The sequence below is a fragment of the Anabas testudineus genome, chromosome 8 (genome assembly GCF_900324465.2).
Source record: "Anabas testudineus chromosome 8, fAnaTes1.2, whole genome shotgun sequence".
In the NCBI taxonomy this organism is placed as follows: Eukaryota; Metazoa; Chordata; class Actinopteri; order Anabantiformes; family Anabantidae; genus Anabas; species Anabas testudineus.
In genome coordinates this window covers 2807270-2879358 of record NC_046617.1, presented here as the reverse complement: position 1 = coordinate 2879358, position 72089 = coordinate 2807270, and the positions used below count along the sequence as shown (strand labels likewise).

Here is a 72089-nt window from a genome sequence, read left to right as displayed (position 1 = left end):
ATTCATCATTGGACATGATTAGACTGAAAATATTTAAAGAGTCAAACGAGTCAGTCCAAGACTTTTTATTCTCACCACTAGAGCTCAGAGAGAAGCTCCTCTGGAAATCTGGTGATGAAGATGAAGGAGAACAGTTAATCTCAGACTTAGTCTAACTTAAGTTCCTGCTCTCATTAGACACATGTTTACTGAGTGAAACAGTGAAAATCCAGTTGAAACCATAGATCAGCAACCCCAGAGTCACATGTGATGTTTTGATAGAAAAGATAAATGAGGCTGCTAGTCTTGAATCGGAACAACAAAATAAACTGAGGACAAACATTACAGCCAAGTCACCTAGAGTAAATGAGATACACACAGAGCAGCAAGCCAATAATAGTCAGGTGCCACTGGGCAAACAAACAAATGATGTAACACAAAGTAAACAGGGTGCGATAGTTGCTGGTAAGAAGAAACAGAAACAGAGTAAAGTCCGTGACCCAGAGACTAATTGAGGGCCTCAGGGCTGATGTTGTCGAAGTAAAAAAATAATGTTTGGCCCAACTACAGCAAACTCAGTGGTGACACACCTACCTGTTGTGTGCCCTCACAACGCCAAACTGAGCTCACCAGTCCCCTTGTGAAGAGATACATGGTCATGTGCCACCTTGACAACGTACCAACTGAAGCTTTACACAGTGGCTCAAGCAAGCCTCATCAACAATGTGTAAGCAACACCTTCCACACAGCATTGTCACTAACTGAACTAAAGAGAATATACCTGGCTGCTGAACAAATAAACACTACATATATCCGAGCACAGGTTGGAGTTTGTTTCTGATGAACCATCACAGCTTCCTGATGGTCTGGTCATCCAAGAAGTCTGGTCTAGTCACTTTTGGGGCAGGTAGGTCAGCGTACACGTGGAAGAAATAAAGCAGTATATCTGATTACAGTGGAGTCCCCAGGCAAAACATTGGACTTAAAATGCACATCAAACTGTTTGACAACAAACCTGTTCTAAAGACTTACATATCAGTGCCACGACTATCTGCAAGACCTACTGGTTGGATTTCAGAGTCAAGCTCATCCTACATCTCCCCTATTATCTGGGTCGGAAAAAAGACTAGTGAATTAAGGCTTTGCTGTGACCATGGGGATATCAATAGGAAATCTGTACCAGGCAGGCACCCAATTTGCAGAATCTAACAAATGCTTGACTCTCTATGGCAGCTCACACACCACACCACAATGAACATAACAACACTGTGTTCAGAAAACTGCACAAAGAGATTGGAGATTTGGAGGCCGAAAGAATTCAGGGGCTAATAAGAGTTCTAGAAAGAGTATATCACATGAGAGTGATGTGGAGCATTTTGGGATGCATGCCTATGAGTGTCTGAAGAGGAAGCGGCCATGCAAGACCACTACTACTACCTACCTATTGGAACTTGTCTCCATAGACATTTTACATCTAGAGACCTGCAACACATGTATGAATACATTCTAGTGGTAATGGATAACTTTAGTGTGGCTCGAATCCATCATGACACAAGTGAAGAATTTGAGAACCAGATGTTTTCTCAGATGAAGAAAATTGGTGGTATACATGGCTCTAATACAACTCCATACCATCCTTAAGGTAATGGACAAGTCGAGCCTTTCAACAGGACTCTCTGTCCACGTTGAGACAGTGACACAGACACAGAAGAGGCAGGGCCTGGAAAACTCTGCGCCCACTGGGAGGAGGCAGTATATGTGGTGCTGAGTCAAAAGAGCCTTGATATGCCTATAGAGATCAGACCAGAGAGGGGAGGCAGCGTTACATCACTGTGACAGCTTACCTGTGGAAAACCCAGTTAGAATAGAGCAGGACAAAAACCACAGGGACCAAGATAGAACAGAGGGCAAACCAAGCAGCAGACATTGCAAGAGGACATGGATGAGGAAAGTGAGGAGGAGGGTGAACTTGTGTGGAGGTTTTCACAGCAACACCCCCAGACATGGACTGTGGATCCTCCAACTCTTGAGAGTGAGGTCTATGAGCAGCAGGAAGGACAACTTAAATCGAGAGACAGTGAACCAGCTCTTTAAGATGTGATGGAAGAAGAGGAAGATGAGCCATAGACAACACAGAATTATCATTATCTATAAGAGCATCGCCCAGAGCAATTGACTGATGAAGAGGAGCAGCATCAACACAGAGACAGAGACTCTGACTCTGAACCTAATGCATCACCCCAGACACTGAACGTTTACCCTCAGAGAGAGCGAGAGGATGCTGACATATGATGCACTGGGGCACTCTATCGTCAGAGATATTGGTATGGACCGTATTGAGGTGGGCACACCAGAGAGGTGTTTACAGAAACTGTGGAGACTGTGGGTGCCCATTGGCACACAGACATTGTGCTAGAGACTAGAATAATAACTGATAACAATTAACCTGGATACTCCAGGAGAAAGATAGCATTGAGAAAGTGATGAACAAAGAGACAAAGTACAGAGAGTATCTGAAATGGACAAAATACAATGTTTGAGTTTAGACACAACATATCACCATTAGAAACCAAGAAGGTAATGAGCAGATGTGGTGGTTCACAGAGTTTGGTAACAGACAAGAATGACAGGTCAACTGATTTTTGAGTGTTGTTATAGTAGAGAATCCAACTTAATGAGTTGAAACTGTTTGGATGAACTGTTGGATTTTAAATGGGAACTAATGGTTGTAGTCCACATTGAGATTGTGTTTCATTGGAGCAGCAGTAATTTGGTTCACTGTGTTTCCTGCAAGATTGTGACAATGCTACTGTTAGACAATGTCCAACGTGTCTGTGTGTGTGTGTGTGTGTGTGTGTGTGTGTGTGTGTGTGTGTGTGTGTGTGTGTGTGTTTAACTAGTGTAATCAAGAGTAAACACACAAATTTTGGTAATATCTGTTTATGAAGGTTAAGAAAGTTCTTAACCCTTAGGGGAGGGTGTGGTACCCGGGACATTTATGATGGTGTATTATGTTCATCATTATTTATAATTTGTATTTGGTGAGTCTCCTGCAAAACAAAGGGACACTGACCAGCTTTTAGTGAGGCTTGTTGTGATAGCAGCTTGCAACTCATTTTGGACTGTTCTGTGTTATATTTTGCTGCTCCAGTGCCCATTAAATCCAGCTGACACCTGAACACTAATCTTGTCATTCAGTGTGTGCAACATAATCAGACTAGCTCAGCCTACACTTTGTTCTGGAAGAGTTGGAACTTACTACCACAATACTTGGGGAACAGTTTGTGATCATAGCTGGGACTTTTATTGTAAATGATACCACAGAACTGGGACATAACATGGCACTGTGCTGCCCTCGTTCAGCTCATTTTGGTCGAGGAATTAGAAAAGAGATCTTGATGACTGTTCAGGAAGGTCTCAGAGTGCCAATGCAGAGGATTTGGAAACCACAGCTGCAGACATAAGTAGGATGCCGGTGTCATCTGTTCAGGTAACAAATAGTTTTGATCATTGTTGTCTGACATGTAAAACATGGGCAAGTATATATACAGGGTTGTTTTCACTACCTAAAATATTCACTAACAAGGTATTCAGTATCTACACATAAGCTGTTGTAAAGAAACTCCTAGCCTTTTTTGAAAGGTTTTCTGGGCCCACCTTGAGCTAATTCTAAAGGTACTGAAAGACAGACACCTCAAGTCAGCATTCTTCAGTTTTTGTTTTTGTTTTTTATTTTGCAATGAACCAGCAACACAGCAACAACACTAAAAGTATGACTTCAAAGAAATAACATGGGATTTCTTTGAGGCTAACCATGAGAAAGGGACACGAAATGGGGTGAGAGGGACTCTCAAGAGGTCAGTAGATTGTATTGTGGCCCATAAAGGAGACATTCCTGATTCCCAGAGCTTATATGACAAATAGAAAATTCTTGTTATGCTGTTCTTCATCCCAGAGAGTCTAGTCAGTTAAAGCTACAATATGCAAGGTGAGGCAGGGGGCAGGGGGAATAATCTGAAAGCAACGGCCAATCAGATTGTGTAAAATGTGTTTGTTTTTCATGTGCTTTTGTAGAAAGTAAAGTGTAATTATTTAGTTTTATCTTGATATAGGTACCTGCCATGGCTACCAGTAAAGGCACTATGAGAATTCATAAAACCACCAGTTTTTACACGTGGCCAGATAAAGTACAGAGACATTTCATGTGTATGTCACAGGGAAGAAGGTGTTTTGGACTGTTCCTGCTTTAAGCTTCAGAAAGTCACACAAGCTTTCTTTTTCATCTGACCAGTCCACAGCAGGAGAGACATCATTGGGGGTGGCTGTGGACAAATAGGTAGACCAGTTGTCTGCCAATCATAGGATCGGTGGTTAAATTCCTGGCTGCCATGTCACATGCCAAAGTGTCCTTGTGCAACATGCTGAACCCCAAGTTGCCCCCGGTGAGTCAGATCAGCTCTGCTATTGGTGTGTGTGAATGGGTGAATGATACACAGTGTAAAATGCTTTCAGTACCAGTTAGGTATAAAACCGCTATATAAGTGCAGATCATTTACCATTAACATCAGATAACCTGAAATAATTGAGTTAAAGCATATTGGAGAGTGATGAGGCATTTATTCCAACAATGAAGGCTACCCAGGTGGCATCATGGGTGTGGAAGGGCAAAGTTTGAAAGCTGAATGTATGCACTGCAATGGCATTAACATTGTCACCATGAGGACATCAGCTGGTATCATGATGGGCAGATACTTTGCCTAATGCCAAAACCACAAGTTCTGAACAGGCGCTGTCTACAGATGAAGCCATCTATTTGGACGTATGTGGAAGAGCAACTAGAGTAATGAAATTAAAAACCAACCAAACCTCAGGTTGTTAAAATAGTCAGTGTTTTCTCACTGGTCCATTGTCAACGATTATTTTACTACTAATCCCATGATGGATTTTTTTTTGGCATGTTTTGTGTGTTCTGAGGATGTTGTTTTTGTAGCAATGCAAAATTATAATCTTAATCTGTTAATGAGTTAACTAATAGTGTGTTTAATGTTTAATGAAATAATTCTTTAGAATACCCAATGAATTCCTGTTCCTTAATAAATGATGTGACCCTGTCAACTTCAACTTTTCTGAAAATAAACAAATTATTTTCACAAGTTGGAAAAATCTTTTGTGTGATTTCTTTAAAGATAAATTAGTACCAAGTAGTATTGATTGGAAGTTTGACCAGATATAAGTGTTTAGAAAAGCAACTATAACAAATTTAAGAGAAAAAAAAACATTCTGCATTTATTTTATGATGGTGTGTTTACGGTTTAATTTTTAAATCGCTCAAATTCTAATGAAACACGGTCATCTTGTGAGTTTGCTGCATGTAAGACGATCATTCAATAGAATACATTTGTGATTGCCTGAAAACAACTGAATCAGGTAGTCAGCGTTGGTTAGGGCAAGGATAGTTAGAAAGTTATAGTTTGAGTGAATAAAGCCTTTACTGTTCAGGTTGACACTCACATTTACATGTTTTGTCCCAATCAAATGCATTGATTGAAAAGATGAGTTCATTCAATGATCGTCAACACTGAGTATGACATTCATAAAGGCAATAAAACATCATGGTTTCTCCATTTGGCAAAAGTCTGTCCCCTCAATTTAGAAACATCAATAAACCATGTTTATCAGTTTCATTATTTTAAACCATCTTCTTATTCTTTCTTTACTGGGAGCCAGTGAAGTGGTTTCAGATAATAAAGGTGTATTATATGTTTGTGTAGTCAGCATATTATTTCAGGATGGTAGCAAACAGGAGAATAAAGCAATGAATGAATGACTCATATGAAACCTCTGAGAAATTGTTATTTAAACATACCTCCAAACAAATAAAAATAGACATAAGTAAAACACAAATGATGAAAACTGAGTGAATATTGTTAAAACCTGTAGATGGACTAACCATTTCTGAAAATGTGGATGTGTATGACGACTGCCATTCTCATCACCTGCTTCAGGCGGCCCTCAAACCACACTCCATTCCACTGTAAATTCCCCCTTAAGAAGTCAACAAAGCAGACAGTGTCGTGCTATCAACACTAGATGGTGCTGGTAATACTAGGTATTTGTCTCATGAACATCCAACAGACCATGACATCCTCACACCATCACACAGACCATCACACCAGTGTTTCATGATGTTAAAAAAGAAGGGAGAATGCAGCCAGAGAGAATAAAGTCACTGCAGGTTGATGCTTTGTTTCTATTTTCCATTTGTTTGTTTGCATAAATTGACAGAAATCTGAAATTGAAATATTCTCAACTCAGAGACCCCACCAGCAACTACAAGAAGAAGGTAATAGACTGCCTGAAACACCTGGAACTGGAAAATGCCATTGATAGAGCAACTTATTACAGGTTGTATCCTGGGGAAGCCACTTCTTGCCTCTATGGCCTTCCCAAGATACACAAGGAAGGAAGGAGCCCCTCTCAGACCCAAAGTCAGCAGTATTAACTCGGTCACATACAACATTGCCAAATTCCTGGCCACAGTATTAGCTCCACTAGTTAGATACACGGACCTCCACATCTATTACTCATGGGATTTTATAGCAAAGGTCAGGGACCTGAAATTGGATACTGATGAAACCATGGTATGCTTTGATGTCATGTCTCTCTTCACCAGCATCCCCACTATAGATGCATTAACATCGGTGAAGAGAAGACGGGAAGAAGACAGCTCCCTCCGCACCAGAACCAATCTCAGCCCCGACCTGATCTGTTTGCTCCTCAACACCACATACTTCACGTACAGAGGTGTCATGATTCCAGCTCCTCCTGCCTGTCTGTCCCTGATTTTCTTGTTTTCTCCCTCCTGTCAGGTGACCTGCTGACTGCCTATTGTCTGCACCTGTGTCTCCCCTGTCCATTTATTAGCAGGTCTGTCAGTATCCTCTTTGCCAGATAGTCTCACGTCAACCTGAGAACCAAACTATCCAGCATTATCTTCGAACTGCTTAACGGATACGAACCATGCCTGACCTTAGACCTGTCTCTGCCTGACTTCCATCAAACCGGACCTGTTTTCTGCCTGACCTGTTCCTGCTCCCCTCTGCTTCCATCCCTGTTCTGTCCCTGATTTGCATTCCCTTGTGTATGACCTGGACTGTCCCCTGACATTGTTTTCAGTCTTGTGGATCTCTGCTCCCACTATTAACTCTCAGTATTGACGTGTATTGTTGCTTGGACCTCGGATCTCGCCTTATGGACATTAGTGCTTGGACGGCTTTTTGTGAATGACCCTGGATTTGTAATACCTGTCAACTGTTTTTTGTGTTCACTAGCCCGTTCTGCTTTTGCCGCTTAGCCTGTTTTGCAGACCATATCATTCCTTCTCTACTCCCATTTACACATGCTTCATTCTACTGTCGGCCATTTTGGAATCTCCCCCATATTCTGCAATCTACAACTCCTCTCAGTCTTCTCTCTGGTTCACTCCTCCCTGCTTCTCGGCCACAACTCATCAGGACTTCAACCACCATACTCACCTGACGACAGCTCTGTTCGGCCGCAGGTTTCTGACTTTCATCCACTGCATTATTATTGTCAATAAAACCTTCCTTATCTCATTTCTCTTTCTCGTGGTTTCAGGCAATGGAGATCCTAGGTGTGTGACAAGAGGTGACTTCTACAGACACGGCTGCGCCATGGTTTCACCAGTGTCACCAATTGTAGCTAACCTATGCATGGAAGAGGTAGAGAAGAAAGCTCTTAACTCCTTCCCAGTGATGACACCGACCCATCCATATCACGGAGGTACAGTCTTTCACAGACCACATGAACTCAGTGGACACCAAAATCAGTTTCACTATAAAGGACACCAAAGATAACCGTTTGGCCTTCCTGGACTGTGCGTTCATCGTTGGGAGAGGCGGGAGACTAGAAATAGAAGTTTACAGGAAACCCACCCACACTGACCAGTACCTGTTGTCGACTCACATTACCCATTACAACACAAAATAGGAGTCATCAGGACCCTGAACCACAGAGCACAAAACATCCCCACCTCCGTAGAAGCCCAAAAGAAGGAAGACAGGCATCTGAAGACAGCGCTCAGGACCTGTGGATACCTCACATGGGCCTTCAACAAGGCAGCAACCTGTTCCAGAAAAAGAAGAGGGGAACAGTGGAAGTCCCAGGTCCTACGCAAAAACCTGGTTATACCTTACATGGCTGGGGTTTCAGAGAAGCTAAAAAGGATTTTCAGAAAACACCACATACCTGTCTACTTCTAATCCACCAACACACTTAGAAACTCGTCCATCCCAAAGACCGGACTCAACACAAGATGAGCAATATAGTGTATGTGGTCCAGTGCAGTGAAGAACGCTCTGAAATGTACATTGGAGAAACCAAACACATGCAACACAGGAGAAGTAACACCTCAGGACCTGAATCAGCTGTGTACCTTCATCTTAAGGACAAAGGACACTCGTTTAAGGACTGTGATGTTCAAGTATTGGACAAAGAGGACAAGTGGTTTGAGAGAGGGGTGCGGGAAGCCTCGCATGTGCAAATCAACACCCCCTCTCTCAACAGAGGTGGAAGACTTAGACCCAACCTGTCTCCAGTTCATCATGCTGCCCTTTCATCTATCCTCAAAAAGGCCAGAACCAGTTCATCCCTGCACCAGGTTGGACACACTCAACGACCCATTTAGGTGTTAAGAGGGGTGGGCAGAGGTGTGACTATTACCTCCTTCACATCCTCTCCATCCTATGTTTCACCTAACAAGCCTATTCAGGCCAAGGGGTGGAGTGAAACCAGTCGTGGAGCATAAATTTATGATGTCTGACCAACTATCTTCAGACTGAAGAAGCCTCTTGGATGAGTAGTGAAACGTTTCAACTAACTAAAGGAAGTCAAGTCCAGTAGTTGTCATAGTTGCCTAGTAATACTAATCTAATTATTTTGGCTGAATCCTCCTAGCCTGTATTTAACTACATACATAGCTGATAATGTATAGACATCACATTTATTTGTGTGGGTACGAGTCCAGGAGCAGAAAACTCCCTATAGTCCTGCTTAGTTTAGTCAAACATCTCACTACAGAGTTACTATCTAACTTATTACAGTTAGTTCTTGGACCTGATTTATACCACTTCATGTACTGACAGCTACTTCATCCAACATTACATCAACCTTTTTTAGTTGAACCTCTAATGAACACAATTAGGTTTTTAAACTTCACTGAGTCTTTGCCATAATTCTATATGTGTTTAAAGTCGTCTGTATTTTTGTACATACACACACATTGGTGCCATAGGCTAGATTAGTGGTCATGGCTCTTACTGATAAAAATCTCCTTCTAAGACATAACATGAATATGTTACCACTAACCACTAAAACTTCCTTCCTTACTCGCTCTCAGTGGCAAAGCTGCAGCTGATTCTCAAACACCTGTCTCTCTCTGTGTCCTACAGCTGCAGCTAATGAACAAGCACAAACCAGCAGTCACTTCTTCTTTGACTAGCAAGGAAGTGCCCTTTCTATGCAGTGTTTTGTGTTTCTTTTTGTGTGGTCTAGTCAAAAAAATGTTTCCCCACATTACATGCAGCAGAAATATAGCCATTATATCATCTATATCATAACTACAACATGACACTCCATGGTGTGCTGTGGTATCTAGTGGAGTCTGTGCCTTGATGAGTCGGGGCTGTTTTGGCAGCAAAAGGAATTCAAACACAATATTATGCAGGTGGTTGTGGTGTTTTTGCTGTTTGTTGTTGTTGTTTTTTGTTGCCTGCTGTTCTTTTCTCTCTTTTCTTTCCACTCACACCACCGAAGAAAATGGCCGCCCACCCTGAATTCTGCTGGAAGTTTTTTTTTTCTTCTCATTTTAGAGTTTTTTGTTTTTTTTTTTGTCATAATGTTTAATACAGCTCAGTATAAAACTACATCCTGCAACATAACCATAAAGTTGAGTTAATAACTTTAACAGAATTCCTCTGAGCTGACTCTCAGTCCATCCAGTTCAAAGACATTTTTGAAGTTCTTCAAAGATATTTTCAGTTCTTTAGTAGCTGAGCTTGAGTGGATGTATCAGCTTCATTAACACAGACTCTGCTAGGTCCTGGTCTTCCAGGATGTTGGTTTCCTCTATCACAAGTTTGCACTGGCCAGAACAGACTTCACAAGTGTCTTTGACTTTGGAACAAGTGTGTTTTTGGCTTTAGTAGTAAAGTGGTGATAAATGAGAAAATAGTCTGTGAAGAGCTAACATTCAGATGTGTGAAGTTGTTTCTGTGTATAGTGTGCAGAACAGACAGTGCCATTGCAAGCACAGGCACGAATCATCATATAGATTATTATGTGGTTGCAGATAATCAGCAGCTACTGAGGGTTACCACATTCTATTTTTACTTGATAGCCAAGACACATTTCTTAAAATGACACCTCATTTCACAAAAGTCTAAACACAAATGCACAACTGCTCAGACCTATGTGTCAAAACCAAACTCTTATCTCTTATCTCAAAAACATGTTATCTTACATCTAAACCAACCCTGCAAAAGCCGTTAACTGCGATGTGTAATGTTGCATCTGATTTTCCTCTACAATCATTTTACATGTTGAAGACTTTTGTGTATATTTTCTACAGTTTAGTCAAAATAAGTTTCAAGTGTTTCAAGTTTACTGTACAGAAGAATAAAAAGAACATCAAGAACACATATACATATATACTGTATATGTGTATATATATATATATATATATATATTTATTTTCTTCTTCTGTGTTTCAGAAACTTATATTTTCTTAGTTTTTTTCTTTTTTTTAATTTTCTTATTATGTGGAAACCAGTCCTTGAATGCTCTATTTTGAGTTTCTCTCAAAAGCTTTTAAATGTGCTTCAACAAGGTCTGTTGATACTGCAGCATCATCATAATTTTTAACTGTGTTAAAGTACTGATTGTTACACTGACACCCACGCACAAGTTCTGTGGACCAAGTGTGCATGACAAATTATTATATATTATTATTATTATAATTATTATTATATACATTGTATATAGGCTATGTAAGGTTTGCAGATGACTTGTTCAATTCAAATGTGCAACACTCAGCTCCAGTAGATACTTTATGTGATGTTCAAAGACATAAAGATGACGTCTCCATCCCCTGTCAGTGAGTTGTGATCTTAAATAAAGCCACAGAATTATAATTTAATGTGATAAAATAAAACTAAAGAAAAACTTGTTCTTCATTTTCACATCTGTTTTCATCGTCTTCACCTGCTGTTAGCCTGTATTTAGTTAGAAGTCACTCTTCTGCCAGCACTTGCAATCTACTTTTTGGTTTATTACAAATTATTTTTGCCAGTTACCTGTGAGGGCCCTGAAGTGGACAGAGAAATACTAAAAAAACCTGCTCAGGTGTGAACTCATTGGGTAAATATGTCTGATGTTGGTGAAGCTATTTCATATGATATATCAATGATTTTGCAAAGCAGTTACATATGAGACATTTTTGTTCCAAAGTGCACAGAACAACAAGTGTGAATAGATTGAAAGCAGCAAGTCAGGGAGAGTGAAGGTGGGAGAGATTGTTACAGAGAGGTCATTACAGAGTGATGTCACCATGATTTGAAATGTGCTGTCTGACTAAAGTCTGACTGAAAATGAAACAACACACAAGTGCGTCATTAAAATCTAAATTTTCAAAACAAAAAATTAAACAAAATAAACTGTACGCATACACTTCATTCCCCGACAACTCGAGAAAGCTGCTTTCTCTGAGTGACCTGGTTATTTATGTATCAGTCAAAGTCAGTAACTCACTGGAGCAGAAGGACGGAAAATATATTTTAGTTTTCACTAATGAATTCTGCTGCTGATCAAAACTTTTTATTCTATAAGATGTAACTATGGAAAATAAAAGTAATAAATGCATCTGCCCCTGGGAGCAGTGTGTGTGTGTGTGTGTGTGTGTGTGTGTGTGTGTGTGTGTGTGTGTGTGTGTGTGTTAGAGAAAAAAAGATGCAGAAAAAGAAAGAGGAAGTGTTTCACGAAGCCCACTGAGTATGAAGTGTGTCTGTAGACAACAGTTAATACATTTTTGCTGTTATTTTTACTTCTGTTTAGTCAGAAATAGATGAAACTGAGGAACTTCTGTCTGAATCATGATGAGAAGACAACAGAGTAACCTTTACTTTTTCACCATGGGTAAGACAAATTTTCCAATTTAATTCTTAATTCTTTTTCACTTGCGACACACGTTATACATAAAAGGAGTTCTGTAGTCGTGTGAATTTCCAGTAAAATGAATCAAGCAACTGAAAACCAGAGGAACTCTTTTAGCATATTTTAAATTAGAAAAACTAATGAACTATTTATTCTCTTATAGTATCATTTCTCTTGATGCCATCTTCTCCTGCTGCAGGTCAGTTTATTCTAGTGTGTCAAACATTAGATTTCTTCAATTAAGTAAAGCTTAATATTAAACTATTACTTGTTATATTTTGTGCCTTGCAGGTGTTCAGATAAGATTATCTGGATCTGGATCTACTCAGTGCTCTGGAAGAGTTGAAATCTATCACAACAACATCTGGGGAACAGTTTGTGATGACTACTGGGACTTAAATGATGCCATGGTGGTTTGTAGAGAGTTGAACTGTGGTGCAGAACTGAATGCTCCTCAGTGGGCCAAGTTTGGTGAAGGAACTGGACAAATCTGGCTTGATGATGTGGACTGTTCAGGAAATGAAAGATCTCTAACTGAGTGTCAGCACAGAGGATTTGGGAACTACAACTGTGGACACAGTGAGGATGCAGGTGTGATCTGTTCAGGTGAGAAAATCTTTGTATTATTACGACTCGACAGTTTGTTAATTTTACTCACAAATGCAACTAAAAGTCCAAACGGGCAAATGTGAAAAATAATTTGGTTGAACTGGTGCAAGTGACTCAACCTATTGGCACTTGAAGAGAGGAGGGAGTGAGATTAGTGGAGCTGTAATATAGTGCAGGACGATCAATGAGTGCTAGTGACTGATTTCACTATTGTTCATTCTTTCAAATCTTCAGGCAGTGATTACTACCAGCACTGTTTTTGTTGAATATTTTATATTGAATTTAAGGAAGATATTGAGTCTGTGTTGTAGACTGTTGTAGAACAGTGTAATCCTAAACCCAGTCTAATCTCACAGTCCTACAATAAGTCCTCCTCCATTAAGGTGATAATGTTGTTTGATCAGTGTGAAAGATGCTGCTGTCTGACTGTAATATGTTATACAGAGAGGTGTTTCTATGTCCTAGCTTCATTGATAGAAATGTGGTCAAATGACTCCTGTCAGTATAAAGCAGCACATTCTAACTATATGAAAGACTGAAGCTCTACAATGAACACACAGTTTAATCATCATATATGAAACAGTTTCCACAAAACGTGAATATGTAACCTTCATGAAGAGAACATTTGTTAGACTGGATTTGAGTTAGATATGTGTATCTCATAAACTGCTAAATGAGTGCATTTAATTATTTGAAAATACTGTAAGAGTTCAGACCACTACCAGACACAAGAGGATAAAACAGGTTATGACTTTATTTTAAGAGGCGATGAAGAGAATGAGGAAGATCTGGAGCTGAAGGGATGTAACAGACTGGAAACAGGTAAACACAGCATTGTCAATAGTGGAGTCAAAACCCAGTAGATGGTAAAGGGCGTAATGAAGAGAGGTGAGGACTGCAGGGGAAAGGAACCCTGAGAGAAGAGGGCGACTGAGTTTGCCAGGTTGGTTAGAGAGGTGAGCAGCAGCTGAGGCAGATTCTGTGAGAAAGAAATAAAGAGCGAGGGAGGAAAACACAGGATCCAGAGAGGAAGTCAAAGAGAGAAAAAAACAAAGCTCCACAATCCAAAAGAGTAATTCACAGAGACAGAAAACAAATCACAGAATTGAATGAAATCCTCTGACCACTGATTCTCAGATAAGATTAAACTGAACTGACCTGATCTGAGAATTAATGACAATAAATTCAATTTAATTCAGTTTTATTTGTATTGTGCCAAATCACAACAGAAGTCGTCTCAAGGCAGTTTACAGTGTTTAAGGTTTAAAACCTTACAAAGTAATGTGAACCCAATCCGACTTGAGCAGCACTAGGCAATAGTGGAAAGGAAAAGCTCCCTTTAGAGCAGGGGTGTCCAATCTTGGTCCTCGAGGGCCACTATCCTGCTGGTTTTCCAACTATCTCTGCCTTACCCACTGCTGATTACCTGGATCAGGTGTGTTCAGGCAATCAGAAGCTTTAAGTGCAAAGCTGGTTGCAAAACAAGCTGGACAGTGGCCCTTGAGGACCAGGATTGGACACCCCTGCTTTAGAGGAAGAAACCTCCAGCAGAACCAGGCTCAGGTTGGGTGGCCATCTGCCTCAACCGGTTGGAGTGAGTGAAAGGGGAGAGAAATGAACAGCAGGTAACAAAAAACAACAACAACAAGCAGCAAATCGGTCCAAAAGGATCAGTCCAGGTCGGTAACAGGTTGACAGAAGAAACCACAATACAAACACTGGAAGGTCACTTCAGGTATGAATGCAGACGATCTGGTGGAAAACAAAGGGGCTGTAGACCTGATTATATGTGCGAGGGAGAGAACAGGTGAAACTGATCAGGTAATCAGAGACAGAGGCAGAGAGGACAACTAGTCAATATATGATCAAAACAGGAAGTGAAGGCTGAAGACTGTGGCACATACAGTAAAGTAATTTTATCAAATATTGTTGTTGGTGTTCTAGAAATATTTTATTGTATTTTAAATATAAGTGAAATTTAATTTAGTTCAGATTTAATTCTGTTTAAAAAAATAATATTAAGATTTAGATTTAAGGTTTTAGGAAATAGCTGTTTTAACCATTTATAATTCAGTTTACTGTTTTATTTAATTTTATATACAATCATAGGATTTTATGTGTTTTATGTGTTGATAAACATGTTTTTCCCTTTTTTTAAATATAGGTAAATATATTAATATATTTCTTGCTGTCATGATCTTTTAACAAACAAAAAACAATTTTTCATTTCCATCATCTGTTCTGTTCCTAGGTGTCAGATTATCTGGATCTGGATCTACTCAGTGCTCTGGAAGAGTTGAAATCTATCACAACAACATCTGGGGAACAGTCTGTGATGACAGCTGGGACTTAAATGATGCCATGGTGGTTTGCAGAGAGTTGAACTGTGGTGCAGCACTGGATGCTCCTCAGTGGGCCCAGTTTGGTGAAGGAACTGGACAAATCTGGCTTAATGATGTGGCCTGTTCAGGAAATGAAAGATCTCTAACTGAGTGTCAGCACAGTGGATTTGGGAACAACAACAACTGTGGACACAGTGAGGATGCAGGTGTGATCTGCTCAGGTGAGAAATTCTTTGAACTGGTGCAAGTGACTCAACCTATTGGCACTTGAAGAGAGGAGGGAGTGAGATTAGTGGAGCTGTAATATAGTGCAGGACGATCAATGAGTGCTAGTGACTGATTTCACTATTGTTCATTCTTTCAAATCTTCAGGCAGTGATTACTACCAGCACTGTTTTTGGTGAATAGTTTATATTGAATTTAAGGAAGATATTGAGTCTGTGTCAGGATTATAGCCTCATCCCCCTCCAGTTAGGGGTTTTGTCTCCACCTGGTGTTTCCCTCGTCTCCCTTCTTTCAGTCTCCACTCACCGTCCTAATGACTGATTTATTTCACCTGTGTGTCCCTTTCATTTATAAGCTCCCCTCAGCCTTTGTTCAGTGCTGGTTTGTTGTATTGTGATGTGTTGTGTCCTTCACATTGCCATGTTTCCCTTCCATGACTTTGTTTTGTCTGTCCGTTCGTGTGTTGGACTCCCTGTTACTCCTATTTTTGTTGGTCTGTTCCCCCACGTGTGAGTTTGTGTTTTGCCTGCGACTGCATTGGTTTTGCATTGTTATTTTGTATTTCTTATTCTGTTGGGTTGTAGTTTGTGGTGTTTAGTCCTTTTGTTAAGTTAGTTCGTTTTTTGTGTGTTTAGTTTGTTAATTCATATTTTGCCTGCATTACTGCAGTGTTTATGTTGGTACTTATTCCACCGTGTTTTTGGGTCTCCTTACGTTGTCTTTGTCAGCTCCCGTGTCCCTGCCCTTTTGTTAATAAATATATCCTTTCCAACCCACCTGTTTGGTCCCCATCAGTCCCATTCCTCACAGTCTGTATTGTAGACTGTTGTAGAACAGTGTGATCCTAAACCCAGTCTAATCTAACAGTCCTACAATAAGTCCTCCTCCATTAAGGTGATAATGTTGTTTGATCAATGTGAAAGATGCTGCTGTCTGACTGTAATATGTTATACAGAGAGTTGTTTCTATGTCCTAGCTTCATTGATAGAAATGTGATCAAATGACTCCTGTCAGTATAAAGCAGCACATTCTAACTATATGAAAGACTGAAGCTCTACAATGAACACACAGTTTAATCATCATATATGAAACAGTTTCCACAAAACGGGAATGTGTAACCTTCATGAAGAGAACATTTGTTAGACTGGATTTGAGTTAGATATGTGTATCTCATAAACTGCTAAATGAGTGCATTTAATTATTTGAAAATACTGTAAGAGTTCAGACCACTACCAGACACAAGAGGACAAAACAGGCTATGACTTTATTTTAAGAGGTGCCTAAGAGAATGAGGAAGAGCTGAAGGGAACTGGAAACAGGTGATCACAGAATTCTGAATAGTGGAGCAAAAACCCAATAGAAAACAAAGAGAGTAATGAAAAAGGGTTGACGATTGCAGGGGAATGAAATCCTTAGAGAAGAGGGCGCCTGGGGTGACCAGGTTGGCTAGAGAGGTGAGCAGCAGCTGAGGCAGGTTCTGTGAAAAGCAAATACTGAGGGAGGGAGGAAACCAGAGGCAGACAGAGAGTGAGGTCCAGAAATCCAAAAACAACTTGAGCGACAGAAAACACAGGATTCAGAGAGGAAGTCAAAGAGAGAAAAACAAATTTTAAAATCCACAATCCAAAAGATTAATTCACAGAGACAGAAAACAGGTCAAATCACAGAATTGAATTAAAACCTTTGACCACTGATTATCAGATAAGATTAAACTGAACTGACCGGATCTGAGAATCAGTGGTCAAAGGTTTTAATTCCATTTGTTTTGTGCCACATCACAACAAAAGTCATCTCAAGGCACTTTACAGTGTTTAAGGTTTAAGATCTTCCACAATAATGTGAATCCAATCCCACTTGAGCTGCACTAGGCAACAGTGGAGAGGAAAAACTCCCTTTAGAGGATACATATATGTTTGTATATATATATGTGTGTGTGTGTGTATGTATATATATATATATATATATATATATATATATATATATATATATATATATATATATATATATATATATATATATATATATATATATATATATATATATATATCCTCTAAAGGGAGTTTTTCCTCTCCACTGTTGCCTGTGTGTGTATGTATAGTTGGAATCTAATCTAGTTCAGATTTGATTGTTTTTAAAACAATAATACCCAATATTTAATTTCTATCATCTGTTCTATTCCTAGGTGTCAGATTATCTGGATCTGGATCTACTCAGTGTTCTGGAAGAGTTGAAATCTATCACAACAACATCTGGGGAACAGTCTGTGATGACAGCTGGGACTTAAATGATGCCATGGTGGTTTGCAGAGAGTTGAACTGTGGTGCAGCACTGGATGCTCCTCAGTCGGCTCAGTTTGGTGAAGGAACTGGACAAATCTGGCTTGATGATGTGGCCTGTTCAGGAAATGAAAGATCTCTAACTGAGTGTCAGCACAGAGGATTTGGGAACACACGACTGTGGACACTATAAGGATGCAGGTGTGATCTGCTCAGGTGAAAAAAATTTTGTATTATTACGACTCGACAGTTTGTTAATTTCACTCACAAATGCAACTAAAAGTCCAAATGTGAAAAATGATTTGGTTTAACTGGCGCAAGTGACTCAACCTATTGGCACTTGAAGAGAGGAGGGAGTGAGATTAGTGGAGCTGTAATATAGTGCAGGACGATCAATGAGTGCTAGTGACTGATTTCACTATTGTTCATTCTTTCAAATCTTCAGGCAGTGATTACTACCAGAACTGTTTTTGTTGAATATTTTATATTGAATTTAAGGAAGATATTGAGTCTGTGTTGTAGACTGTTGTAGAACAGCGTGATCCTAAACCCAGTCTAATCTAACAGTCCTACAATAAGTCCTCCTCCATTAAGGTGATAATGTTGTTTGATCAATGTGAAAGATGCTGCTGTCTGACTGTAATATGTTATACAGAGAGGTGTTTCTATGTCCTAGCTTCATTGATAGAAATGTGATCAAATGACTCCTGTCAGTATAAAGCAGCACATTCTAACTATATGAAAGACTGAAGCTCTACAATGAACACACAGTTTAATCATCATATATGAAACAGTTTCCACAAAACGTGAATATGTAACCTTCATGAAGAGAACATTTGTTAGACTGGATTTGAGTTAGCTATGTGTATCTCATAAACTGCTAAATGAGTGCATTTAATACTTTGAAAATACTGTAAGGGTTCAGACCACTACCAGAAACAAGAGGACAAAACAGGCTATGACTTGATTTTAAGAGGCGATGAAGAGAATGAGGAAGATCTGGAGCTGAAGGGATGTAATAGACTGGAAACAGGTGAACACAGCATTGTGAATAGTGGAGCCAAAACCTGGTAGATGGCAAAGAGGGTAATGGTAATGGAGAGAGATGAGGATTGCCGAGTGAATGAAATCCTGAGAGAAGAGGGCGACTGGGTTTGCCAAGTTGGCTTGAGAGGTGAGCAGCAGCTGAGGCAGGTTCTGTGAGAAGCAAATACCGAGTGAGGAAACCAGAGGCAGACAGAGAGTGAAGTCCAGAAATCCAAAAACAACTTGATCAACAAAAAAACACAGGATCCAGAGAGGAAGTCAAAGACAGAAAAAAACAAAACTAAAAATCCACAATCCAAAAGAGTAATTCACAGAGACAGAAAACAGGTCAAATCATAGAATAGAATAAAATTCTTTGATCACTGATTCTCAGATAAGATCGAACTGAACGGACCTCATCTGAGAATCAGTGGTCAGAGGTTTTAATTCCATTCAATATTATTTGTACTGTGCCACATCACAACAGTAGTCATCTGAAGGCAGTTTACAGTGTTTAAGGTTTAAGATCTTACACAATAATGTGAATCCAATCCCACTTGAGCAGCACTAGACAACAGTGGAGAGGAAAAACTCCCTTTAGAGGAAGAAACCTCCAGCAGAACCTGGCTCAGGTTGAGCGGCCATCTGCCTCAGCTGGTAGGGTGAGTGAAAGGGGAGAGAGAAAAGAACAGCAGTCAACAAAAAACAACAACAAGCAGCAAATCGGTCCAAAAGGATCAGTCCAGGTTGGTAACAGGTTGACAGAAGAAACCAACATACAAACACTGGAAGGTCACTTCAGGAATGAATGCAGACGATCTGGTGGAGAACAAAGGGGCTGCAGACCTGATTATATGTGAGAGGGAGAGAACAGGTGAAACTGATCAGGTAATCAGAGACAGAGACAGAGAGGACAACTAGTCAATATATGATCAAAACAGGAAGTGAAGGCTGAAGACTGTGACACATACAGTAAAGTAATTATCAAATATTGTTGATGATACTCTGGAAATATTTTATTGTATTTTAAATATAAGTGAAATTTAATTAAGTTTAGATTTGATTATTTCTTAAACAATATTAAAAACTGTATTGATTTTATGAAATGGCTGTTTTAACTATTTAAAATTCAGTTTACTGTTTATTTTAATAATTTATATACGATAATAGGATTTTATGTGTCTAATTTGTTAACATACATGTTTGTCCCTTTTTTTAAATATAGATAAACATATTCCAAATTTCTTGCTGTCATGATTTTTTGACAAACAAAAAAGAAAATTTCATTTCTATCATCTGTTCTGTTCCTAGTTGTCAGATTATCTGGATCTGGATCTACTCAGTGCTCTGGAAGAGTTGAAATCTATCACAACAACATCTGGGGAACAGTCTGTGATGACAGCTGGGACTTAAATGATGCCATGGTGGTTTGCAGAGAGTTGAACTGTGGTGCAGCACTGGATGCTCCTCAGTCGGCCCAGTTTGGTCCAGGATCTGGACAAATCTGGCTTGATGATGTGGACTGTTCACGAAATGAAAGATCTCTAACTGAGTGTCAGCACAATGGATTTGGGAACCACAACTGTAGACACAGTGAGGATGCAGGTGTGATCTGCTCAGGTGAGAAAATCTTTGTGTTATCAGGACTCGACAGTTTGTTAATTTCACTCACAAATGCAACTAAAAGTCCAAACGTGCAAATGTGAAAAATGATGTGGTTGAACTGGGGCAAGTGACTCAACCTATTGGCACTTGAAGAGAGGAGGGAGTGAGATTAGTGGAGCTGTAATATAGTGCAGGACGATCAATGAGTGCTAGTGACTGATTTCACTATTGTTCATTCTTTCAAATCTTCAGGCAGTGATTACTACCAGCACTGTTTTTGGTGAATATTTTATATTGAATTTAAGGAAGATATTGAGTCTGTGTTGTAGACTGTTGTAGAACAGTGTGATCCTAAACCCAGTCTAATCTCACAGTCCTACAATAAGTCCTCTTCCATTAAGGTGATAATGTTGTTTGATGAAACCAGAGGCAGACAGGGAGTGACGTTCAGAAATCCAAAACAACTTCAGCAACAGAAAACACAGGATCCAGAGAGGAAGTCAAAGAAAGAAAAAACAAAGCTAAAAATCCACAATCCAAAAGAGGAATTCACAGATACATTAAACTGATTAAAAAATCCTGTGACAATTAATTCTCAGATCAGGTCAAACTTAACTGACCTGGTGTGAGAATCAGTGGTCAGAGGATTAAATTAAATTCAATTTTATTTCATTTGTATTGTGTCAAATCACAACAGACGTCATCTCAAGGCACATTAGTGTTTAAGGTTTAAGACCTTACAACGTAATATGACCTCAATCTCACTTGAGCAGCACTAGGCAACAGTGAAGAGGAAAAACTCCCTTTAGAGAAAGAAACCTCCAGCAGAACCAGGCTCAGGGTGGGTGGCCATCTGCCTCGACCGGTTGAGGTGAGTGAAAGGGGAGAGAGAAAGGAACAGCAGGCAATTAGAAAAACATCAAGCAGTAAATCAGTCCAAAAGGATAAGTCCAGGTTGGTCACAGGTTGAAGGAAGAAACCACAATACAAACACTGGAAGGTCACTTCAGGAATGAAAGCAGACGATCTGGTGGAAAACAAAGGGGCTGTAGACCTGATTATATGTGAGAGGGAGAGAACAGGTGAAACTGATCAGGTAATCAGAGACAGAGGCAGAGACAGAGAGGACAACTAGTCAATATATGATCAAAACAGGAAGTGAAAACTGAAGACTGTGACACATACAGTAAAGTAATTTCATCAAATATTTTTATTGGTGCTCTCGAAGAATTTTGTTGTATTTTAAATTTAAGTGAAATTTAATCTAGTTCAGATTTAATTCTGTTTAAAACAATAATATAAAAAAATTTAATAATTTTATGAAATAGCTGTTTTAACCATTTAATATTCAGTTTACTGTTTAGTTATTTTAATAGTTTATCCATAATAATAAGATTTTATGTGTCTTATGTGTTAATGAACATGTTTGCACCTTTTTTTAATTATAGGTAAACATATTCAAAAATTCTTGCTGTCATTATCTTTTAACAAACAAAAAACAATATTTAATTTCCATCATCTGTTCTGTTCTATTCTTAGGTGTCAGATTATCTGGATCTGGATCCACTCAGTGCTCTGGAAGAGTTGAAATCTATCACAACAGCACCTGGGGAACAGTCTGTTATGACTACTGGGACGTTAATGATGCCATGGTGGTTTGCAGAGAGTTGAACTGTGGTGCAGCACTGATTGTTACTCAGTCGGCCAACTTTGGTGGAGGAACTGGACAAATCTGGCCTGTTGATGTGAACTGTTCAGGAAATGAAAGTTCTCTAACTGAGTGTCAGCACAGAGGATTTGGGAACCACACCTGTAGACACGGTGCGGATGTAGGTGTGATCTGTTCAGGTGAGAAAATTTTTGTATTATCAGGACTCGACAGTTTGGTAATTTCACTCAAATGCAACTAAAAGTCTAAATGTGAAAATGTAAAGAAAGCTTTTTCACATGAATCGTTGTGGGTGTGTGCTCAGGTGGCGGCATTAAGGCTGGTGAGACTAACAGACTGACCAAATTTATGAAGCTGTATTTGAACTGGATGAAATTGCTCTTGTTTATTTTTTTATTTTCAAGACAGAGCCCAAAAAAAGTGCATCAGTCAGGCAGCATGCACAATTCATTTGCAGTCTGAATGCAAGTTGAATGCTGAGTGGTGTAGTTCAGCTCTCTGCTCTGACTGCAACTGGGACTGCTGCATGAGGCTACAGTGAGACTGACCGCTTTAGTGCTTTTGGATGGGGAAACGGGGTCTTAGCAGCACCTGCTGCTCATTGAGGACAGTAAATGCAGAGCAATATTGCTTTCACGTCAGGATGTACAACACACCATTTGTCACTAGTCGCTTTTATAAAAAAGTCAACAGCTGAGCTGCACTCGTTTTATAATAGTGTCAGAAAAACATGCACCAGAGAGTCATATGTGTTCAATAATGACCAAAAAGTGGAGTTTGCTAAATATCTTTCTTCTTTAATATTCCTATTTATCTTTGTTAATGTGTTATACACATAGTACCTATTCTATTTTGTTGTGCCTTTTAGTTTCTTCTGTTCTTCTCCTTGTGTTGCTGTAGCAAGTGAAGTTTCCTCTACGGCATCATTAAAGTCATCATATTAAACAGTTCAGCCCTCTATTCTCAAAGCTCTCTCAGAATTGCCTTTGGGTGCAGCAGAGAGCTGTTTCAAATGAAAAAGCTCTCAATTCTCATGTAACACAGTTACAAGTCAGTTAGTGTTGATTAGTCAACTGAAATTGATAGTTGCTTGATGGTTGATCAAGTTGCCAATGTTGTTTCAGCTGTCAATGAGTTGACATAAGACCTTTTTTGTTTCTGTCCTCAGTTTGAAACACAGAAAAATGTTGGGTGGATAGGTTTTTCTATTCTCTAGAGTAAGGTTAGAAATCAAACTACAGCACTGGCACAACATAAAAATATCACAATGACACTGAAGAGTGGCTTCAATGATGAAATCTGGCAAAAATAATAAAGCTGCAGGGAGAGGAAGAGACAGAGAGCAACAGTTTACTCATATGTGGTCACAGAAGTCAGACTGAAGACCATGATATTTGTTCCATTGTCCTGTTCTGTAGTCAGTCAGCAAACTCTCTGTTCTTCCCTTATAACAGCTGAGATAGATAAAAAAAAAGAAGCTGAACAGAAGGACAGTTTTAATAGAAAGACTGATCTTGAAAGCAAACTGATGTAAATTAAGTACAGGTTATTCTGAAACAGGAAGTGGAAGACTTTGTTTTCATTTGATCATGCTGCATCAGAGATAGTGACTATTAGCTGAGAAATGTGTGTGAATGTGAAATATGTGTTTTTTTTTGTGGTGTGAGCTTGTGATGTATTAATATAGTATCAAGTAATAAAAAGTACCTCTTCCTCTACTATAGAAGTGACAACTGCTCACTCTAGAGTAGCAGTACACAACATCTGCTAACAGTCAGATATACAGTACCTTGAAGGATTCACTGTACAACTCTTTTTCATTCTAGTGCCTTGGGTATCAAGTCTAGGCTCAGCAGTTGCTAACATCCTGCTGCTGCTACCAGCTTTGTTGGTCCTGTGTCTGATCTGCAGGAAGAGAAGGAGACGACAAACCACGCAGCCTGAAACCCTCAACTTAAGTCAATGTTCGTGCTCACAAGGACACAGTGTTTTTCTATTTTCATCAAAGTCTTGTTTGTATTCATATTTTGTTGTGATGCTTGTGTTTCAGTAAATGTTGGAGATGATGAAGATGATCAATAATGTGAATGTTAATAAAGTGGAAACCAAAAAGAAACAGAGGAACCAAGCAGAGTGAAAGAAGAGGAAGATGATCATTGATCCAGCTGAAAATGAATCACCCATGAGATCTCCAGGAGGATTTTATAGAGAATGTGAAGACCCCATTGTGGATCAGAAAGATACATTCTACGAGCGAGATGTGTCCACAGGCAGCCACATGTGGATCACTGGTGTACAGTATTCATTACATGATATTCATTTTTATATTCAAAGGCAAACAACTTCTAGCTTTTCTGAAGTAGTTTAGTTTTGTCCTGTTACTGTTGCAGACGAGTGTAGTAATAATAATAAATATTTTCTTCTTTTCCTGGAGTGCCTAGACTAAAAGGAACCAGTGAACGACTGGAATCAGTTCTGTCTCAGTTTGTCTTCACTTTTGTTTAGGACTTAGCTTCATGTGTTGTATTAATAATATTATGTTGAATCAAAATATCAAAAGCAAAGTTTTTATTTCTTAAATGTTTTTGTTTACTTAGGTAAATTGCAATTTATTTTACAAGTTAGTTGTGGTTTCTTTTTTCATGTACAACAGATCTGTAACTTTCTCAGTAGGATTCAATATTATAAGAACCTTTCTCTCCCGTCTAGTGTTACTTCCATTTCCATCTTTTAGGTGAAGTCTATAATGACAAAGACATTCACACACACTCTGTACAGTGTTATTTATAGTTACAGAAATGAAGGCAACCTGGGAAAAGATAAACAATGCCTCTTGTAACCCAATCACTGCCATATTCATTTAAATTAACTTGACAGGAGCAAATTAATTAACCTCAAACTGCTTCTTGTGGTCAAATGTAATGATCCTCTTTATCTAATTTACCTTCTATTACCCTACCTTTAATTTGATTAATCTGTTTTTATTTTAATTTGTTTTTGTCATTACCTGATCATCTGTTTATTATATTTTACATTGCAAACACAAATAAAATGTTGTTCAAAATATCATTCAGTTCTGACTGTAGTGGTTGGTGTGAATGAACAATGTTTCAGACATAAGAAAATATCATCCACCCTCTTCTATCAAACTGAACTCATCATTGGACATGATTAGACTGAAAATATTTCAAGACTTTTTATTCAGGCCACTAGAGCTCAGAGAGAAGCTCCTCTGGAAGTCTGGTGATGAACGTAAGTTCCTGCTCTCATTAGAGACAGGTTTACTGAGTGAAACAGTGAAATTTCAACAACAAAAGGGCTGTGATAGTTGCTAAAGGCTCTGACCCAGAGACTATCAAGCTAATTGAGGGCCTCAGGGCTGATGTTCTCGAAGTAAAAAAAAAAAAAAGTTTGGCCTAACTACAGCAAACTCAGTGGTGACACACCTACCTGTTGTGTGCCCTCACGACGCCAACCTGAGCTCACTTAGCTGCCAATGAGACCACCCATCACTTACCATGTGATGGGTAGATAGAAATAGAGTTTTATTTGAACTACGACATATGCTCTGAAAAGATACTGCTTGTCCCCATGTTAGTGGCAAGTGACTCCAGTGTAGCTAAACAACCTATTTTGGATTCAGTGTGATTGAGGAGGTGATGGGCAGGTCGAGAAAGTGGAGCAGAATATTCTCAGTTCTAGCAAAGACAGCCAAAAATCAATGTTAAATTTATTACAGACACTAGATCCAAGTCACAGTTTTGGGACAGTACAGACAGGAAAGAGAGTAATACACCTGGCTGCTGAACAAATAAACACTACATATGTCCGAGCACAGATTGTAGTTTGTTTCTGATGAACCATCACAGCTTCCTGAGGGTCTGGTCATCCAAGAAGTCTAGTCTAGACACTGTCAGGACAGGTAGGTCAGTATACATGCCAGTCTTGAATTAAGGTTTTGCTGTGACTAGAGGAAACAGATGGAGCCGTCTGCACTGTCAACTATTGTTTTCTACTAATAATCCTATGATGCATTTATTGGCATGTTTTGTATGTTGTGAAGATGCTGTTTTTATTGCAATGCACAATTATAATCTTATTTTTTTCTTTTAATGAGTTAACTAATAGTATGTTTAATGAAATAATTCTTTAGAATACCCAATGGTTTCCTGTTCCTTAAGTTAGAAAAACCTTGTGTGTGATTTCTTCATAGATAAATTAGGACCAAATAGTATCAACTGGAAGTTTGACCAGATGTATGTGTTGTTAGATTTTATTTAGAAAAGGAACTGTAACAAATTTAAGAGCAAAACAAACATTTTGCATTTATTTTATGATGGTGTGTTTATGGTTTAATTTTTAAATGGCTCAAATAATTGTCATAAAATGGATTCAAAGGATAATGACAGTCATCATGTGAGTTTGTTGATTAAACTATAAATGTAAGACAATCATTCAATAGAAATACATTTAATTATTGATCTGTCAGATATTTAGATTGTCAGGGCTGAAACATCTGTAGAGATATTATTTTAGTCATATGAATGAAAAATGTCACTTAATTGTCTGGTTTGAGACTAAAATCAGTTTCTCTGATAAGTAATATTTATTCTGGAAAATAATTAATCTTCATAGTGAAAACCTCAAACTAAATCAAAGAGGAAACATTTCCATAAAACGTCCAGGGCAGTGGCTCACAAGGACCGGAAGAGAATCACATAGGGACACAATGAGTGAATAAAGCCTTTACTGTTCAGATTGACACTCAGATTTACATTGTTTTGTCCCAATCAGATCCATTCATTGAAAAGATGAGTTTATTCAATGATCGTCAACACTGAGTATGACATTCATAAAGGCAATAAAACATCAGTTTAGAAATATCAATAAACCCTGTTTATCAGGTTTTATTCTTTTAAACCATCTTCTTATTCTTTCTTTACTGGGAGCCAGTGAAGTGGTTTCAGATAATAAAGGTGTATTATATGTTTGTGTAGTCAGCATATTATTTCAGGATGGTAGCAAACAGGAGAATAAAGCAATGAATGAATGACTCATATGAAACCTCTGAGAAATTGTTATTTAAACATACCTCCAAACAAATAAAAATAGACATAAGTAAAACACAAATGATGAAACCAGAGTGAATATTGTTAAAACCTGTAGATGGACTAACCATCTGTGCTTTCTGAAAATGTGGATGTGTATGACGACTGTTATGCTCATCACCTGCTTCAGGCGGCCCTCAAACCACATTTCATTCCACTGTAAATTCACCCTTAAGAAGTTAACAAAGCTACACAGTGTGGTGCTATCAACACTAGATGGTGCTGGTAATACTAGGTATTTGTCTCATGAACATCCAACAGACCATGACATCATCACACCATCACACAGACCATCACACCAGTGTTACATGATGTTAAAAAAGAAGGGAGAATGCAGCCAGAGAGAACAAAGTCACTGCAGGTTGATGCTTAGTTTCATTTCAGTTTCTAAGCATAAATTGACAGAAATTGAAATATTCTCAAACTAAACAAATCATTTTGGAGTTCTCATATGTTGTTTTCCAGTTTCACATACAACTCTGCCACAGGCTGTGTTTTCATCCAGTGTTTTTTTCTGGCCTGTATGGGAGAGGAGAGATCATTACACAGTGTGATGCTGCCTCGTTTCTTACCACCATGAATCAAACTAAAACTAAAAAACCACCAAACAAAGTTCACAGTAGATATGTAAATTCACTACATGGTTAGTAATAGTGCTCCGTATCTCATCAGAGATCACAGCTCTTGGTGTTCCTCTCCTTCCTCTTCTTACAACTCTCCCTCACTTCTCTCTCTGCACTAACCGGTTCGTTTTTATCCATATTGCAAAAGAAAAAAATAAACATTTTCTCTCTAATGAGTCAAACACAGGTCACCTGGGTAGGTAGCTGTGTTTCCAGTGTGCAGTTACTGGCCCAACCAACCTGCTCAGTGCTTTTGCTATTTGTAGTTAGCGTTGTCCTTTTGTTGCCTGCTGTTCTTTCCTCTCTCCTCTTTTCACTCACCCCAATCAAGGTAGATGTCCACTTACCTTGATCCTGTTTTTGTTGGCTGTTTCTTCTATTAAAGACTTTGTGATTCCTTTCCAATGTCTCCATTAGTGCTTTCTCAAGTGGGATTGTTGGATTTTCTACATTATTTTATATACCATTATATTCTGTAGGGTATTACTTTACACTGTAAAGTGCCTTGAGATGATTTTGTTGTGATTTGGTGTCATACAAATAAACTGATTTGAACTGAATCCTGTTTTCATTGTATTTTTAAATCTTTTAAACAAAGTTTGTTAGCATTTGAAAAATGTGCTGTCAAAGTACAGTGTGGTCACTGAATGCATTTTGTGTGAAAAGTATTTTTTTCTCCACTCACACTTATTATGTGAAGAGATTTGACAATGTACCTTCAGTTTTAACTAGTGCTTGTCAGCAATAGAAGAAAACTGGCTGCATCCATCTTGATTGCACCTGTTGTCAATCACCCAGTTTTTCTAGATCAAAGACAAAACAGCCACAAATAAAACACAGAATTTTCAAGATTGACCATTCAATTTAGTACTTGCTATTTGGGATCTTAGTAAATAAGTGTGATGTTGTTTTGTCTATGTTTCAATTTCTCACTTCTGCTGTCAGTTTATAATTTGGAAAACTGAAACTTACGTCAAACCTCTTGCATTTTCCCCATAATCTAAATTAATAACATGCATTTTGAAGAAGTAACAGTTTTCATGTCTCAGTGATGAGTTTGCATTATCCGAGCAGGAACCAGTGTTGATGTCACTCATGCATTTTCTCAGCTAGAGAAGGAACAAGTAGCTTTGTGGCTTAAATAGTGTTAAACAGGCATTGGGTTGACTAACATGCTAATTTGTCTAAAGATTCTGTGAATATACCAAAAACACTGTATATGTAGGTCAAATGTGTATGTATGTAGTGTGTAAGTATGTATGTAGTGTGTAAGTATGCGCCTCTGTAAGTTTGACTATTAGAGATCATTTCATTACAATCACAAGCAGCAATTGCGCAGACAGTTTTTGGTGACTGATTATCTGAACTACTGAAACTTGTCACATTACTGTAACTTATGCCCAGAAAACATCCCGATGCAAAGTCAGTGTTTAAGGCAGCAGTTGCTGATTTGCTCCAGACTGGTCCAGAGTGGACTTCTGTCCTGTATCTCAGTCTTTTGCTCCATTTCCATTAACGCTTGTTGGACCACCCTAGTGCACCAGGTTCTAATGGCATAGAAACAAATGTTGAGAGGCAAGATGTCATCCACTTGTATAGAACTATACAGCCGGCCAAAGACTGACAAGCTTAACTAAAACCTTTTACACAGAGTGGACATCTCACAAGGTTATCAGACTCCCCAACACTCACACAGGGACTGAGCTCACACACACACACACACACACACACACACACACAGACAAACCTCACACTTCATTCTATTGTTGGCCTATTTGTACTGAAGCTGCTCTTGTTTGTATATGTTTAAATGCAAACAATCTCTGGTCTGTGTGTCATTTCACTCTCTGCATGACTGTTTAGGTTTGAATTGGCAATAAAGAATGAGAAATGGTAAATGTTCTGCACTTATGCATATATATATATATATATATATACATATATATATATATAGATATATATAGTGCTTTTCTACCTAACTGGTACTCAAAGCACTTTACACTGCGTCTCATTCACCCATTCACACACACTCACACCGATGGCAGAGCTGCTATGCAGCTGACCTGACTCACTGGAGGCAACTAGGGGTTCAGTATTTTGCCCAAGGACACTTTGGCATGTGACGTGGCAGCCGGGAATCGAATCCTGTAATTGACAGACAACTGCTTTACCTATTGAGCCACAGCCACCCAACCTTAAATCTTGAACTTTACACAGGTGAATGTCTCCTTCACCAACACACAAGGGCGCTTTGGATTTCCTGGAACTGTACACATCTACCATGAATATATAAAAACTAAAATCGCTGCTCAGTCAGGACCTCAGGTCAGTGTGTAGTGCTATGTATTAGCATTACCTAACTTCCATTACCAGATCCTTGCCGCATTTCTGTAATAAAAATTGACATTCTGTCTCAACTTAATAAGTCATTTTGCTGTTAGTACCTCTTATTAATTGCTAGTTGAAGCTGGATTATGGATTGGATGGAGCCTTTGTGACACCCCAAGTTGAGATATCAGATGAAGCTGTGTACATATGTGAACTGTATATTGTGTCCACCTGGTACTCTAGGAACTCTTATTCACATGGTGTGATCAAGATTGGAAACTTTTATACAGACATTATCATCTTCAACCAGCACTGATCCAGACTCCTCTGAACTCTGACTCTCAGAAGTCATATAAATAAGATATGTCTGGCATGTCGGCTGCAAAAAATTTGTGGTCCAAGCTTGGCTATAAACTCTTACACTGAAACACTGGATTAACACACTTCTCAACATAATATTCCACAAACTGTCAGAGGCATCCATGTTTAAATGTTCCTGGGAATTGATGCTGTTGGCTACTACATATGTTAAAAATCTCAATAGAAATTTAACATAAATAAATAAATAGCATCCTAATGACAAAGCACACAGTTGTGTTATTGAAGTGTAACTCATCATACAGTCCACAATAATACCAGTATCAATTTGTATGTGTTATTTCACAATATCAATGACATAGCAAAGCAGTGACATATGACGCATTTATGTTTCCTAGTGCACAGACCAACGTGTGTGCATAGAGTGAGAGCAGCATGTCAGGGAGAGTGAAGGTGGGAGAGATCACGGAGTAAAGTCACGTTGTTTTTAGATTTAGAGTTTCCCTAAAGTCTGACTGAAAATGAAACTAACACACAAGTGCGTCATTATCATAAATCTAAACTGTAACAACAAAAAACAAATAAAAATAAAGCGTACACTTACACTTTATTCCCTGAATACTTGAAAACGCTGCTTTCTCTGAGTAACCTGGTCACTTATGTATCAGTCAAAGTCAGTAACTCACTGGAACAGAAGGATGAAAAATATCTTTATCTTTCATAGTTTTCACTGATAATTTTTGCTGCTGATCGAAACGTTTTTTAACATAACATGTAACTATAGAAAATAAAAGTATCAAATGCATCTGCCCTTGGGAGCAATGTGTATGTGTGTGTGTAAGTGTTTGTGTGTGTGTGTGTGTGTGTGTGTGTGTGTGTGTGTGTGTGTGTGTGTGTGTGTGTGTGTGTTAGATAAAAAAAGCAGCAGAAAAAGAAAGAGGAAGTATGTCAGGAAGTCCAACGAGTATGAACTGTGTCTGTAGACCACAGTTAAATTTTTTTTGCTTTTATTTTTACTTCTGTTTAGTCAGTAATAGATGAAACTGAGGAGCTTTTCTGTCGGAATCATGATGAGAGGACAACAGAGAAACCTTTCCTTTTTCACCATGGGTAAGACAAAGATTCTATTTTAATTCTTGTTCTTTTTCACTTGCAACACACATTATACACAAAAGGAGTTCTGTAGTGAATCTGTCATGTGAATTTCCAGTAAAATGGAACTGAAAACCAGAGGAACTCTTTCAGCACTTTTGAAATTAGAAAAACTAATGAAATGTTTATTCTCTTATAGTGTCATTTCTCTTGATGCCATCTTCTCCTGCTGCAGGTCAGTTTATTCTAATGTGTCAAACATTAGATTTCTTCAAAGTAAAGCTTAATACTAAACTATTACTTGTTATATCTTGTGCCTTGCAGGTGTTCAGATAAGATTATCTGGATCTGGATCTACTCAGTGCTCTGGAAGAGTTGAAATCTATCACAACAACACCTGGGGAACAGTCTGTGATGATGAGTGGGACTTAAATGATGCCATGGTGGTTTGTAGAGAGTTGAACTGTGGTGCAGCACTGGATGCTACTCAGTTGGCCCAGTTTGGTGAAGGAACTGGACAAATCTGGCTTGATGATGTGGCCTGTTCAGGAAATGAATGGTCTCTAACTGAGTGTCAGCACAGAGGATTTGGAACACATGACTGTAGACACAGAGAGGATGCAGGTGTGATCTGTTCAGGTGAGAAAATCTTTGTGTTATCAGAACTCGACAGTTTGTTAATTTCACTCACAAATGCAACTAAAAGTCCAAACGTGCAAATGTGAAAAATGATTTGGTTTAACTGGCGCAAGTGACTCAACCTATTGGAACTTGAAGAGAGGAGGGAGTGAGATTAGTGGAGCTGTAATATAGTGCAGGACGATCAATGAGTGCTAGTGACTGATTTCACTATTGTTCATTCTTTCAAATCTTCAGGCAGTGATTACTACCAGCACTGTTTTTGGTGAATATTTTATATTGAATTTAAGGAAGATATTGAGTCTGTGTTGTAGACTGTTGTAGAACAGTGTGATCCTAAACCCAGTCTAATCTAACAGTCCTACAATAAGTCCTCCTCCATTAAGGTGATAATGTTGTTTGATCAATGTGAAAGATGCTGCTGTCTGACTGTAATATGTTATAGATTAGACTTGACTTAGCTATGTGTATCTCATAAACTGCTAAATTAGTGAATTTAATTATTTGGAATAGATACTGTAAGGGTTCAGACCAGTACCAGACAAAAGAAGAGACGGTGATCACAGTGATTAGTGGAGCCAAAACCCAGAAATGGCAACAAGGGTAATAGAGAGAGATGAGGATTTCAGGGGAATGGAATCATGAGAGACGAGAATGGCAGCTGAGGCAGGTTCTATTAGAAGCAAATACTGAGGGAGGGAGGAAACCAGAGGCAGACAGAGAGTGAGGTTCAGAAATCCAAAAACAACTTGAGCGACAGAAAACTGATTTGTTTAAGAACTTACAAAGTAATGTGAACCCAGTCCCATTTGAGCAAGCACTAGGCAAAATCCAGCAGAATCAGGCTCATGGTGGGCGGCCATCTGCCTTGACCGTTTCGGGTGAGTGGAAAGAGAAGAGAGAAAAGAACAGCAGGCAGCAAATCAGTCCAAAAGGATCAGTCCAGGTCGGTAACAGGTTGACAGAAGAAACCACAATACAAACACTGGAAGGTCACTTCAGGAATGAATGCAGACGATCTGGTGGAGAACAAAGAGGCTGTAGACCTGATTATATGTGAGAGGGAGAGAACAGGTGAAACTGATCAGGTAATCAGAGACAGAGGCAGAGACAGAGAGGACAACTAGTCAATATATGATCAAAACAGAAAGTGAAGGCTGAAGACTGTGACACATACAGTAAAGTAATTTGATCAAATATTGTTGTTGGTGCTCTAGAAATATTTTATTGTATTTTAAATGTAAGTGAAATCTAATTTAGTTCAGATTTGATTTTTTCTAAAACATTAGTATAAAAATGTATTAATTTAATTAATTAATTTAATAAATATTAAAATAGCTGTTTTATCTAATTAAAATTAGATTAAAAAAAGTTCACTATTTATTTTAGTAGTTTATCTATAATAATAGATTTTTTTTGTTGATAAGCATGTTTGCCCCTTTTTTTAAATATAGGTAAACATATTAATATATTGTTTTCTATCATCTGTTCTGTTCCTAGGTATGAGATTATCTGGATCTGGATCTACTCTGTGCTCTGGAAGAGTTGAAATCTATCACAACAACATCTGGGGAACAGTCTGTGATGACAGCTGGGACTTAAATGATGCCATGGTGGTTTGCAGAGAGCTGCGGTGTGGTACAGCCCTAAGTGCTCCTCAGTCGGCCAAGTTTGGTGAAGGAACTGGACAAATCTGGCTTGATGATGTGACCTGTTCAGGAAGTGAAAGTTTTCTAACTGAGTGTCAGCACAGTGGATTTGGAAAACACAACTGTAAACACAATGAGGACGCTGGTGTGATCTGCTCAGGTGCAAAGAACTCACTTTTTTGTTTATTTTGTAATATTATGTTTAAACAGACTGAACAAAAGTTCTTTAAGATAGTGTTCAGGCTGTATATTACAGGTTAGTAGTAATTTTTCATGTTAAACTAAAAATGGCCCATTAGTGTGAATCTGAGTGTGACTGGTTGTCTGTCTCTGTATGCCAGCTGTGTCATAGACTGGGTGTCCAGGGGTACCCTGTCTTTCACTCACTGACAGCTGGCATGGGTTCCAGCACTCCCACAACCTTTCAAGAGGAAAAGTGGTTATGATAACAGATGGAGAGAGAGATGTTAAAGTAGAAACATTGTTAAATTAGTCCTTCACAGAAAACCTACATTTGAAATATAACATACTGACTCCCTGTAGTTTTATAAGATGAAATGGTTAATACATTCAGCACATAGAGTTAAAGGTGAGGTTTAAAGGAAGAAGCCTTGAGATTGTCAGATTGTTACGAACAGACTAACGGGACGAACGAGTGAGCACAAAAATACATATTTATTAACAAAAGGCAGGGGACACAGGGAACTAACACAAACCAACGAAGTATCAAATGAAAGAGACCCAAAAACGCTGTAACAACATACAAACAAAACCATAACCCAACATACAAAGTAACAACTGAAACTACACCCTAATGTGGACCAAACTAACGGACAACGCAGATGTACAAAGTAACAAACCAAAAATACACTGCAAAAGGCAGGCCAAACAATTCAAACTAACAAACAAAACAGAGGTTCCTGATGGACAAACAAACGAACGAACAAACTGACCAGAATTGTGGAGCATGAATGAAATCAGGGTGACAAACCAGCAATGAGCAGAGAACTGAGGGGTGCTTTTAAAACAAAGGGATGCACAGGTGAAATGAGTCAATAATTAGTCCAGACTGGAGAGTGGGGGGAAGAGGAAGTCCATATATGGTGTGAGACAGGAGGGTGAGACCAGAACAAAACAAAACCAAAGCTGCAGACAGGGGCAGAGGGAGGAACTGTAACAGAACCCCCCCCGGCAAGGGGCGGATCCCAGACGGCCCCAAGCAAACCAGGACGGGCGGGGGGAGGGAGGCCCGGAGGAGGGCCCGAAACACCAGACCGGGCGGGCGGAGGGAGGCCCGGAGGAGGGACCGGGCACAGCAGACCAGGAGTGCCTCCGGCGGACGGCCAGGAGGCGGCAGACGGACCAGGAGTGCCTCCGGCGGACGGCCAGGAGGCGGCAGACGGACCAGGAGTGCCTCCGGCGGACGGCCAGGAGGCGGCAGACGGACCAGGAGTGCCTCCGGCGGACGGCCAGGAGGCGGCAGACGGACCAGGAGTGCATCCGGCGGACGGTCAGGAGGCGGCAGACGGACCAGGAGTGCCTCCGGCGGACGGCCGGGAGGCGACGAACCAGAAGACAGAGCCTCGGGCGGACGGCCGGGAGGCGACGAACCAGAAGACAGAGCCTTGGGCGGACGGCCGGGAGGCGGCGAACCAGAAGACAGAGCCCGAGACCCTTGAGCCGGCTGGAGAACCGGGGACCGGAAAGCCAGCCGGAGAGCAGGCCGAGGACCCCCAGGCCGGGGGCCAAGATACGATCCACGGGGCAGGAGACCCGCAGGCGGACTGCCGGATGGCGAGCAGTGAGCCGGGAAACAGCAAGACGGCTGAGGACTCCCAGGCGGACTGCCCGGCGGCGACGAACAAGGCTGGAGAGCCCCGGGCGGACTGCCCGGCGGCGACGAACAAGGCCTGAGAGCCCCGGGCGGACTGCCCGGCGGCGACGAACTTTGAGCCAGCTGGAGCTGAGGGGCCAGGACAGGAGCACAGTTCTCAGGGGCCCCCCAAGGAGACAGGAGCAGGGTGGTGGTGTCCTCATTGTCATCCCACCACATCTCCTGGGGTGACAAACAAAGTTCAAAGTTAAGAGACGGCGGCGACGGCCTCTGCGTCGACCCGTCCGAAGACTGAAGAGACGGCGGCGACGGCCTCTGCGTCGACCCGTCCGAAGACTGAAGAGACGGCGACGACGGCGACCTCTGCGTCGACCCGCCTGGGAACCTGGCGGCTGCAGGGACCGGAGCAGCAGCTGACACCAGAGCAGCAGTGACTGCAGCAATCAAGGTGGCTGCAACTGCTGCGACAGCTGAAGGACCAGGAACAGAAGCCAGATCCGTGACAGGAACAGGAGCCGGATCCGTGACAGGAACAGGAGCCGGATCCGTGACAGGAACAGGAGCCGGATCCGTGACAGGAACAGGAGCCGAGACCAAAGCAGCCTGGGCTGCAGGACCAACAAAAGCGGCATCGGCTGCTGGACTAACAAAAGCGGCATCGGCTGCTGGACTAACAAAAACGGCATCGGCTGCTGGACTAACAAGAGCAGCGGGAGCTGCGGGACTAACAAGAGCAGCAGTAGCTGCAGAATCAACTAAAGCAGCATCGGGGGCTGCGGGACCAACAAGAGCAGCAGTAGCTGCAGAACCAACTAAAGCAGCATGGGCTGCGGGACTAACAAAAGCAGCAGGGGCTGCGGGACTAACAAAAGCAGCAGGGGCTGCGGGACTAACAAAAGCAGCAGGGGCTGCGGGACTAACAAGAACAGCTTCGGCTGCACAACTAACTAAAGCAGCATTAGCTGCAGGACCAACAAAAGCAGCAGTAGCTGCAGGACCAACAAAAGCAGCAGTAGCTGCAGGACCAACAAAAGCAGCAGTAGCTGCAGGACTAACAAAAGCAGCAGTAGCTGCAGGACTAACAAAAGCAGCTTCGGCTGCAGAACTAACAAACGCTGGGGACCGGGGAGTACTGGAGGAGGAGAGCAAATGGTGCTGGCTAAGCAGGGCAGTCAAACAAAACCCTTGTTTGAAGGAATTCAGAGAAGCCATCACAGCGTCTTTAAGACGCTGGAACTCTGGATACGTCATCATGTATCCCTTCTTCACAAAGGTTCTGATTGCTGCCCTGTACAGCGCCTCGAAACACTCGGGGTCCACACCCGAGTGTAGCCAACCGACCACATGCTCTGCACTGCAAAGCAAGTCTAAATACTCCTCCTCCAGAATATCCGCCAGGCCCCCATAGCGCACAAAACTGGGGCAAGACGGAAGGGAGAAGCAACCAGTGGTGGAACGTGGTGGTTCCATGGTTGCAATAGGGGCTGGTTTGTTCTGTTACGATCTGGGACGGACATATCCTTTTGTTCTTACCTGTTTGGTCCTCGTCAGTCCTGTCCGTCCCAGATCGTAACACAGATAATTGTCACATGCCACATTTGTCACCATCACAGTTGTTCAGGCGGTTATCTCAGCAACCCATTCTCTGAAAAACAATGTTAAAAAGTCTGAAAAGATACGAGGGTCATTCAATAAATAAGGTGAATTTTTTGGTATAAGGACTTCTAATACAGAAGCTTACTTAATGGGAAGCTTACTTTTCTCTTCAAAGTCCTTGCATTTTCATCCACTCTGTCAGACTGAATGAGGTCATTGACTGATTCGATCGCCTCAAGAGACCTCACTTCTGTAGGCCTCCCAGGCCTGCCTTCATCCTCAACACTGTTCCGTCCTTCTTTAAACAATTTAGCCCACTTGTAGACATTTTTTGGCTGAAACATGTGGCACCATACACAGTTGACATTCTCCTATGAATGTCAACGGGTTTGCACCCTTCAGCAACCAAAAACTTGATAACTGACCGCTGTTCAATCCTGGAGCATGCTTCTTGGTCGGCCATCTTTCTTAATCGCCAAAACTCTTAAGGTCATTTTTAATCTGCAAAAGAAATTAAATCCTTGTGAAAAGGAGGTAAAACAAAAAACAAAATTAAAAAAGTAAGCTTCTATCTGTATTAAAAGTCCTTATACCGAAAAATTCACCTTATTTATTGAATGACCCTCGTACAACAGTGAAGAAACTAATTTAAATCAGGTACAGTGCAGCTGCAAGTCAACACATTTCATGCTCTAATATTGTGCTCCTGTTTACAGCGAGCCTCCCAAAGCCCAGCATCTCCATGAATCCTGCTGGTGAGGTTAACTGGGGTCAGGATGTTGGCATCACTTGTTCAATCTCAACTCAGCTTTTAGGTGGAACGTTCATTCTGCAGAAAACATCAGGGTCATTCAGAAAGACACAAACATCAAGTACCAACTCTGCTACTTTCAACATTCCTAAAGTCAACTTTGATAATGAAGGATCGTACCAGTGTCAGTATGAGAAAAGAACTGAAAGTCAAACTTTCAGGTCGAACCTCAGTGACTCTGTCAGAATCTCTGTGACTGGTAAAAATGAACAATTCACTCTCATGAATTTAATGTTTCATCCCTTTGTGTGAAGAATGAGAGAGTTGCAAACTAATACATTAAGTCAGGTACAGTGCAGCTGTATGTCAACACATTTAATTCTCTAATATTGTGCTTCTCTTTACAGTGACCTTCCCAAAGCCCAGCATCTCCATGAATCCTGCTAGTGAGGTTAACTGGGGTCAGGATGTTGGCATCACTTGTTCAGTCTCAACTCAGCTTTTAGGTGGAACATTCATTCTGCAGAAGACATCAGGGTCATTTAGAGAGACAAAAACATCAAGTACTAACTCTGCTACCTTCAACATTTCTGAAGTGGATTTTGACAAAGAGGGATTGTACCAGTGTCAGTATAAGTACCAGAAAAGGGGCTCAACTGATGAGTTCAGCTCCCCTCAAAGCAACTCTATCAGACTCTCTATTACTGGTAAGAAACAGTATATGTTATCTGTTAAGAATGCTTTTATATAGGTTTGCAAAAAAAAAAAAAAAAAAAAAAAACAACAACTGGAAAACATTAGCCAAACAAGACAGATGTCCAATATAATAAAGGACAGAGCAGATGGTTCTTTAACACGTGCAACAAGCTACTCAAGATGCTTTTTTAGTCTATGTGCTGATAAAATTTGTGTGGGTGTGGTGTCATTAAGGCTCCTTGTGTTGCTGTAGCAAGTGAAGTTTCCCCTACACCATTAAAGCCATCATGTTAAAGAGTTCAGCCCTCTATTCTCAAAGATCTCTCAGAATTGCCTTTGGCTGCAGCAGAGAGCTGTTTCCAGTGAAAAAGCTCACAATTCCCATGTAACAAAGTTTGTCTGAACAAGCAACCATCAACTGAAAAGTTGTCAATGTTGTTTCGGTTGTCAGTGTGTATTTTACCTAATTGTTCTCTTATTTTTACTTAGTACATCTGCAGACTCCCAGCATCTCCCTGACATCTCCTGATGGAGGACTGGTCCTGAGTCCTGAGGCTGCACAGGTCACCAGGGGTTCCAGCTTCGTCATCACCTGCTCCATTAACTCCATCTATCCTGACGGCCGTTTCTTTCTCATCTTCTCTGGCTCCAACATCACCAGCAAGTCAGCAGTCGACCACTCAGCTTCCTTTAACTTCCGTGTAGCTGAGTATAAACACCAGGGCAACTACAGCTGTGTGTATGAAGTCACACTGTCTACCTGGAAATTCAATTCCACTGAGACTGAATCCATTAGTGTCATCATAAAATGTGAGTAGACTGGAGACTTTAACTGAAACATTTTTACATTTTAGAAATAAGAACTAAATTTAATATAGATAATTAAATAATGGATTTCAGACATGGTTTCTCTGTTTATTCTGCCTTTACAGAAAGTTAGCTTTATTACATGGAGACAGTAAGAGGGAGAAAGAAACAGAGAAAACAGAGTGAGGGAGCATGAAAACAGAAATAGAAACAGAAACCTAATTTATATGATGTGTTTTCACTGTGGTTTCTGTATGTAAATAAAAAATAGGGCACAATTTGAAGTTAAGGGATTAATGAAGGTGTTTTTTTATGAAAATGTAAATTTGAAAGTGTTGGATTCAAAGGAGTCAAACTGATTCTGAATCCCTGCTGTGCAAAATGTAAGTGGTGTATGAAGTATTCAACCACCATACTCAGTTACTCTTCATTTTTGAGTACCATGCTTTCTGTTCAATCCATTACAAGTAGAGCTTGTCATTAAAACATAATTTACATTCCTGCAAATATGATGACTCACAACTGTTAAAGTGAGTCTGCTTGTTTTGGAATCACACTTCAAAATTATAGTATCTGTGCACAAATTGTAAAATGCAAGTGAATGCAATGTAAAAAACAATTCCCATTGTGCATTGGAGTAGAAGTATAACATGAAATGAAAGAACCTCTGTTAAACTACCTCCCCAATTGGAGTATACAGTATTTTCACATAATCTGTTCACTGGTTTAAAATGTAAACATCTGCATATGATGTTAGTGGTGATGACTTTCCCATTGGCTACTGCCTACTGATATTAAAGATTAGCTCCGACCAGTTCCAGTTTAGTTTTGTTCTTGGTTTCACAACCAGCGAACATTAGTTTATCATCCGATTTTATACCTGGAATGTGGTGGAGAGAGCAAGTTGGAGCTGAGCTAAATGCTAATGTGCTTCAACACTGCAGTGTTCTACTACTGCTCTTGAAACTCCACTAATATAAATCACTTGTTTTGAAAGAGTGAGTCTGACACTTGACAACCACACACACACTAAACATTTTTTATTTTTCCTCCCAGTGCCTTTGTTGCTGCTGGTCACTTCAGTAGCTGTGGGAGCTCTCTTGCTGGCACTGCTGGTCTTGCTGGTGGTCTGCCTGGTCTGCAGGAGAAGACGACGAGCAAAGAAGCCTGCAACACTCATCTTTAGTCAATGTCTGTGCTCAACAGGATATTTTGCCATGTCAAATATAGACTTTCATGTGGCACCAAGTGCTATTCATTTATATGTTTTCATTTATTTTCTTTATGTTTGTGTTTCAGTGGCTGTTACTGACAACTATTATGGAGATGATGACGATGGTGATGATGATGATGACGATCAGGACTATGTGAATGTTGATCAAATGGACACCAAGAAGAAAGTCAAAGAGAAAGTAGGTAAAGTGGAAGAAGAGGAAAATGATGACTATGAGGATTTAGAGAGTGATGAAGATCATGATTATGAGGAAGCTGGTCCTGATGAGAATAACACAGAGGCCAAGAAGATCTGCTTCAGTGTCAAAGACTGCAGAGATGATGAGAAGACACTGAAAGAGGAATCAGGCAGGAAGGAAGAAGAGGAAAGTGATGACTATGAGAACCTAGAGAGTGACGAAGATCATGATTATGAGGAAGCTGGTCCTGATGAAACCAACACAGAGGCCAAGGAGGTCTACAGAGACAGTGAGGTGGTAGATGATAATGAAGAAAGTGAAACCAGTGATGACGAAGACGACTATGTCAATGTAAACGTGCCATTATGTGAACAAACAAATGTGAACATCTACAGAAAAAATTAGGGTATTTATCCAAACTTCTACTGGTCATATTGATGTGTTAATAACCACCCAGTTAAATTGGAATCATTAAAAAAAAACAATATATAATAATAATAATAATAATAAATAAACAATACTCTGCTTTGAAACACTGGGTTACAGGCTGGTACGTATGAGTATGACTTTCCAAGACAAATCACCAACCACTGTAACACAATAGATATGAAGTTGAAACCAGCGTGGTTTAAAGAGATGTGGTGGTTTGGTTTAGATTTTATCATCTGGAAAACTACAATTCAGGTGAAATAATAATGTAACATGGTCTGAGCCACATTCATGAAACTCACCATCAATCCTTTAGCATTTAGCAGACGCTTGTATCCAGAATGCTTTACAAGAGAGATCAGAACAAGCAAATCTAAATCAGGGAGACAACTTTTATAGCATCATGATTTCAGGATGATTTTGTTTTTCTTTTTTGGGGCCTCTCAAAACAAGGATCATCTACACACTGTACGGTCCCTGAACACCTCACAACACTGATAAGTTTCACTCTGTACTGTCTGTGAACGCAGCTGTGTGGTCTGGTTCTCACTTTATAATCTGAACCTGCGTTTAGTTTCTTATTATCAAATTAACAGTTGAATTCTGAACTCCACTCTCTGTGAGCTGAATATGAAGTGACTGTTAGTTGTTGGTTAACAAAAGATAAAACATAGCACAACAAAAGTTGACCAACTCACTCAGGGACTAATGTCTTGTTTGTTTTTACTTGTATTTACCATTTGGAATCTGCATTTATTTAAATAAATTGTACAATACGATGTTTTTGGAATATATTATACTTCATTATACATTTTTTACAGAATTAATTGTGAAGCTTCACATTTTTTCTGCACACAGACACACACACACACACACACACACGTACACATAAATACGCATGCATAACCTAGATAAAGCATGGCCATGACTTAAACCAGATGATCTCATCCCATCGTAAATTATGACCAGACTGAGCCGGCTAGTGTAATAATAACCCAGTAATTTAAAGCGGAGCAGAAAGCAGCCATCTTGAATCTTCCTTTCTATTTCTGTCACCGACGTCTCCTGGTTCACTGACACACTTCTTTATTTTTGCAGTAAGCCTTAAGACGACTTAATACTGAATCATCCTTATCTTCAGACATGACGACGTCCTAAAGCACTGACCAGATGTTTAAACACAGAAAAACTACTGTATATAACATTTTTACATGATGAATTGTATCTGTTTCGTCCCTGCACACCGTCAAAAACAAAAGTAGGAAATGAGGCTGCTATCTTCAGCCAATCACATGTGAGCCTGTTCACTGAACCAATGATTTGAAGGCAGTTGGACAACATGACGCCAGCAGCCAAAGATAGACGTGACACACACTCCGTTTAATCTTACCACACATACACACTTTGACAGGCACCAGGAAATGTAGGCACTCTGAGCTCATCCCCCTTAGAAGCAGTGACGAAGCCTCGTAACCTGAAGACAGGCTGTGTTTACACTGCTGGTCTACATGTTCAGTGACGAACAGCTGCTGAAGTCTCACACATCACGTTTATATCTGTTTGAGAAAAAATGTGCATATAAACAATAAAAAGGCAGCTCTGTGAACCATAACAAGACATCACTGATGACTAATACACTTTTCTAGCTTAGTTTAGTTACAGTACTTATTGTGTTGAATACTATGGCTTTGGAAGACAAGACCATATTTAATGGACTAGTCTGACATTTAGAGAAAAGCTGATTGTCTGTCTTTCTGATAGTTACAGGACAACTTCACATTTATACTCCGATATCTTCATTTTTAGCAAACGCATAAAAGCAACATTTATAACTTTCTAACTCATGTTTGTTATTTTCCCAACTTAACATTAACTTATGATAAATACAGTCATCATAGCCATAAGGAAAATACTGCTTACAAGACTGGTACAGACTTCTGTGGTTATTTAGAATTAATTACTGTAATTCGATTCAATTCAGTTCAACTCAGTTTTATTTGTAAAGCGCCCATTCACAACAGAAGTTGTCTCGAGGCACTTTACAGTGTAAGGTTTAAGACCTTAAAAAGAATAATTATACAAAAAAAAGATATCGAAAACCCAACCATCCCATTTGAGCAAGCTTTAGGCAACAGTGGAGAGGAAAAACTCCCTTTAGAGGAAGAAACCCCAGTAAAACCAGGCTCATAGTGGGCGGCCATCTGCCTCGACCGTTTGGGGTGAGTGGAAAGAGAAGAGAGAAAAAAAACAGCAGGCAACAAAAACAACAACAAGCAGCAAGAACATTGGGCAGATGAACTGGATTCTGGAGATATACAGCTCCAGGCTGAGGATACCTGCTGAAACGTACAGAGAGAGGGTGACAGAGAGGAGGAAACACAACTACAGGAGAGAGAAGACACAAAGTTAATGACATGCAATGGTGGCATTTGCATTGATACAGGAGAAGGAGAGAGGAGAGGAACTCAGTTTATCAGTAGAGGTCCCCCAGCAGACTAACCTAGAGCAGCATAACTAAGAGATGGTTCAGAGTCACCTGATCCATCTCTAACTATAAGCTTTATAAAAAAGGAAAGTTTTAAGTCTAGTCTTAAATGTAGAGAGGGTGTCTGCCTCCCGAACCTGAACTGGGAGCTGGTTCCACAGGAGAGGGGCTTGGTAGCTAAAGGCTCTGCCTCCCATTCTGCATTTGGAAACTCTAGGAACCACAAGTAAACCTGCAGTCTGAGAACAGAGAGTTCTACTTGGAAAACATGGAGCTATGAGTTCTTTAAGATAAGATGGAGCCTGATTATTAAGTGATTTATAAGTGAGCAGAAGAATTTTAAATTCAATTCTGGATTTTACAGGGAGCCAATGGAGAGAAGCTAACATAGGAGAAATATGATCTCTCTTGCTAATTCCAGTCAGAACTCTGGCTGCAGCATTTTGGATTACCTGGAGGCTTTTTAATGAGTTATTGGGACAAACTATTAATAATGAAATACAATAGTCCAGTCTGGAAGTAACAAATTCATGGACTAGTTTTTCAGCATCACTTTGGGACAGGATGCTCCAGTTTTGTCTGGATTTAGGAGAAGGACATTGGAGGACATCCAGGCCTTTATGTCTTTTAAGCATGCTTGAAGTTTGACTAATTGATTAGTTTCTTCTGGTTTCATAGATAAATATAGCTGGGTATCATCTGCATAACGGGAAATTTATATAGTGCTTCCTAATAATATTGCCTAAGGGGGACATATATAAAATGAAAATAATCGGTCCAAGCACAGATCCCTGTGGAACTTCATAGCTAAATTTGCTGTGCATGGAAGACTCATCATTAACGTGTACAAACTGAAATCTATTTGATAGATATGATTTAAACCATTCTAGTGCTGTTCCTTTGATCCCAATGACATGTTCCAGTCTGTATAATAAAATGTTGTGATCTATAGTGTCCAATGCAGCACTAAGATCTAACATGACGAGTATAGAGAGTAGACCATTATCTGATGCTAATAGAAGATCATTAGTGACCTTTACCAGTGCTGTTTCTGTACTATGATGTACTCTAAATCCTGACTGGAAATCTTCATACAAGTTAATTGCTTAGAAACTACCTTTTCCAAAATTTTAGAGATAAAGGGCAATAAGTTTACTTTGTCATAATTTTCACCTTTGAGTGTTTACATGGTAAAAATGTGGACTAAACATCATGTTTATACTACTTAGTGGTGTATTTTTGTTCTTTCAGTACATTTTAGAACATGTGTTATGCTTCTTTAACTTGAGTAAACCATCTGATGCAGCACTTTTCCTTGTAGTGGAGTACTTTCTTAGGCAGGTACTTGCACTTTTACATGAGTATTGGGTACTTACTTGTACAACCTCTGTTTATGTGATTGTACATTTTTAATCAGTCTATTTAGTCACTCAGAAGACAGCCATTAAAAAACCTGACTTCAACATTGTGAACAGACTGGCTCACACTCGCTGGAGGTGCTGTTAACTGAGTAGAAATATATGTATAATAAAAATAATGCCATTAGATGTTCTCATGCTGCAGTAGACTAAAAGCATACGTGCTTTAGAAATCTGCCTTTAACAGTCACATTAGGAATAAACAGGACACTTATATCTGCTGTGTTAACAGGCACACACACACACACACACCCACACACACACACGGATGTGACCGTGAGCTGTCTTTAGCCTTTTGATGAGTTGCAGGGCATTCCTGACCTCGCTGACACACACTAACAAACAGCAGTGAGCTTATGCGTTGTAAATAGCTCGGTGGGAGGGTCAGCTGGGGCATATAAAGCTCAGAAGTCCTATGTGACGTGCAGAACTAACAAGAAGAAGACACTCAGGAAGTTTTCAGTCCTCACTCTTCACTGGAGACTGAAGACATAAATCCTAAACAGAGGGAGACTCTTATAAGCAGTAGTGTTTGTCTTCAAACGCTGACATGATGTCCCAGCACGCTGCCCTGTCCAGCCTGTTCGCTGATGACCCTTTCTTCAGTCAGGAGAGGCTGCTGTGGCCACTCCATCACAAGGCCCTGTCCTCACTGCAGCAAGACTTCTTCAACAGCAGGGCCAAGCTGACCGACCTCCTGAGCAGCAGAGCAGCAGAAGAGAGCCAGTCCTGCTCCTGCTCCTCCTCCAGCTCCTCCTCCTCCTCCTCCTGCACCGCCTTCTCCTCCACGGCTTCGTCTCAGATGGGATTCATCCAGAAGATCAACCTGCCCGATCACCTGGACCTATCCGGCCTGTCTCATTCCCTGATGGATGATGGACAGCTGCGCATCCACACCCCTGTGGTCAAGCAGCCAATCAGTGACGAGTATGAGGTGCCTATTCGGTTCAGGACATCTCTGGAATTTCCTATAACCAAGGACGAGACAGAGGAGCAACACACAGACTAATACACACACTCCACACACAGTTTGTAGTTTTTTCACTGTGGGGATCTGGCCTTTCCTCACACCTTCCTTCTTTTGATTATTGTGCTCAAGCTGATATTTATCTGTTCTCTTTCTGTGAACCTAAGAATGATCCTTCTTTCTCATTGCCCTCACCCCTGCCTGCACCTGTACTTCCCTTGTTTATCTTTCTGTCTGTCCCGGGCATCACACCAGCCTTCTCAGGACACAGCCAGCTCCTGTGCATTATTCATGTGATCCTATTTTAAATATGTGGTCTCTGTGCCTTCTTGGGTTTAGTCCTGAAAACTAGTGCAGACATGGCAAAACAATAAAGCTGTCAAGGGCTGGAACCAGATTTTTGATGAGGCAGTGGAAGAAAAACCCTTGAGTCACTGCATAAGACCTGCAGCAAGAATTTATGGCAACAGGCACTGAGATTTCAGTGTGCACAGTAAGGCACATACTGAACACTGAAGGTTTCCATACCTGGACTCCAAGATGACACCATTCAAGTCCTGGAAGAGTCTAGAGTCGTTGTCACAGGATTTGAAGAAGGCAACTGCAGCACACAAACCCAAAAATATTAGTAATCTGGAGGCCATCACCCATGAGGGACTGGGCTAAGAGTCCTGAGGAATGCTGTCGGACAACTGGCATCTGGCTTTGCATCACATAGACAGCAGGTCATGCATCGAATAATTTTGCGACTATTGTCGTAAAAGTTGAATTTGATGTTGAGTTTACACTGTATATTATAGGTTTAGAAGAACTATTAACATGTGAAGCATTGTTATGTCTGTATCTGGACAAGACAACATATGACTGACTAACGTTGAAAAATATATTTATTCCCTGTCAGTCAGCACTTTTTTATACGAGAATAAAATTAAAATGTATTCCATCAATGTTTAAGCAAAATAGCACAGAAGCAGTGCATGTTGTTGAAGTTAAATGTATTGATGGTTATTTTAAAAGCTAAGAGAAGGGGTGGGGGCAGAAAGAAGGGTTAGCCAATAAAGAAGCAGGTGGGAGGGTTCAAATGGGAGTGTAGTGGAGCAAGAGGGTATGAAGTGCCAAAGAGCAAGTTCAGAACAAGAATAAGCAACATAAACCTTACATCCTAAATCTTCCGTCTTTTTTCCACAGGTAACTGTTCATCTTACATCTTATGTTGCCTGCCTTCTGTCTCTGTTAACATTTTTCCTGTCATCTTACTGATTAGAGTTTCCACGTTAATTCATCCTTACTTTTAAAAAGATTTTACTGAAGAAAGTGTTGAAGCCGTTCATCTTGTTTTTCTTTGAATGTTTTTCTGTCTTGAGGAGAATGAGAGTCGCCCTCTACTGTTCAAGTTACTCATACTGTATCTTCTGTTAAATCTTCCAGTGGAACACCCCTTCTCTGGACCACTGTTCTCTGCCGTCTACTGAAACATCTCCTCCAGTGACTGTTTGCTCTTGGTTTTGCTTTTTCTTGCTGGTGTGGATCTTCAGTGTCTTTGCTAATAATAATAAAACATTTCTGTATGTTTTGGTCAATTCCAGTCTGGCCCTTCTTATTCTTCTTGCTAATGAGTGCTTTGAATCTTCTGTACTTTTGTTTTAAGTCTTCTGTGAACAGTAGATTGTGAAACCTTCACTCTGCCCTCTGGTGGTTGTTGCTGATGCCACTAACAGTTTCTTTCTTTACAGCTCTCACAATGTTTCTGTTGTCACCTGCTGTTGTCTTCTTTAGTCTACCCATTTGACCCCTGTTACTTCTAAAGGTTGTTCTGGTTATATCAATGTTTGTGCAATGGCTCTGGTTGATTCTCCATCTTCTCTCAGCTTCACACTTGCTTTGTTTTTCACCCTCTGGCTCTCTGGTTTTTCAAGATTCAAGAATCAAGATTCCAAAAACTTTTATGTTGGTTACACCTCTTAACTACAAATGCAGTGTGAAGAGGCAGACAGACATTCAGTGTTATTTATTATTTGAATAATTAGTGTAATAAGACACATCTGGACAGCCAAACTCACCTGTCAGTCACATTTCCAATACTTTTGCTCACATGAAAGATGGGTGGGTTCAAGTTGTGCATTGGATCCACATGTAAACACCTGGAAATAAAAGCTGAAATGTTGAACTTTTGATGTCAAACCTAAACATTTTTGGTCCACAGCAAAATTAGAGGAATTGGCCTCACTGTTCAAATACTCGTGGAGGGGAGTGTATATGTGACTTTTACTCTAAATACAATTGAATTGAAAATTTCCAAATTTTTTATTTATTGTTATAAGTTACAAGATTTTCTTTAAGGACATTTGATACATGTTTTGTTTGTTTGTTGTTGTTGTTTGTTCAATAGTACTCGTCTGGCTCAATAGTCTCTTGAGTTCAGCATTTGAGTGTAGCAAGTAAAAACACCAGCTGCATCCCTTATCTTTCAAATCGTCCTCCAGAAGACCATTGTGTTTCATTCCACTTACCAAGATGGATGACATGCCTTTGCCGGACAATCTTGTCTATCTCCGTAGGATCATAGCCAAGGAGCTTGGCTATTTTTATGGAGCTAAATCAGGGTTAAATGTTTTGTTAATTTGGAAAAAAAAATGTAAAGGAAACTTAAAAAATTAAAACTGAAAGCTAAAAAAACAATTAGCAGGCAACGATCTATCAAAATGGTTGAGACACACTCACTCATGTTGACTTCATGAAGTGTGAGAACAGGGATAATTATGAGAAGCAAATTCTTTCTAGGCTGTATATTCAAGTGGTTGCTGTGAACAAAATTGACATTAAAGAGAAAGTTGTACTTCTCAAGCTGTTCAGACCTCACATATCAAAAAGAACTGCTCAAAAGCCATCAGGAATGTTGCATGTTACAGCTGTTACAGATGTACAGATGTTAAAAGTTAAAAGTCAATTAACGAAGCCTACTTTTCTGTATCAGGAGCAAATGAAAAGGGATCTTCTTCAGAGGGTGTTATCTAGACTGTTACAGGTCACTGAAAGACTGGATGTGGACTATTTGAAGTTTGTTGTCAACCTTTAAATGGCAGCTCAACCTCGTCGGGTCAGGTTAGGCTGCCACAGGATGTTGTTATTGCTTTGTTTCAGCTGTATTCAAGCAATAACAGGTCTAGTACAGGTCTTGCATGGAGAAATGGTACATGTGAAATAGATTTGCCTCCACAGACCAGTGATTTCTACACTAATTTACAGGCTGTTTTTATGTTCTACATATATTGTACTTCATAATCTTCATGTCATGATCTTTGCCATAGCTGGTGTCGGTGTGGTATGCATGGTGGTGTACATGGATGCAAAACATATGTAAAGAAAAATGGGTAACAAGACATAAATAAGAAAGTGTAAGGAATCTGAAAAAATAAAAAACAGTATAAACACATTTTATCCACAGCTACACTGGGAAAATGTCTAGTCTAAATCATCCCATACAACATTAGATTTTGAGAGATATCAAAATGAATCTTCTTTCAAAACTCTATGTAATGATTATATTTATATTTATCTCAGTGGACACTTGAGACAAATATAATAATATACATGAGAACTATTTTAAATAGGTGTTTATTTTGTCTGAATCCTCCTAGACAGTAGCCTGTATTTAACTACATACATAGACAGCACATTTATTTCTGTGGGGTACAAGGAGTAGCCAAGGAGCAGAAAACTCCCTATACTCCTGCATAATTTAGTTTAAAACTTTAATTATGAAATAAAACTCAAAAAGTCAAAGATCTTACTAAGATCTTACTACAGAGTTACTATCTAACTTATTATAGTTAGTTCTAGGAGTCTTAAGAGGAGGAAACCAAACGAGCAGCTGGTAAATGTGGACCTGATTTATACCACTTCATGTACTGACAGCTACTTCATCCATAACATTACATCAACATCTATTAGTTGAACACAATTAGGTTTTCAAACTTCACTTTAATTCTATATGTGTTTAAATTCATCTGTATTTTTGCAAATACACACACATTGGTGTGTATGTAGTGGTCATGGCTCTTATTGATGAAAATCTCCTTCTAAGACATAACATGGATATGTTACCACTAACCACTAAAACTTCCTTCCTTACTCGCTCTCAGTGGCAAAGCTGCAGCTGATTCTCAAACACCTGTCTCTCTCTGTGTCCTACAGCTGCAGCTAATGAACAAGCACAAACCAGCAGTGAATTTTTCTTGGACTGCAAGGAAGTGCCCTTTCTATGCAGTGTTTTGTGTTTGTTTTTGTGTGGATTAGTCAAAAAAACTTTTCCCCACATGCAGCAGAAATATAGCAATTATATAATTTATATCATAACTACAACATGACACTCCATAGTGTGCTGTTGTATCTAGTGGAGCCTGTGCCTTGATGAGTCGGGGCTGTTTTGGCAGCACAAGAAAGTCAAACACAATATTAGGCAGGTGGTTGTGGTGTTTTTTCTTGCTTCTTTTTGTTGTTTTTTGTTTCCTGCTGTTCTTTTCTCTTTCTTCTTTACACTTTCCCCAACTGGTTGTAGCAGATGGCCGCCCACCTTGAGTTCTGCTGGAGGCTTTTTCTTCTCTTTCTGAAGGTTTTTTTCTCTCTACTGTCGCCTAGTGCTGTTGTGTAAATCTGTCGTGCTGTAAAAATAAAAAAAAAATAAAATTGTATTGAAATTGAATTGAATTTAGTAGTAACAGAGCTTCACATACTCCCAATGACCAGTTTTTGTCACGTATCTGAGGAAGGACTTTATTACCAGAGACACACAGGACAGAACTAGTTTCAAATGTTTATTTAAAACAACAGTACAAGAAAAGTTAAATGAGTACAGCACGGAATTCGTTGGGGGGGAGACGGCATAGGGTGAGAGTGGAGGTCTGGGTGTGAACAGGAAGAGGTGTATGATGTCATGGCCAAGATGGCCGACCAACGGAGAGCATGTAGAGTAGACAGAGGCAGAGGGAGACAATGAGTACCAGGAATGGAGGCTGGCAACAGTGGAATGAGTCCAGGAGACCAATAACAGAAGCACATTGAGAGAGAGTCCAAATACAGATCCAGATAATGTTGCAGTCCAAAATACAATAATCAGAAAAATTGTACAGTTCAGAATAATTTACTGAAGCAGTTCAAACTATTAATCCAATAGACTGAGATCTGAGGTCAGGGGAATCTAGGTCATATACACTGAAGACAGGGAGAGGGAGTCCGGCAGGCGACATCCACAACGGAAAGAACAGTCCAGGTCAAACACTAGGAGGTCCACACAGACTCCAAGCAGGGTAGGGAACAGCAGGAGAAAATGGATCAGGGGACACACTCACAGTAGTTATGGGGGTAGCTAGAAAGCAGGTTCAGGTTAGGCAGGTCCGGTGAGGGGAATTGGGTAGAGACAGGTTCAGGTCCAGTACTGTGAGTAACAGAAACTCAAGGTACCAGTGGGTTTCAAAGGCAGTGTCCAGAGGAGACAGAGCCCGTAATGAAACACAGTTTGCTGATTAAACTAATCACACCACAGGGGTTGCAAGCCCCTGGCACTTCTGTACCCGTCCCAAGCCCGGATAAATAGAGAGGGTTACGTCAGGAAGCGCATCCGGCGTAAAAATTGGCAAAATTACCATGCAAATCATCCACAACACTTTCATACCGGATCGGTCGAGGCCCGGGTTAACAACGACCGCCACCGATGCTGTTAACCTACAGGGTGTCGGTGGAAATTTGACTACTGTTGGTCGAAGTAAGAGGGGAGGCAGAAGGGTTCGTGGACAGAGAGAGAAGGGAAAAGGCAGGAGCATAGATCTGAGAATAGGGACTCTTAACGTTGGTACGATGACAGGGAAAGGCAGAGAGCTGGCAGACATGATGGAGAGAAGGAAGGTAGATGTTCTGAGTGTGCAGGAGACAAGGTGGAAGGGCAGCAAGGCACGTAGTATTGGAGGAGGATACAAACTGTTCTACCATGGTGTGGATAGGAAGAGAAACAGGGTAGGAGTGATCTTGAAGGGGGAGTTTGTGAACAATATTCTGGAGGTGAAAAGAGTCTCAGACAGGGTGATGAGCCTAAAGTTAGAAATTGAAGGGGTGATGGTGAATTTAGTCAGTGGGTATGCGCCACAGGTTGGCTGTGAGTTAGAAGAGAAGGAGAGATTCTGGAGTGAGTTTGATGAGGTCATAGAGAGTATCCCCAGAGGAGAGAGAGTAGTTGTTGGAGCAGACTTCAATGGGCACAAGGAAGTGCAGCATAGAGTGAAGAGGGAGGTGGCAAAGGACAAACAGAAAGGTTACGATGAGCTGTATGACAGGTTAGGCACAAAGGAAGGAGAGAAGGACTTGTACAGGCTAGCCAGACAGAGAGATAGAGATGGGAAGGATGTGCAACAGGTAAGGGTGATTAAGGACAGAGATGGAAAGGTGCTAACGACCCAGGAGAGTGTGCAGAAAAGATGGAAGGAGTATTTTGAGGAGCTGATTAACGAGGAAAATGACAGGGAAAGAAGAGAGGAAGATGTGGATGTTGTGGAGCAGGACGTAGCAGAGATTGGAAAGGATGAGGTTAGGAAGGCTCTGAAAAGGATGAAGGATGAAAGGCTGTTGGTCCTGATGACGTACCTGTGGAGGTGTGGAAGTGCTTAGGAGAGACAGCAGTGGAGTTTCTAACCAGTTTGTTCAATAGGATTCTAGAGAGTGAGAAGATGCCTGAGGAATGGAGGAGAAGTGTTCTGGTTCCGATCTTTAAGAACAAGGGTGACACGCAGAACTGCAGCAACTATAGAGGAATAAAGTTGATGAGCCAAACGATGAAGCTGTGGGAAAGAGTAGTGGAAGCCAGGCTGAGGAAGAAGGTGGAGATTTGTGAGCAGCAGTATGGTTTCATGCCCCGTAAGAGCACCACTGATGCTGTTTTTGCTTTGAGAATGTTGATGGAAAAGTACAGAGATGGTCAGAAGGAGCTGCATTGTGTCTTTGTAGATTTAGAGAAGGCGTATGACAGGGTGCCGAGGGAGGAGCTATGGTACTGTAAGAGGTCGTCGGGAGTGGCAGAGAAGTACGTCAGAGTAGTTCAGGACATGTATGAGAGAAGTATGACGGTGGTGAGATGTGCTGTAGGTCAGACAGAGGAGTTCAAGGTGGAGGTGGGACTACACCAAGGATCAGCTTTGAGTCCCTTCTTGTTTGCTATGCTGATGGACAGGCTGACAGATGAGGTCAGACAGGAATCTCCCTGGACAATGATGTTTGCGGATGACATTGTGATTTGCAGTGAGAGTAGAGAGCAGGTAGAGGAACAGCTGGAGAGGTGGAGGTTTGCTCTGGAAAGAAGAGGCATGAAGGTCAGTCGTAGTAAGACAGAATACATGTGTCTGAACGAGAGGGATCAAGGTAGAAATGTTAGGTTACAGGGGGCTGAGGTGAAGAAGGTACAGGAGTTTAAGTACTTGGGGTCAACAGTTCAGTGTGATGGGGAGTGTGGAAAAGAGGTGAAGAGGCGAGTGCAGGCAGGTTGGAGCGGGTGGAGGAAAGTGTCAGGAGTGTTGTGTGACAGAAGAGTGTCAGCAAGACTCAAAGGAAAGGTGTACAAGACAGAGGTGAGACCAGCTCTGCTCTATGGGTTAGAGACGGTAGCAGTGAGACAGAGACAAGAGGCTGAGATGGAGGTAGCAGAGATGAAGATGTTGAGGTTCTCCTTAGGAGTGACCAGGTTAGACAGAATAAGGAACGAGTACATCAGAGGGACGGCTCACGTTGCCTGTGTTAGCGACAAAGTCAGAGAGGCCAGACTGAGATGGTTTGGACATGTTCAGAGGAGGGATAGTGAGTATATTGGTAGAAGGATGTTGGAGATGGAGCTGCCAGGCAGGAGGGCAAGAGGACGACCAAAGAGGAGATATATGGATGTCTTAACAGAGGATATGAGGTTGGCTGGTGTTAGGGTAGAAGATGTTCATGCTAGATTTAGGTGGAAAAGGATGATTCGCTGTGGCGACCCCTGATGGGAAAAGCCGAAAGAGAAGAAGAAGTTTGCTGATTAAACTATAAATGTAAGACAATCATTCATCAGAAATACATTTCATTATTGATCTGTCAGATATTTAGATTGTCAGGACTGAATTTGCACAGAACCTGTTTATGTTGAACAAGCCTATAATTAAGATGACTATGAGAGATAAGATGGTATCTTCTAGCTTATGATTGGCTAAAAGCAACTGACACAGGTAGTCAGGGTTTGTTAGGGCAAGGATAGTTAGAAAGTTGAAGTTAGAGTGAATAAAATGAATAAAGCCTTTACTGTTCAGATTGACACATTTACATTACGTTTTGTCCCAATCAGATCCATTCATTAAAAAGATGAGTTTATTTAATCATCGTCAACACTGAGTATGACATTCATAAAGGCAATAAAGCATCAATTTAGAAATATCAATAAACCATGTTTATCAGGTTTTATTCTTTTAAACCATCTTTTTATTTTTTGTTTACTGGGAGCCAGTGAAGTGGTTTCAGATAATAAAGGTGTATTATATGTTTGTGTAGTCAGCATATTATTTCAGGGTGGTAGCAAACAGGAGAATAAAGAAATGAATGAATGACTCATATGGAACCTCTGAGAAATTGTTATTTAAACATACCTCCAAACAAATAAAAATAGACATAACTAAAATACAAATGATGAAACCAGAGTGAATATTGTTAAAACCTGTAGATGGACTAACCATTTCTGAAAATGTGGATGTGAATGACGACTGTCATGCTCATCACCTGCTTCAGGCCCTCAAACCACATTTAATTCCACTGTAAATTCACCCTTAAGAAGTTAACAAAGCTACACAGTGTGGTGCTATCGACACTAGATGGTGCTGGTAATACTAGGTATTTGTCTCATGAACATCCAACAGACCATGACATCATCACACCATCACACAGACCATCACACCAGTGTTACATGATGTTAAAAAAGAAGGGACAATGCAGCCAGAGAGAAAAAAGTCACTGCAGGTTGATGCTTTGTTTCTATTTTAATTTCAGAAATCTGAAATTGAAAATATTCTCAAACTAAACAAATCATTTTGGAGTTCCCAAATGTTGCTTTCCAGTTTCACATACAACTCTGCCACAGACTGTGTTTTCATCCAGTGTTTTTTTCTGGCCTGTATGGGAGAGGAGAGATCAATACACAGAGTGATGCTGCCTCGTTTCTTACCACCATGAATCGAACTAAAACTAAAAAAACCACCAATACAACGTTCACAGTAGACATGTAAATAAGTCACTTTCACCACATATTTCATGATTCACCACATGGTCAGTAATAGTGGTCCGTATGTCATCAGAGATCACAGCTCTTGGTGTTCCTCTCCTTCCTCTTCTTACAACTCCCTGACACACTTCTCTCTCTCTCTCTGTCCTTTTAGATCTACATTACAAAAGAAAAAAAAGAAACATTTCCTCTCTAATGGGTCAAACACAGGTCACCTGGGTAGGTTTTCAGTTGTGTTTCCAGTGTGCAGTTACTGGTCCAACCAACCTGCTAATTTGTTCTTTCCTCTCTTCTCTTCTCACTCACCCTGATCCTGTTTTCTTCTGTTAAAGACTTTGTGATTCCTCTTCAGTGTTTCCACCAGTGCTGCTCATGTAGGATTGTTGGATTTTCTACATTATTCTTTATACAATTATATTCTGTAGGGTCTTACCTTACACTGTAAAGTGTCTTGAGGTGATTTTGTTTTGGTTTGGTGTCATACAAATAAACTGATTTGAACTGAGTCTGTTTTTATTCATGAAATGGAACAATAGTCATTGTTGTTTATTATTTTGAAGTTTTTTAGTATTTGAAAAATGCTCTGTCAGAGTATAGTGTTTTTCTGGGGGATGGTCTCTGACTGTGAAAGGAGTTCATGAATTTTAGCAAATGTGGTCACTGAATGCATTTTGTGTGAAAGCAATGACAATTAATTCACAGTTTTCTCCACTCAGACTTTTGTTTTGTTGATTGTGTGAAGAGGTTTGTACAATGTGCCTTCAGTTTCAACCAGTGCTTGTCAGAAAACTTTAAATACGGCTGCATCGATCTTGATTGTACCTGTTGTCAATCACACAGTTTTTCTAGATCAAAGACAAAACAGCGACAAAACGCAAATTTCAAGATGGACCATGTAATTTAGTACTTGCTATTTGGTATCTTGGTAAATAAGTGTGATGTTATCTTTGTTTCATTTTCTCACTTCTGCTGTCAGTTTATAATTTAGAAACTTACGTCAAACCTCTTGCATTTTCCCATAATCTAAATAAAACATGCATTTTCAAGAAGTGGCTTTGTGGCTTTAATAGTGTTAAACATGCATTGGGTTGATTCTGTGAATATACAGAAAACACTGTCAATGTAGGTCAAGTGTGTATGTAGTGTGAGAAAGTATGTGCCCTCTGTAAGTTTGACTAATAGAGATCATTTCATTACAATCACAAGCAGCAATTGTGCAGACAGTTTTTTGGTGACAGAATATCTGATAGGCTACTGAACTACTGAAACTTGTCACATTACTGTAACTTATGTAGCTTATGTTATTTGTGCCCCATTGACCCTAAGTGTGGTTGAGTGCTGCTGAAAAACTTGATGGTCTACACCTACATGACAGACTGCTTGTGCTGTACCTTCTGCTACTTCTATAACTTAAATTCTGCACAATAAGAGCCAGTGATAGGTCCACATAGGAAGATATTACACATGACTTGTGGGTGTCAGGGAGCCACTATTGGCTGCAGGAGTTAGCGCGACCTCTTTTCTTGCACACATCTGCCGTGAATGTATATAAACTAAAATTGCTGCACAGTCAGGACCTCAGGTCTGTGTGCCTCAAATTAATGAGTCATGTTGCCGTTAACAGCCCCATTTAATTATTAATTGACATAATATATAAATTGTTGAGAAACTACATCTGGAATAGAAAATCCACTCGTCTGTGCTGCCAAGGAGTAGGAGGAGTGGAGGTTAGGCCTGTCCTTTTTTAACTTTAGGATATATCTCTGGTCGTTTACTTTACATTACTGCAGGAAGTGGTTTTCAAATGGAAGAAAAACTTATGTAAATCACTCAAGAATTTTATCTTAAACTATGGTCCAATAGTTGCGCAAATACTACAACACTGTGAATCAATTGATAGATTTATAGGGTACAATAACACATTTCACAAATCTTCATCTATTTGGAGGAATAATAATTTACTATCAGCAGGAGAAAAACTCTCATTCAGGCAATGAAATGATTTCGAAGTATTCGTCAAACTTAATGGAAAGGATTTTTTATTATCTTTTGTGTCACACAGTTTAACATTGATAAGCATTCTTTGTTTTTCTATCTTAGACTCAGATGAAACATGGCAATGATCTGGAAGATCACCCATTTCTTACTTGGTTCTTGGTGACACCAAAATAAAATGTGTCCTTTTTGTATAATAACTTTATTTTATACTTTAAAGTTTTAATCTCTGAAATAAAAAAAATGGGGAAAAATCTACGTCCTATGTCCTATATCTATGTCCAAGAAAACTTGACTGGGACATAGTTTGGTCCAATAGTGACAGGACATCATCATAATCCCAATCACCACCAGTTTATACATTTTAAGTTCATGGAGCCTTTGTGACACCCCCAGTTGAGATATCAAATGAAGCTGTGTACATATGTGAACTGTACATTCTGACCACCTGGTACTCTAGGAATTCTTATTCACATGGTGTGATCATGTTTGGAAACTTTTATACAGACATTATCATCTTCAACCAGCACTGATCCAGACTCCTCTGAACTCTGACTCTCAGAAGCCATATAAATAAAGATATGGCTGGTTGGCATGTTGGCTGCAAATGCTACGGGTCCCAGGAATGGTACCACAGCAACAAAGGCTGAAACACAATCTGGAAAACACAGGTAAATTGTAGCAGCAATGAAAACACGGAGCGCTCAGTTCATCCTCCAGACTGCATCTTTATCAAATAGTTATAACCGTTACATTCTCCACAGTACATACAATATTTGTGTCTTTTTCAATCTTTTTAACTGACATTTGTGCTCACACTGTCCATAACCCCACTTCTTGACATTTTCCATACATCACATTCACATTTTCTTATATAACACTATTGTATTCTAAGAAATATTCTTCTTCAGTAAAACAAAAGTGCACTCCATCACTTATACTTAGTGGTCGAGGACATACTATCATCACATAGTATAATTCACAGTGTTACTCGACTGTACTTAAGCATACTACTCACAGATGCTTGACTTTACTGGACTAAAGCACTTATTATTTTTGGACACAAGTATCACTGATGGAAATGTAAAACCTCTGAGTACATTCACAGAAACTGAACTCTTAACTGTAATTAACTATACATTTATATACTTCCATACATTCTCAAAAAGTGGAGCACAGTAAAACTAAATGTTCCTGGGATGCTGTTGGCTACTACATATATAAAAAATCTCAATAAAAATTTAACGACAAAGCACGCAGTTGTGTTATTGAAGTGTAACACATCATACAGTCCACAATAATACCATTATAAATTTTTACATGTTAATAAAAAGGTAATTTTACAATATAAATAATATGGCAAAGACCAACATGTGTGCATAGTGTGTGAGAGTGAGAGCAGCATGTCCGGGTGAGTGAATGTGGGAGAGATTACAGAGTAATGTGAAGTTGTTTTTAAATTGAGTGTTTCCCTAAAGTCTGACTGAAAATGAAACTAACACACAAGTGCGTCATTAAAATCTAAATTGTAACAACAAAAAACTCTTTAATATAAGTATTAAACGTCTCCGCCCTTGGGAGCAGTGTGTGTGTGTGTGTGTGTTTGTGTGTGTTAGAGAAATAAAGCAGCAGAATAAAAGGGGAAGTGTGTCAGGAAGTTCAATGAGTATGAAGTGTTTCTGTAGACCACAGTTTAAATTATTTTGCTTTTATTTTTACTTCTGTTTAGTCAGTAATAGATGAAACTGAGAAGCTTCTGTCGGAATCATGATGAGAAGACAAGAGAGAACCTTTTACTTTTTCACCATGGGTAAGACATAATTTTATAATTTAATTCTTGTTCTTTTTCACTTGCAACACACGTTATACATAAAAGGAGCTCTTTGATGTATACCAGAGGAACTATTTCAACGCTTTTTAGTTTAGAAAAAAATCTAATAATGAACTATTTATTCTCTTATAGTGTCTTTTCTCTTGATGCCATCTTCTCCTGCTGCAGGTCAGTTTATTCTAGACTGTCATACATAAGATTTCTTCAAACTAAAGCTTTATATTAAACTATTACTTGTTGTGTGGGACTTAAATGTTGTGTACTTGTGCCTTGCAGGTGTTCAGATAAGATTATCTGGATCTGGATCTACTCAGTGCTCTGGAAGAGTTGAAATCTATCACAACAACACCTGGGGAACAGTCTGTGATGATGAGTGGGACTTAAATGATGCCATGGTGGTTTGCAAAGAGTTGAACTGTGGTGCAGCACTGGATGCTCCTCCGTCGGCCAACTTTGGTGAAGGAACTGGACAAATCTGGCTTAATTATGTGACCTGTTCAGGAAATGAAAGATCTCTAACTGAGTGTCAGCACAATGGATTTGGGAAACATGACTGTGGACACAGTGAGGATGTAGGTGTGATCTGCTCAGGTGAGAAAATCTTTGTATTATCAGAACTCGACAGTTTGTTAATTTCACTCACAAATGTGACTAAAAGTCCAAACGGGCAAATGTCACTGTGACACATAGAGTAAAGTAAATTTATCAAATATTGTTGTTGATGCTCCATAAATATTTTATTGTATTTTAAATATAAGTGAAAACTAATTTATTTCAGATTTGATTCTGTCTAAAACAATAATATTTAAAAATTTTAAATTCAGTTTACTGTTTGTTATAATAGTTTATCTATAATAATAGAATTGTATGTGTTGATAAACATGTTTGCTCTTTTTTTTTTAAATGTAAGTAAATAATATAATAATAATATTTCTTGCTGTCATGTTCTTTTGACAAACAAAAAAAAGAAATTCATTTCCATCATCTGTTCTGTTCCTAGGTGTCAGATTATCTGGATCTGGATCTACTCAGTGCTCTGGAAGAGTTGAAATCTATCACAACAACATCTGGGGAACAGTCTGTGATGATGAGTGGGACTTAAATGATGCCATGGTGGTTTGCAGAGAGTTGAACTGTGGTGCAGCACTGGATGCTCCTCATTGGTCCCAGTTTGGTGAAGGAACTGGACAAATCTGGCTTGATGATGTGGCCTGTTCAGGAAATGAAAGATCTCTAACTGAGTGTCAGCACAGAGGATTTGGGATCCACAACTGTGCCCACATTGAGGATGCAGGTGTGATCTGCTCAGGTGAGAAAATCTTTGTGTTATCAGAACTCGACATTTTGTTAATTTCACTCATAAATGCAACTAAAAGTCCAAACGTGCAAATGTGAAAATGTGAAAAATGATGTGGTTGAACTGGTGCAAGTGACTCAACCTATTGGCACTTGAAGAGAGGAGGGAGTGAGATTAGTGGAGCTGTAATATAGTGCAGGACGATCAGTGAGTGCTAGTGACTGATTTCACTATTGTTCATTCTTTCAAATCTTCAGGCAGTGATTACTACCAGCACTGTTTTTGGTGAATATTTTATATTGAATTTAAGGAAGATATTGAGTCTGTGTTGTAGACTGTTGTAGAACAGTGTGATCCTAAACCCAGTCTAATCTAACAGTCCTACAATAAGTCCTCCTCCATTAAGGTGATAATGTTGTTTGATCAATGTGAAAGATGCTGCTGTCTGACTGTAATATGTTATACAGAGAGGTGTTTCTATGTCCTAGCTTCATTGATAGAAATGTGGTCAAATGACTCCTGTCAGTATAAAGCAGCACATTCTAACTATATGAAAGACTGAAGCTCTACAATGAACACACAGTTTAATCATCATATATGAAACAGTTTCCACAAAACGTGAATATGTAACCTTCACGAAGAGAACATTTGTTAGACTGGATTTGAGTTAGCTATGTGTATCTCATAAACTGCTGAATGAGTGCATTTAATTATTTGAAAATACTGTAAGGGTTCAGACCACTACCAGACACAAGAGGACAAAACAGGTTATGACTTTATTTTAAGAGGGGAGGAAGAGAATGAGGACGATCTGGAGCTGAAGGGATGTAACGGACTGGAAACAGGTGATCACAGCATTGTGAATAGTGGGGTCAAAATCCGGTAGATGTCAAGGAGGGTAATGGAGAGAGATGAGGATTGCAGGAGAATGGAATCCTGAGAGAAGAGGGCGACTGGTGTGGCCAGGTTGGTTAGAGTGGTGAGCAGCAGCTGAGGCAGGTTTTGTGAGAAGCAAATACTGAGGGAGGGAGGAAACCAGAAACAGACAGAGAGTGAGGTCCAGAAATCCAAAAACAACTTGAGCGACAGAAAACACAGGATTCAGAGAGGAAGTCAAAGAGAGAAAAAAGCTAAAAATCCACAATCCAAAAGAATAATTCACAGAGACAGAAAACAGGTCAAATCATAGAATTGAATGAAATCCTCTGACCAGTGAATAGAAGATCAGATCAAACTGAACTGACCTGATCTGAGAATTAATGACAATAAATTCAATTCAATTCAGTTTTATTTGTATTGTGACAAATCACAACAGACGTCATCTCAAGGGACTTGACAGTGTTTAAGGTTTATGATCTTACAAAGTAATTTGAACCCAATCCCACTTGAGCAGCACTAAGCAACAGTGGAGAGGAAAAACTCCCTTTAGAGTAAGAATCCTCCAGCAGAACCAGGCTTAGGTTGGGCGGCCATCTGCCTCAACCGGTTGGAGTGAGTGAAAGGGGAGAGAGAAAAGAACAGCTGGCAGCAAATCAGTCCAAAAGGATCAGTCCAGGTCGGTAACAGGTTGACAGAAGAAACCACAATACAAACACTGGAAGGTCACTTCAGGAATGAATGCAGAAGATCTGGTGGAGAACAAAGGGGCTGCAGGCCTGATTATATGTGAGAGGGAGAGAACAGGTGAAACTGATCAGGTAATCAGAGACAGAGGCAGAGACAGAGACACAGAGGACAACTAGTCAATATATGATCAAAACAGGAAGTGAAGGCTGAAGACTGTAACACATACAGTAAAGTAATTTTATCAAATATTGTTGTTGATACTCTAGAAATATTTTATTGTATTTAAATATATTAAAATTTTAATTTAGTTCAGATTAGATTCTGTCTAAAACAATAATATTAAAAAAATTCAAATTCAACACACAGTATACATAAAAGGAGTTATTTGATGTATACCATAGGAACTATTTCAACACTTTTTAGTTTAGAAAGAAATCTAATGATGAACTCTTTATTCTTTTATAGTGTCTTTTCTCTTGATGCCATCTTCTCCTGCTGCAGGTCAGTTTATTCTAGTGTGTCATACATAAAATTTCTTCAAACTAAAGCTTTATATTAAAATATTACTTGTCTATTTTTGAGTACCATGCTTTCTGTTTAATCAATTAAAAGTAGAGCTTGTCATTAAAACATAATTTACATTCCTGCAAATATGATGACTCACAACTGTCAAAGTGAGTCTGCTTGTTTTGGAATCACACTTCAAAATTATAGTCTGTGTGCACAAATTTGTAAAATGCAAGTAAAAGCAATGTAATAAACAATTCTCATTGTGCATTGGAGTAGAAGTATAGCATGAAATGAAAGAACCTCTGTTAAACTACCTCCCCAATTGGAGTATATTTTCACATAATCTGTTGACTGGTTTAAAATGTAAACATCTGCAGATGATGTCAGTTGTGATGACTTTCCCATTGGCTCCACACAGACTCTAGAGACAAACACTAAACTTTTTTTTTCCTCCCAGTGCCTTTGTTGCTGCTGGTCACTTCAGTAGCTGTGGGAGCTCTCTTGCTGGCACTGATGGTCTTGCTGGTGGTCTGCCTGGTCTGCAGGAGAAGACGACGAGCAAGGAAGCCTGCAACACTCATCTGTAGTCAGTGTCTGTGCTCAACAGGATATTTTGCCATGTCAAATATAGACTTTCATCTAAGTTCTATTCATTTATATGTTTTCATTTGTTTTCTTTATGCTAGTGGCTGTTACTGACAATGATGATGATGATCAGGATTATGTGAATGTTGATCAAATGGACACCAAGAAGAAAGTCAAAGAGAACGTAGGTAAAGTGGAAGAAGAAGAAAATGATGACTATGAGGAACCAGAGAGTGACGAAGATCACGATTATGAGGAAGCTGGTCCTGATGAGAGTAACACAGAGGACAAGAAGATCTGCTTCAGTGTCAAAGACTGCAGAGATGATAAGAAGACACTCAAAGAGGAATCAGTTAGAGTGGAAGAAGAGGAAAGTGATGGCTATGTGGAGCCAGAGAGTGATGAAGATCACGATTATGAGGAAGCTGATCCTGATGAAAATAACACAGAGAACATGAAGATCTGCTTCAGTGTCAAAGACTGCAGAGATGATGAGAAGACACTCAAAGAGGAATCGGGCAGAGTGGAAGAAGAGGAAAGTGATGACTATGAGAATCCAGAAAGTGACGAAGATCATGATTATGAGGAAGCTGGTCCTGCTGAAAATAACACAGAGGACAAGAAGATCTGCTTCAGTGTCAAAGACTGCAGAGATGATGGGAAGACACTGAAAAAGGAATCGGGCAGAGTGGAAGAAGAGGAAAGTGATGACTATGTGGAGCCAGAGAGTGATGAAGATCACGATTATGAGGAAGCTGATCCTGATGAAAATAACACAGAGAACATGAAGATCTGCTTCAGTGTCAAAGACTGCAGAGATAATGAGAAGACACTCAAAGAGGAATCAGGCAGAGTGGAAGAAGAGGAAAGTGATGACTATGAGAATCCAGAAAGTGACGAAGATCATGATTATGAGGAAGCTGGTCCTGCTGAAAATAACACAGAGGACAAGAAGATCTGCTTCAGTGTCAAAGACTGCAGAGATAATGAGAAGACACTCAAAGAGGAATCGGGCAGAGTGGAAGAAGAGGAAAGTGATGACTATGAGAATCCAGAAAGTGACGAAGATCATGATTATGAGGAAGCTGGTCCTGCTGAAAATAACACAGAGGACAAGAAGATCTGCTTCAGTGTCAAAGACTGCAGAGATGATGAGAAGACACTGAAAAAGGAATCGGGCAGAGTGGAAGAAGAGGAAAGTGATGACTATGTGGAGCCAGAGAGTGATGAAGATCACGATTATGAGGAAGCTGATCCTGATGAAAATAAGACAGAGAACATGAAGATCTGCTTCAGTGTCAAAGACTGCAGAGATGATGAGAAGACACTCAAAGAGGAATCAGTTAGAGTGGAAGAAGAGGAAAGTGATGACTATGAGAATCCAGAGAGTGACGAAGATCACGATTATGAGGAAGCTGGTCCTGCTGAAAATAACACAGAGGACAAGAAGATCTGCTTCAGTGTTAAAGACTGCAGAGATGATGAGAAGAGACTCAAAGAGGAATCAGTTAGAGTGGAAGAAGAGGAAAGTCATGACTATGAGAATCCAGAAAGTGACGAAGATCATGTGTTAGAGTAAAAATGATTTACTCACTGATTTATAATTTTCTTATTACAATGTTACTTCACTCATAAGGATAATTTCTTGTTTCTTACTTATTGTCATTATGAAGGATACATGTGTTTGATGTTTAATCCTGTAAGCAACAAGAGCATGTTGTACTCTGCTGAAGCTGCACTTTGCACACAGACAGGAAACAGGAAAGGTCAGGGAAAGGTCAGCGGCCATGGAGTTGAACAGTGCTTGTTGCTATACGCCTATAACCAATGTTTTATCCTTGTATGGAGTTTTTTTTCTTGCAATATGATCATCCTATGTTCATCATGTAACCATAGCATACACCCACATCTATGTCACTGTAAACGTGCCATTATGTGAACAAACAAATGTGAACATTTACAGAGAAAAGTAGGGTATTTATCCAAACTTCTACTGGTCATATTGATGTGTTAATAACCACCCAGTTAAATTGGAATCATAAAAAAAACAATATATAATAATAATAATAATAATTATAATAATAAATAAACAATACTCTGCTTTGAAACACTGGGTTACAGGCTGGTATGTATGACCATCAGCTGCTCTTAGCAATCACCATTATTCAAATGAGCACTCCTGGAGATGCTTTCCACTTTCCAAGACAAATCGCCAACCACTGCAATACAATAGATATGAAGTTGAAACCAGCGTGGTTTAAATAGATGTGGTGGTTTGGTTTAGATTTTATCATCTGGAAAACTACAATTCGATACGAATACGATTTTTATTTAATACAGTAGCCAAATTAACTAGAAAGAAAACTACTGCAGATATCTCCACAACAACGTTGTGCAGTAGTGAGGACTTCATGAACTTTTTCAATAACAAAATTGTAAATATAAGGCATAAAATTCAAGCTTTAAAACCAGACAATTTAGTTGCTGACGAGCTAACCTCAGCAGATCAGTACCTAGATTACTTTACTCCTCTTGAAGAGAATGAACTAATTTCACTCATCTCTTCTGACACACTTTCTAAAACAGATAGTGCCAGAAATAATAGAACCCCTGCTGACAATCATAAATTCCTCACTCAGCTGTGGGTATGTCCCAAAGTGTTTTAAATTAGCAGTTATTAAACCGCTAATCAAGAAACCTGATCTCGACCCCTGTCAGTTGTCCAATTACAGGCCGATATCAAACCTCCCCTTTATCTCAAAGATTCTCGAAAAGATAGTAGCTGGGCAGCTATCCTCGTATCTTCATAGAAATAACATACACAAACTCTATCAGTCAGGATTTAGGCCTCATCACAGCACAGAGACGGCACTTGTTAAAGTAGTAAATGACCTCCTATTGGCCTCTGATCAGGGTAGCGTCACTATGCTTGTGCTACTCGACCTCAGTGCAGCTTTCGACACCATTGACCATAGTATTCTCCTTCACAGACTAGAAAATGTTGTTGGAATTAAGGGAACAGTCCTCTCCTGGCTTAGGTCCTATTTGACTGATCGTTATCAGTATGTAGATCTAAATGGCGATTACTCCACATGCTCTCCAGTGGAGTTTGGTGTTCCACAGGGTTCAGTTTTAGGCCCACTGCTTTTTTCCCTTCACATGCTTCCTCTGGGCAACATTATCCGTAAACATGGTATTAACTTTCATTGTTATGCTGACGACACACAGTTATATGTTTCATCAAAACCAAATGAGATCAAACAGCTTAATAAAGTTGAGCAATGTGTAAAGGATATACGAGACTGGATGCTAATTAACGTCCTTCTGCTAAATCCTGATAAGACAGAAGTACTAGTCATAGGATCACCTGCAGCTAGAAGCAAGATTTTAGATCATGCCGTAACTCTGGATGGCCTTTCTGTTACATCTAGAGCAACAGTGAAAGACCTTGGTGTGATTCTAGATTCCAGTCTTTCATTTGAAGCTCATGTAGATAATATCACCAGGACAGCTTTCTTTCACCTCAGAAATATTGCCAAAATAAGGAATATTTTGTCACTAAACGACGCTGCAAAATGAGTCCATGCTTTCATCACCTCTAGGTTGGACTACTGTAATGCCTTACTGTCTGGCTGTTCAACCAGGTGCATAAACAAGCTTCAGTTAGTTCAAAATGCAGCAGCGAGAGTCCTCACTAGAACTAGAAGATACAAGCACATCACCCCTATCTTATCTACATTTCATTGGCTCCCCGTGAAATCTCGCATTGATTTTAAAATACTACTTTTGACATTTAAAGCATTAAATGGTCTTGCGCCACAGTATCTAAGTGAACTGCTAGTGTCTTATGATCCACCACGCCTACTTCGATCAAAGGATGCTGGATGCCTGTCAGTACCTCGTATCATAAAAACTACAGCTGGGGGCAGAGCCTTTTCTTACAAAGCCCCAAAGTTATGGAATAGCCTTCCAAATAGCGTTCGGGACTCAGACACAGTCTCAGTATTTAAGTCTAGGCTGAAAACCTATTTATTTAGTCAAGCATTTTGTAAATAGATCTGGGAAGGATTCATGGACGTAGAGCATTATGGTGAGCTGGTATGTTTAGATGCTGTCTTCCCAACTCTCAATGATCACTCAGGTTTGTTGATGGTGAAGTGTTCGGTTGCTCTATATCCCAGGGAGCCCTGATGTCTGTGTTTCCTTCTGGCCCACCCTTTAGTTAGGAGTCCCTGCTGCACTATTCTAAATATACATTCACCTCAAACTTTATCCGACTGTGAATACAACTAACTTCCATCTCTCTCTTTCTCTACCTCTCTATTTCCCTCTTCCTGTCTCTCTGTCGAGCTACACGTCATTCCACCCTCTGCCCTCTGGACCTGTCTGACTCCTGATGCCCAACTTCTGGCTGGAGATCTCATCACTCGGATCCACCGTCTGCCCTATGGGATGCGTTTGAGACTGGAGTTGGTCACACACTACTATGAAGTCGGTCTTGGCCTCAGCGGACGTCGGCAGCTGTTTCTCGAAGGGTCTCGACTCAACGCTTGATAGTCCAGGAATGGAACAAGTCTGCCTGCAATTAACTAACTGGACTCCACATTAACTTAAAGACACTTATACTGGACTGCCTGCTGCCTACACAGCATGTAATCACCCATATGAGGATGGGTTCCCTGTTGAGTCTGGTTCCTCTCAAGGTTTCTTCCTGTTGCCTTCTCAGGGAGTTTTTCCTTGTCACCGTCGCCCTCAGCTTGCTCATCAGGGACAATCTCATTTCATGATTTATACACATTCACTGTTCATGTACTGTTCTTTGGTTCTGTAAAGCTGCTTTGTGACAATGTCAATTGTAAAAAGCGCGGAAATTGCAGTGGCGGTGGCATTTGCATTGATACAGGAGAAAGGAGAGAGGAGAGGAGCTCAGTTTATCAGTAGAGTTCCCCCAGCAGACTAACCTAGAGCAGCAGAACTAAGACAAGGTTCAGAGTCACCTGATCCATCTCTAACTATAAGCTTTATAAAAAAGGAAAGTTTTAAGTCTTGTCTTAAATGTGGAGAGGGTGTCTGCACCGAACCTGAACTGGGAGTTGGTTCCACAGGAGAGGAGCTTAATAGCTAAAAGTGTCATGGTTTCGGCCTGGCCCCGGCTGGCCTTGGTTTTCCTCACTCACTCTCCCTCTGGACTCCGCCCACCAGCCCCTTCTCTCCCTCTGCTCACAGCAATCAGCTGAACATTGGACTCACCTGTGTTCCCTTCTGGCTACAAAAACTCTCCTCAGTCCTTTTTCCCCTGTCAGATCGTCATCATTTCTCAACCTGTTCCTAGCCTGTTTCCCATGCCTGTTTAACCCTGCCTGCTCCTGCTCGTCCTCCTCCCCCTTCTCAGCCCTGTCTGCTTCCCCCCCTGGATTCTCTGGACTATGTTCCCCTTTGAGTTCTGGACATTATTACCTGTTTTTTCTCAGTGAGTGTTTTCCTGCCATCGTGCAGCGGTTTGCTTTGTACTTTGATTCCTGAGTTGTTACTTTGTTCCACGCCATTTTGGTAGTTTTCTGTTGTCACTTTTTCTTCATGTTTCCCTGTCTGTTTTTGTAGTGTCGGTTGACACCCCCCTTAGTTTCTCTGTTTTTTTGTAGTTTCACCCAGTAAATCCTGTTTTAGTTCATTCCTGCCTCGTTCCCCTCCTTACTCGTGACAAAAAGCTCTGCCTCCCATTCTACATTTGGAAACTCTAGGAACCACAAGTAGACCTGCAGTCGAACGGAGAGTTCTGCTCGGAAAATATGGAACTATGAGTTCTTTAAGATAAGATGGAGCCTGATTATTAAGTGATTTATAAGTGAGGAGAAGAATTTTAAATTCAATTTTGGATTTTACAGGGAGCCAATGGAGAGAAGCTAATGTAGGAGAAATAGGATCTCTCTTGCTAATTCCAGCCAGAACTCTGGCTGCAGCATTTTGGATTAAGTGGAGGCTTTTTAATGAGTTATTGGGACAAACTATTAATAATGAATTACAATAGTCCAGTCTGGAAGTAACAAATGCATGGACTAGTTTTTCAGCATCACTTTGGGACAGGATGCTCCTAATTTTAACAATGTTTCTCAGGTGAAAAAAAGGCAGTTCTAGAGATTTCTTCGATGTATGAAGTGAAGGAGATATCCTGGTCAAAGTAATACTTGAGGCCAATACTAAGTCATCAAGGGTGAGAATGTGTTAAGACATAGTGTCTCTGAGATTTTTAGGCCCAAACAAAATAACCTCTGTCTTGTCTGGATTTAGGAGAAGGAAATTGGAGGACATCCAGGCCTTTATGTCTTTTAAGCATTCTTGAAGTTTGACTAATTGATTAGTTTCTCCTGGTTTCATAGATAAATATAGCTGGGTATCATCTGCATAACAATGGAAATTTATAGAGTGCTTCCTAATAATAGCTAAATTTGCTTAAATGATTTAAACCATTCTAGTGCTGTTCCTTTGATCCCAATGACATTTTCCAGTCTGTGTAATAAAATGTTGTGATCTATTGTGTCCAATGCAGCACTAAGATCTAACAAGACGAGTATAGAGAGTAGACCATTATCTGATGCTAATAGAAGATCATTAGTGACCTTTACCAGTGCTGTTTCTTTACTATGATGTACTCTAAATCCTGACTGGAAATCCTGATACTAGGAATAGTTATTCCTGCGCGGGTGGTGATATAATTGCTTAGAAACTACCAAGGAGATCATCCTGGACTTCAGGAAGCGCAGAGCAGACCCACCTCCACCTCCACTCTACATCAACGGTGACTGCGTGGAGAGGGTCCACAGCTTCACCCTCCTGGGCACCACCATCTCGGCTGACCTCACTTGGTCCATCAACACCAAGACTGTCATCAAGAAGGCACAGCAGCGCCTGTACTTCCTGAGAGGGCTCAGGAAGAACAATGTAGGTCAGGAGCTGCTGGTAACCTTCTACCGCTCAACCATCGAGAGCATCCTGCTCTACTGCATCACAGTGTGGTTTTCTCACTGCACTGAAGCAGAGCGGCAGAGGCTCCAGAGGGTGGAAAAGATGCAGAGGATCATCGGCTGCCCTCTCCCCTTCCCTGAAGGACATTTACCCGTCACGCTGCCTTAGTAGAGTGACTAGTATCACCAATGACTTCACCCATCCTGTCTCCACCCTATTTGACCTGCTACCCTCTGGCAGGAGGTACAGGTCCGTCAGAACCAGGACAAACAGACTCAGAAACAGTTTCTTTCCACAAGCAATCACCATACTGAACACACACATACACTAACTACACCCCACTCTGACTTGACTTACATACAAGTCAGAGTGTGTGTGTGTGTCTTTCCAAGGACCGATTTGGTAGTTGTTTGTATTATTGTTTTGTTTGCATAACTGTTTCCTGCTCTCCAACCGGTCAAGGCAGATCGCCGTTTAACTTGAGCCTGGTTCTGCTGGAGGTTTCTTCCCCTAGGGGGAGTTTTTCCTCTCCACTGTTTGCCTAGTGCTTGCTTAAGTTGATCTTGTTGGGCTACATGTGTTTCTTGTCTGTCTTGTGAAGCACTTTGTAACATATGTTTAGAAAAGTGCTCTATAAATAAATTTATTATTATTATTATTATTATAAGAAGAAGACACTCAGGAAGTTTTCAGTCCTCACTCTTCACTGGAGACTGAAGACATAAAGACTCTTATAACCAGTAGTGTTTGTCTTCAAATGCTGCTTCAAAATGCTTCAAATGATGTCCCAGCACGCTGCCCTGTCCAGCCTGTTCGCTGATGACCCTTTCTTCAGTCAGGAGAGGCTGCTGTGGCCACTCCATCACAAGGCCCTGTCCTCACTGCAGCAAGACTTCTTCAATCGCAGGGCCAAGCTGACTGACAGCCTCCTGAGCAGCAGAGCAGCAGAAGAGAGCCAGTCCTGCTCCTCCTCCTCCTGCGCCGCCTTCTACTCCACGGCTTCGTCTCAGATGGGATTCGTCCAGAAGATCAAACTGCCCGATCACCTGGACCTATCAGGGCTGTCTTGTTCCCTGATGGATGATGGACAGCTGCGCATCCACACCCCTGTGGCCAAGCAGCCAATCAGTGACGAGTATGAGGTGCCTATTCGGTTCAGGACATCTCTGAAATTTCCTATCAAGGACGAGACAGAGGAGCAACACACAGACTAATACACACACTCCACACACACTGTCTGAATGAAAATGCACACTTAATAGACAAAAGCATATGTTTACACACACACACATACACACACACACACACACACACACACACACACACACACACACACACACACACACACACTCAATCAGAGTATGTGAACTTGTTAGGGAGTTCCTTGAGTAACATACTTAACTGCCTGTTAGAATTAAGGTTAAGTAAAAAAAAAACTCCACCAGCAAAGGAATGAATGCTGTATTTGGTTGTGGAGTTTGTGTGAATGTGAACTATAAATGTTTGTGTTTTTTCACTGTAGGGACCTGATCTTTCCTCACACCTTCCTTCTTTTGATTATTCTGCTCAAGCTTCATCTGTTCTCTCTCTGTGAACCTAAGAATGATCATTCTTTCTCGTTGCCCTCACCGCTGCCTGCAACTGTACTCACCTTGTCTATCTATCTGTCTTTCCCGGGCATCACACCAGCCTTCTCAGGACACAGCCAGCTCTTGTGCATTATTCATGTGATCCTATTTTAAATCTGTGGTCTTGTGCCTTCTTGGGTTTAGTCCTGAAAACTATTGAAGACATGGAACAACAATAAAGCTGTCAAGGGCTGTAACCAGATTTTTGATGAGGCAGTTCTTCAACTGCCTCATCCCTTGAGTCACTGCATAAGACCTGCAGCAAGAATTGATGGCAACAGGCACTTAGATTTCAGTTTGTACAGTAAGATACACACTAAACA

At 40.1% G+C, this 72089-nt stretch overlaps 2 protein-coding genes across 3 annotated transcripts; both read left to right on the top strand.

Moving 5' to 3' along the window:
- Positions 1–20008: 20008 nt before the first annotated feature.
- On the top strand, positions 20009–23132 carry LOC117152887 (scavenger receptor cysteine-rich type 1 protein M130-like). The gene is made up of 4 exons (XM_033326094.1): positions 20009–20305; positions 21830–22138; positions 22264–22281; positions 23128–23132. Exons 1-4 carry the CDS (start codon positions 20107–20109, stop codon positions 23130–23132), a joined length of 531 nt encoding a protein of 176 aa, XP_033181985.1. The 5' UTR covers positions 20009–20106.
- Positions 23133–31294: 8162 nt separating this feature from the next.
- On the top strand, positions 31295–65476 carry LOC113157116. Of its 2 annotated transcripts, XM_033326121.1 has the most exons (10): positions 31295–31446; positions 31628–31663; positions 31753–32067; positions 33568–33876; positions 37863–38156; positions 38305–38604; positions 39083–39403; positions 40457–40591; positions 40700–41191; positions 65123–65476. In XM_033326121.1, exons 1-10 carry the CDS (start codon positions 31374–31376, stop codon positions 65146–65148), a joined length of 2301 nt encoding a protein of 766 aa, XP_033182012.1. In that variant the 5' UTR covers positions 31295–31373; the 3' UTR covers positions 65149–65476. The 2 variants fall into 2 exon arrangements, with proteins under 2 accessions (XP_033182012.1, XP_033182013.1); XM_033326122.1 differs by lacking the exons at positions 37863–38156; positions 65123–65476 and having other exon boundaries at positions 40700–42003.
- Positions 65477–72089: the final 6613 nt, after the last annotated feature.

What these genes read in the sequence shown, in the direction of transcription:
- LOC117152887 (XM_033326094.1), top strand. Translation starts at nt 20,107, where the DNA reads ATGGTGGTTTGCAGAGAGTTGAACTGTGGTGCAGCACTGGATGCTCCT. An exon ending in TGCAGGTGTGATCTGCTCAG is followed by an intron (nt 20,306 to 21,829) that starts GTGAGAAAATCT and finishes TTCTATTCTTAG; the next exon opens with GTGTCAGATTATCTGGATCT.
- LOC113157116 (XM_033326121.1), top strand. Translation starts at nt 31,374, where the DNA reads ATGAAACTGAGGAGCTTTTCTGTCGGAATCATGATGAGAGGACAACAG. An exon ending in CGCTGGTGTGATCTGCTCAG is followed by an intron (nt 33,877 to 37,862) that starts GTGCAAAGAACT and finishes TCCTGTTTACAG; the next exon opens with CGAGCCTCCCAAAGCCCAGC. An exon ending in CATTAGTGTCATCATAAAAT is followed by an intron (nt 39,404 to 40,456) that starts GTGAGTAGACTG and finishes TTTTCCTCCCAG; the next exon opens with TGCCTTTGTTGCTGCTGGTC.